The sequence below is a fragment of the Rattus rattus genome, chromosome 9 (genome assembly GCF_011064425.1).
Source record: "Rattus rattus isolate New Zealand chromosome 9, Rrattus_CSIRO_v1, whole genome shotgun sequence".
Lineage (NCBI taxonomy): Eukaryota > Metazoa > Chordata > Mammalia > Rodentia > Muridae > Rattus > Rattus rattus.
Window position 1 is genome coordinate 58,779,358 of NC_046162.1, and position 70,664 is coordinate 58,850,021.

The 70,664-nt window shown below is 51.4% G+C and overlaps 1 protein-coding gene across 1 annotated transcript; it reads left to right on the forward strand.

Moving 5' to 3' along the window:
• The first annotated feature begins 19,642 nt into the window (after positions 1-19,642).
• On the forward strand, positions 19,643-36,912 carry Ngfr (nerve growth factor receptor). The gene is made up of 6 exons (XM_032913996.1): positions 19,643-19,826; positions 26,507-26,648; positions 29,239-29,598; positions 33,043-33,295; positions 35,220-35,380; positions 36,007-36,912. The coding sequence occupies exons 1-6, from the start codon at positions 19,758-19,760 to the stop codon at positions 36,297-36,299; spliced, it is 1,278 nt and encodes a 425-aa protein (XP_032769887.1). The 5' UTR covers positions 19,643-19,757; the 3' UTR covers positions 36,300-36,912.
• Positions 36,913-70,664: the final 33,752 nt, after the last annotated feature.

The following is a 70,664-nucleotide window of genomic DNA, read 5'->3' on the forward strand; positions in this document are numbered from 1 at the left end:
TTAAAGGGTCAAAGCCTTAAGAAGGTGGAGAGCCACTGATCTGGTCACAGCCAGGATCCAGGACCCTCCCCTAACTCACCCACAGGTGACAACAGCCCAGGGTGACATTTCTCTGCAACCTTTCTTTCAGTACTGGAACTGAACCCAGGCCCTCATGAACGCCAGATGAGTACCCTACCACTGTGCTACATCCTCACTCTGTTAGGTCTGTTTACTTACTTGCTTACCTGTTCTCGGGGCAGGGTCTCACTCTGTAGCCTTGGCTCCCTGGAACTTTCCACGTAGAGTGGATCTACCTGCTTCTACTTCAATCCCAGAGCGCTGGGATTAAAGGTGTGAACTGTCACACTCGTCCCTCTTACTGCGTCTTATTTTGAGACAGAGTCCCCCCCCCCTAAGTAGTTCCCACTAACTTCAGATTCGCCACCATAGCCAAGGCTGGCCTTAGATTTCCAGTCCAATCTCAACGTCCTAATTAGCTGGGATTACAGGCCAGAGTCCACCAGGCTCAGTTTCCCTGAAATCTCTTCCTTGATCTCCCACCAGCTCAGCCTAGCTAAGCTGTTCCCAGATCCTGACCCCATGGAAACAATGCCCAGAGATGGATGGTTGAAATTCTTTAGCCTCTAAATCTGGGTGCAATTTGTTCTCTGGTAATAGGTAACTAATAGACCCCAACAGTCCCTAATCCCTCTGGCTTGGGCCACCTCAGCAGCTGTCCTCCTTAATATGGGCCTTGCCGCGCCCCCGTCCCATTCTGTCACCCCCTCCATTCTACAGCCATCTCTCCTTCCACTTTTCTCACCTGTCAGAGCTCTTCACATTTGCTTTAACTCAGTTACACCCAAGTACCCCCTAGAGGGTCTGAGCTGCCCAGCCTGCCTCATGAAACGTGATTCTGGAAAACTTTAGCTTCAGTAGAAATCCTTCCAAAGCCTCCAACACACAGTAGTCAGTCAATGTTTATAAGCTCGCAGAGTCAGGGGTGCAGGGGTGCTTGTCCGGCTTGCCCTGGATTTGATCCCCAGGTTTGGTGACACAGGCTTGCAACCCCAGCACTAGGAGATGCAGGAAGGAGGATCTGAGGTTGAAGGTCACCCTCTGCTCCGTATTGAGTTCGAGACCAGTCTGGTGGACATGAGAATCTGTTTCAAAATAAATAACAAGGGCCCGAGAGAGATAGTTCACAGCCTGGAAGTACCTGCCACGAAGTTCGACAACCCAACTTTGATCCCTGGGACCCACACAGTAGAAGGAGAGAACGGACTCCTGTGTTATGTCCACTAAACTCCATGTACAGGGTGTGACATGTGCACATGCGCACACACACACACACATACACACACACACATACACACACACACAGAGAGAGAGAGAGAGAGAGAGAGAGAGAGAGAGAGAGAGAGAGAGAGGAGAGGTAAAAAAACTTTTTATTTTGATTTTTCTGTGTAACTCTGGCTGTCTTGGAACTCTCTCTATAGACCAGGCTGGCCTTGAACTCACGGAGGTCCGTCTCTGCCTCCGAAAGTGCTGAGGTTAAAGGCGTGTACCACCAATGCCTGGCTGTAAACAGATTTTTGATAAACAAGCACTTTTATGTCTCCAAAGCTGTTTCCGCCTTTACTAAAGTCTTGTGAGCTAGCACGAAGTGAACACCCATTCCTCATGCCGCCAAGGACTGTGTCAAGTGGGCACTTAGTTAAATACCTTTCTGAAGTGGTTCCTCCTGGAAACTGAGTAGAGACTGGGAGCCAGCTCCTTCCCAGTGTAGAGTACACACTGGCCAGCTTTCCATACCTCATCCCGCAAACCTGCCATGGCTGGCTATCGAGTGTTGCCCAGAACTGGATATGGAGCCTCTCCCTCAGCCCCATCACCTTCAGCTCTGCCCACCACCACTCACTTCTATTCCCTGAGCCTGGCAGATGTCCAGTGCAGCCGATCTCTTCACCGCCAACCTTCAGAGGTTCAAAGTTATCCTTGGCTAGATAATGAGTTGGAGGCCAGCCTGGGCTATGTGAGATTCTGTCTCAAACCTAGCAAAAACATCTGCCTGGTTTGTGACAAGGACTCGATGGGACTGTGACTTTGCAAAGCACCTAACCATCTATGACATTCTGTATAGGTAGATACAGCGTTGGCTGACAGGCACTTCTCACAGCTGCCCCCTCCACCACGTACATGTCCTTGCTGCCTCAGAGGTTACACGAGCTCTCCGCAAACACTCCGTGACCTTGTTCGCGCTGCCCAACCTTATCTAGAAGGTTCTTCCCTTTCCTTTCTGCCTGACTTGCTTCTATTCATCCGTCATAGCACAGTTTAAGGGTCACCTCCTCCATGAAGCTCTAAACATCTTCTCCCAGCAGAATTACTTCTGTTTTCTGCATCGATGCCCTTCCCACGGGCCCACTCTCCTACATAACACCTTCCTCCCGGTGCGGGCTGTCTCACCCGTCTCTCTATGCTTGTATATAACAGGCGCTCAATGCACTTGGCCTTCCTTCCTCTATATTCTCATCCTTGACAATTAGCGGGTTGGAATCCTCATTATCCCAAAGCAGGTCGCACTCGGAGACTCACTCCCTACCCCCTTCCTGACTGAAAAACAAAAAACAAAAAACAAAATCTCTCCACCAATTACCTGCCCTCTGCAAAAAAAAGAATCAGAATGAGGCGTGACTGTGGTCTGGCACTCTGCCCCTCTCCCAGGGTCTGGGAAAGACAAGAAAGGCGCGGGGAGGGGTGCAGGCTTGGGAGAGGCTCCAGCACCCTGCCCCACCCCCACCCCCCAGGAAATTGGCTTTGGCTCCACAGTGGTGGTGGTGGGGGTGTCAGTGTTCGGGGGTTTTCTGGCATTTCATTTATGCCTTGGAAGTTGGCTAGGACTGTCAGGGGATCTCAGGAAAGGCCTGGCTGGTGGCAGGGGGTGTCTCTGACATCTCCCTTCGCCCAGGGCAAGATCAAACATCAAAAGCACAGGCTGGTGCCTGGGTCGATGGAGCCCCTTCCAGATGTGTACAGCTGTTTCTCCCAGTTCCCATCCGGAGACTTCTGTCAGCCATTCTGTGGGCCTCAGATACCCAGGTTTGGGACTAAGGGGTTGGTATCCTCGAGTCCCCATCCACAGTCACAGGTCTCGTTGATGGAGACCCTCACCTCCAATGTTTCTTTTAAGGCACCATCATGGGGAAGTCCTTCTTGCTGTGTCTTCCACATCGCTCCTAACGTGATAGCAGTTCTCCTGAGACTGCAGAAAGGTGGAAGAGAGACTCTCAGGCAGAGAGGAAGGGAAGAGAAGTGCTTGGCACCGTTTGACCTGGGAAATGTGGGGAGATAATGAAATACACGGTGCTCCAGTTAAACTGAAAACCGGAGCATCCACTTCCGGGCACTCGGCTGGCAGAGCTCTCCGCCTCACAGCCGCCGGAGTCCCTCTCCCCAAATGCTATAAGCTCCTAATAAGGATGTAATACAGTTGAATGTATTACAAATTTGATTGTTTATAGAAATTTACCCAGCTGCAGACGAGGACTGGGAAGACTGTCCCTGTGGGAAGATGGGAGCAGGAGATTAAGAGGGGTGAGGAGGGAAGGTTGGGAATCACAAGGAGCAGAGGAGAAGAGAGCAGGGGCAGGATGAGAAGAAGCAGGAACGTGTTTGGAAGAGGGGAGGGCTGAGAAGGAGCAAGGGTAGACAGAATGGGAGGGGAGGGGCAAGGACTCAGGGTGGTAGGTGGAGGAAGGAAGTTCTGGGAGGGGGTATTGTCCTGAGTGACCAGACACAGGTCCCAGGCTCTGTGGCTCAGAGGAGTGGGGACCAGAGATCATGGAGATATGATTGGGAGAGTTAACTGGGACAGAAGTGGGGGTAGGAGATGGACAGTCTACCTCTATGGCCTCAGGCTGGGTGCAGCCATTAAAGGGGATGGCTCTCCTGCATACCTCAGATTTGCAAATCTGCAGACGTGGCTCCGACCTTCCATTGCCCTAGGGGCACTGTGAGAGCTGGAGCCTGGGGTCAGCCCTCAATAGCTCTCAGTCTATGGATGAGACCTGGGCTTGGGAAGGAGAACATAGATGGTGCTGCTAGGGCCACCCTCACAGGGTGGCGATAGTGGCATAGGAACTGGCGTCCTCCCCCTCCTCCTCTTCCTCGATACACCCTTGGAGGCTAACTCATGGGGGGGGTGTTGATGCTCATCTCTAATATGGCAGAACTCTCCCAGGCCTTAATCCACAAGTCTCCCTTTCCTCCCAGAGCTCCTCAAGCTGTAGAGAGAAAGAGTACTGTACGAAGAAAGGCTCATTAGTACCACAGGGGCAGGTTACACTGTCCTTACTCCCAGGTACAGGCAGGAGGAGGTGACACATTGACATCTGTCTGACACATGGGGCTTGGAGAAGAGCAGGAGTCAAGAGGAATCTCTGTGGATGAGCAGAGACAGCCATACCTGCTAAGCCTTTCTGAAGACTCATTGAATTGATCAGAACAATGGGCTGCTTTCGCTGGTAGAGCTCTAGCCAGCTCTAGAACCTTCTAGGATCCTCTTTTCAACTATGAGTTCTACATTACATCATCCTTCTTCTCAGATGTTCACTCTCTTACTCCAACATGTACAAACATACACACAGACATTCATTCACTCAACAAACACAAGAAGTTGACATATGCCAGCCATTGGCCTAGTCACAGAGACTCACCAACGTGGTGCCCATCTCCAGAGAGCCAGTGGGCTAAGGGCAGAAGCAGGCATAGTCTATAACAATGGGAACAGCTATCAAGCCTGGTATGTAGTAGATAGATAGCCAGGGCATCTCCCAAATGATTAGTGTGAACAGAGTTCTGGGGCCAGAGCGGGGTTTTCTTGAGGGGGAGGAGAGACTTGCCCAGAGGACAAGGCTCAGGAGCCTTGAGTTCTGTGAGGACACAGATGTGCCTCTGTAGACCTTGGAACCCTGTGCTGGGTCCAGCAGGGAGCAGGAGAAAGGTACAAGTGTGGTCAGTTAATCCTGTGGCAGTTAAGAGCGATGGGCTGTCAGTAGCAGAAAAGGCAGAGAGAATGAAAAAGAGAGAATGAGAGAGAGAGAGACAGAGAGAAAGAGAGAGAGAGAGAGAGAGAGAGAGAGAGAGAGAGAGAGAGAAGAGATGGTTCAATGTAACGGAAGTTTCCTGGGCAGAGCTAAGGCCACGGTCCAGGCAAAGCGAAAGCATGGAGGATAAATCCCAGTGAGCATCTCTTGGCTCTCCATCATGTTGTCCCCAAGGAGGCTTACAACATCCCAACACTGCATCTTCAGCAAGAGGACTCCAAATGGGTGGGCTTAATGATATGTCTATCTCCTGATAGCAATGCTTTGGTCACATGGCTACTCCTGGAGTGGGCAAAAGGGCGAACATAGAAAGTATATGGTCTCCACAAAAATGTTTCCCTTATGGCAGTGTGGTACCAGGCAACAGATTAAATGACTGACTCACAACCTGAATTGGACCTTGAAGGGTGCATAGGAGTTCATGCTGTACACATGTGTGTGTGCACACACACAGTCTAGTTTTCTACTGCTTTGTTGTCATTCCTGACGGCTCATCTGTGGCCGTCCCCATCTGTGTGTCTGGATCCTCTTGGAAGGCCCAGAGGGCAGGGATAGTGTCTGCCACCCTCCATCTGGGTCCTACCCAGGCCTGTCTAGTTAGACATTAATGAAGGTTGTTTGGGCTCTGTGACTGCCCTCTCTCGTAAGCTTTCCCAAGAGCATCCCAGGTCACTGCAGCCTCAGAGGAGAGTGGAATTGGAGAGGAACTGGGGACGTGAAGGGGAGGTGATAAGGGACCTCACCCATCACCTCTCCCATTCATCCTAGATGTCGTCCATCCCCTCATCGACTTGAAGAGAGTCCTTTAAAGCCACTTACCAATTGTAAACATCACTATCTGACCTTAAAAGAAGACAACCTCTCCCTCCAGGCCCTTAATCATGTGGCATGGGGAGTTTAGAGAGTTCTCGGCCCCGCTTTCCCAGCTTATTTCTATCCCTGGCTTCCTAGTGGTGTTTGGTGATGGCTATGTAGAGGGTCTCCTTCTTTTCTGCCCCCACCTTCTACCCGAGGTCAGTTAAGCTGTTCCCAATCCAGCCTTCCTGTATCCATGAGTTCCTTCCCTGTATCACTGTAGGAAGAACACTCTAAGGAACATTTCCGTGGGGCTCAGCACCCACACAGAAAAGGACGGAGAGGAGTGGTCAGCATGGGTTCCAGGAAGAGAGCAAGGTGGGCTTCCTGGAAGATGGGCCACTTGTGTGGTGTGGTGAGGGACAGATGGGAGGGAGGAGGCTGTTGGGAAGTGGGAAGTGGTGAGGCAGAGAGTAGACTCTGGACAGCGGCTTGCACTTAGCTGAGTTCTTCACCCCAGCCCTCCGCTTCATTCATTCTCACATTCGTTCGTTACTACAGCCCATTCATTCCTCTCTGGTGCCCTCAATGCAAGGTACAAAGCTGGACACTGCAGACCCCCACAGGGCTCTTGGGGGGAGATGGGGAGAAGGGAGGCAACCACCAGCCTTTCCTCAGCCCTCAGAACATAAAGAACGGCACCCAAGAAAGATGGGGCGAGAGAGGAAGCGGTGCTTTGTTTAGTAGTGAAATTGTGTGCTTTCCACTAAGACTGAATTTGGATGAGAAGGTGATACAGACCCTCAGCCCCAGTGCTTGGTGGCTCCACACAACCATTGCTGGCCTCCTGGGGGAGGCAGGGGGTCTCCAAGGAAGGCAGATATTGGAGAAGATCCTCAAGAAAAGACGAAGGAGAGAAAGCTGGGGGGCGGAGGGGGAGATGTTTCTGAAGCCGCCTGGTTGCAGTAATGTCAAGCAGAGAGTTCATGGAGATCAGATTGCCCAGGGGTTGGCTCCTGGCAGCCCCCTGCCTCAGTCCTGTCCTGTTGAACCACTCACAGCTAAGCCCAAGACAGGACACACATGGGAAACAGCCACTCTCCCCACCTGGGTCATCCCAGCTGGGATGAGGGAGGGACAATACAGTCTGGAGGCTAGGGTTGGAGTTGGCTTCTCCGGCCCTGCAGTCTACAGATGTTCTCTTAGCTCCTTAGGAATCTGTCCCATGCAGGGGACACTGTGGTCTGAGAAGGGTTAGAAAGGCTACTCACTGACACCAACCCAAGAGGGATTCCCCACTTGATGGACACCTACCTTGTCCTCGGGGACAAAACCTTGTCTTGGGAGAGCTCCTAGCTAGTGACCTACCCAGGTGACCAGACCAAGGTTCTCCTGGCTCCTACTTGGAGCACAATGAGGGGTGTGGCAGAGGAGACAGTGTGCTGTCCAGAGGGGCAAGGCTGTGGCCCTGCTCCTGATAACAGTGATAGCAATCAGTGTGTGTGTGTGTACATGTGTGTGTGTATGTGTGTGTGGTATGTGTGTGATGCAGGCATGTATGCATGTTCACATGCACATGCATGTGTTCATGTGTATATGTGTTCATGTGTATATTCGTGTTCATGTGTGCTTGCAATGCTCAAACGAGTATGCATGTTCACATGTGTGTGTATGCATGTGAAGGCCTGAAGTTGATGTCAGATATCAAATGCCTTCCCCTGTTGCTTTCCACTTCATTTATTGAGCCAGGGTCTTTCACCAATTCCAAGTAGTCTAACTTGCCAGCCTGCCTGGGGATCCCTTGTCTCTGTCTCCTGAGGGCGGCTGCCGCCTGCTCTGCTTTTGCCAGTTTGGGAGATATGAACCCAGGTCCTCATGCTTTTAGGACCAAGTGCTTTATCTACTGAGCCTTATCCCCAGGTCTCCTCCTCCTCCCCTCCTCCTCCTCCTCCTCCTCCTCCTCCTCCTCCTCCTCCTCCTCCCTCCCCTTCTCCTCCTCTTCTTCCTCCTCCTCCTCTTCCTCCTTCCTCCTCCTCTGTCTTTCTCCTTTCCTCCTTCCCTTCCTCCTCCTTCTCCTCCTCTCCTCCTTATTTCAGAATGGCCCTGAACTCACTCTGTTGCCTCCTAGTCTGGCCTTACATCCACAGCTAATCTGTCAAAAGGCACCCAAAATCCATGGAAGTCTTGGAGGGAAACAACTGGATACAAGTCAGGATAGACTGTTCTAAAGCAGCCATTGGGCTGCCTGGCAAGGTGAGACCAGAAACACCCCTCCCCTTCTCTGTCGCTTCCTTCCTTGATGCCCCCCCTTCTCTCCCGCCATCCTCCCTCCCTCCATTCCTCTCCCCTCCCCCACATTTATCCTAGAGCTTGCTTTATCTACACCCCCCCTCCTCTATCGATCAGTCTCCCCAGCTCTAGCCAGCACGAAGGCCTTGGACGGTACTCACAGTCTTGCTTTAAAATTTATTGCCCAGTAAACGAGGCGGCAGATGGAAGTCTCAGCCACCCCACCCCCACCCCCATGTCTCCTCATCCCGGCAAAAGCCAATCTCCATGAAAATGTCGTCCATCAAACGCACCAATATGCGGTTATTTATAGGCTCCCCCCTTCCAAGAAAGCAGGCTGATTTTTTTTTCCTCTCCTCTCTCTCTTCTCTGGGTTCTTGGCTCTCAGGCACGGTGAGGGGGACGGTTTATCGGGGGTCGATATTTTAAAAAGCTGCACAATGAGGTTCCCGTCCCTCGGATGCTAGGGTAGGGGGGCGTAGTGTCTTGATTGGAATGAATTAATTAGAAGCGAGGCACTTGGAGTCTCTGAGTTGGGTTATTTATAGTGTTCGGTTAATTTTGATAATTAACACTGGGGAGGAATAGCGAGTTCCGGGCACCACGGTGCCCGCCAACAGAGACCCACTTCCCGCTTCACCGCTACTGTGCCAGGCGCTGCTCTGTGTGGATCCTGGCAAAATAGGCTGCCGCCTGCTGAGGAGTCCCGGGGTTCTCTAAAAGTGGAACAATGGAATGAGGGAAGGCCAAGGGCAGGAAGGCCACTAGGAACTCAGGTTGTCAGGAGTCCCTATCTCAGGTGACGGGGCCCACCTAATATCAGGGGCAGAGCTAAGAAAACTTTGCCCCAGATCTAAACACAGCGTTCCCTTCCCCTCCACCAAAGCAGTGAGCCTGAATGATGCAGGTGACAGGAACCAGACAAGGCCAGGGAAGGACTACCAACCACAGCTGCTTGGGGGCTTGACTCAGATCAGAAAGGGCCTTCCAAGTGGAAGAGGGCTTCTCATCGCCTGCAAGGGACAGGACTTTAAGAGTCTGTCCCCAGTATGTCTGACTGGCTCTATTTCTGCCATGGCTCCTTCCTCCTCCTGACCCCTCACATGTCTAGATAGGGTTCCTGCCTCTGTACCCCTCCCTGTTCCTTGTTAAAGTTTCAAATAGTCTCCCTCTGCTGGGAAACCCATGGTCCCTCCCGGCAGGGGGTCTAGCTACCTTTTCTGATCTCTGCTGAGTTGGTGGCCCCTAAGTTTGGCTGGTGGAATCTTCAAATGATAGCAGACCAAGATGGACATATAAAGATGCCAAGCACCAAAGACCCCAGTCACACCCCTCTGCAGAGTGTGGTCCCTTCCACTGATTTCCTGCCTGGGAGCTAGGTCATGATGAGTGGAATAAAGGGACACCATTATGGGCCACCAACACAGCAGTGACAAGGACAGGCTCCTCATCCCAAGAGGGGGCAGGTGGGACCACCCGGTACAGGACCGGGAAACGGTGGGAGTTCTTTTTCCTGCACAGCGCAGAGGCGATCAGAACACAAGAGCAACTTCAAACACTATCATCCCGTCTGATACTCTCAGAGGGAAGCTTCGCTCCAGGCCCTGCCAAGGACCCAAGCCAGACCGGAAACAGGATCCGTGACCAAGGGCCACAGGCTACGCTGTTCCCGAATCCTGTGCCAGCTCCCTGCCTCCGCCTTCCCTCCTCCCCTACAGATGGTCTCAGGTGTCCCCACAGATCCCTTGCCACCACTCCCTCTCCCCCTTCTCGTGGGGCTGCAGAGAATGAGAGAGAAGACAATGGTGAAGGTCTCATCCCCTACTGGATCCTGCCAGCTTCCTGCCACACCAGCCCATTAGCAAAACCACTGTGGCTGCACACCAAACCCTTGCCCATAGCCTCACCCACCTGCCTAGCAGGGCCCCCCTCCCAGGCACCTGCCTTTCCCACACATCTTAAATCTCCTGAGGGTTGCTGCCTCCTGCTGCTTCCCCGACACTGTCTGTACACAGCATCCTGGGCCACCCCTGTGCTTGTGGAGTTAGTCATCCATTTTCTTTACAGTTTTCTGTCAGTCTCCAGTGTCTGGTCCTCTTCCCCACAGTACTGCAGGTCTGTCAATGTCTTCCCACAGTAGCTCACACCAGTTCCAGAGTGTGCATGCCAGTGCCTCAGCCCAGCGGCCTCCAGGCTGGGCCCTGGGCAGGGCCTGTGGACACACGACAGCTGTGGGCTAGTCCCCTGACCCTCGTGCCCCTGAAGGCCAACCTCAGGCACCTGACTGTTTTTCCTTCACGTTTCAGCCCAGCGGCCTTCGGGGAGCTGCTCCTTCGCTCCTTGTCTCCAGCTTCCTCAGAACCGAGAGCACATTTTTAATTAAAGTGGAAAAAGAGCTGAAAATCTGTTTGCATTTAATCATCTTGACGACCTTTTTGCTTAAGAGTTTCCAGCTGAGGGGGGAGCTCAGGGGATGGGTTGTGAAGGCATTTCTGAGCTGAGCCTGGGTCTGGAGGGGAGGGTGAGGGATGAATAAACTTACCCAGCCAGGTGGCTGGGCGAAAAGTGTCAAGTCAGCACTTCCTCATGGGCTGGATCCTCCAGGGGCCCTCCCCTCCCCATCTACCCTCTTCCTCTCCACCCCCCACCCTCCCGGGCACCCAGCACACTGGACAAGAACCCTGCTACATGGCACAGGAGCAAGGACAGTGTGAGGAGGGTCTTTCCTTTTGTCACAAGCAGAAAAGTAGACCTGGAGGGGCCAGTGTCCTCCTGGTCACACAGGGAACCGGGCAAGGCCTCCTTGAAGACTATTGAAACCTCTCTCTATCACTCCCTTTTCTCTCACCATCCCACGGAAAGATCTGGAACCTGTCACCAGGCCTCACCTCCCCCAGTTAACTTCTGGGTTAACTTTTCACATCCCTGAAATCTGCCTACCAGCTTCCAATGTGTAAATGAATGCCATGTTCCCATCCCAGGTATACACTGACTGGGGGAGACCCCTAAGATGAGAATAAGAGATGGGAGACTCTGCCTTCCGCGGCTCCTCTCAGGAAGGAGGTCCGTTGGTACATGCAGAGACAGACTCTGTAGGAAGATCTGGTGCCTCTGGTCTTCTATCCCCCAAAGCCCCTCTCTCTTCATTTCTGCTTGGGACCCTGTGCATTTGAACAGAGCCTCCCTCCAGATGGATGGGCCTGGGAAGCAATCCTACAGCGATGCTTGCTTTTCTGGCCATCAGAGGGAGTCCTCTCTCTTATGTAAGGGACAGGCACAGGGAATATGACTTTGTCCAGACTCTGCATCGGTGCCCTTTGCCCTCCCCTGCTGGAAACCAACCGAGACAATTGCGCTTGACCCCACTTCCCAGACATGGGGGGTGGTGGGCGGCAGAGCGGAGTGGAGATAAGCTTGGGCCTGGGACGGCTCCTCCTCCACTCATTCCCGTGGGAATTTCTCTGAAGCCAGAGGCCTGCCCCAGCTCTATCTCTTATCTACAGCAGGAAGGACCCTGGGCCCAGTCCCCAGTGTTGAGATGTCATCTTACCCCTCATCCGGTTTCTTGCTAGAAGCCACCATCAATGGCAGCATCAAACATGAGACTAATGACATCTTTCCGGTCCTCCCTGCCTTTCAAAGCGCACTGACCCACACTCTTTTCTTGACTGCTCATTCTGTGAGGCTCTCTCTCATCTTATGCCTATGTTAGGGAGAAGGACACTGAGGCTCAGAGCAAGAGACGGGCCGGTCACCACCCATCAAGTACACAGACAGGCACCTGGGCCTCAGATGGTTCATTTTCTCTTCCTCTACACTGACTTCATGATGTTCTAGCCATGGAATAGGTTAACCTCATTTTTTTTTTCTTTTTTTTTTTTTTTTTTTTTTGAGCTGGGGACCGAACCCAGGCCTTGCGCTTGCTAGGCAAGCGCTCTACCACTGAGCTAAATCCCCAACCCCTCATTTTTCTTTAAAACATGTTGCATGCCCTTGGACATAGGCTGGGAAGAGAGGACTGAATCTAGCTGGACATGGCGGTACACATCTGTAATTTCTGTCCGTGGAGTCAAAGTGAGAAAATCAGTTCAGAATCATCCTTGGCTGGCTACACCGGATGCCCGAGTCTAACCCCGTTTCAAATAAACGAGCAAAACATAAAGAATCAGGTCAGAGCTGGAGACACAGTTCAGTTGACGAAGTGTTTACCCAGCATGCCCCAAGCCCCAGATTCATCCCCCTGTATCCCGTAAACTGGCCACGATGCTGCAGGTCTTGGTACTTGGGAGGTTGGCAGGAGGGTCAGAAGCTAGGGGTCATCCTCAGTTACAGATGAAGTTCAGGACAGACCTGAGATTCCGCAGACTGTATCGCAACAGACAAAAGGCTAGAGAGGTGGCTCGGTGGTTAAGAGTATTTGCTGGCTTTGCAGCGGGCTAAAGGTTCCGTTTCTAGCACCCACATGCCCGTTCACAGCGGTCTTTAACTCCAGTTCCATGAACTCCTCCATACCCTCTTCTGGCCTCTTTAGGCACCAGACGTGGCACACATGCACATATGCAGACAGACATTTACACATATAAAAATATTTCTAAAATTAAAAAAATTTAAAAAAATTCTAAAATGAAAACAAACAGCGACTATAACAAAAATCTCAGGAAAATTCCTTAACAGCCATAAGGTTGTGGCCTAGACCTACACTGGAAACGACCTCAACCTAGAAGCCGTGGCCCAATGCTACTGACCCTGCCGAGGAGGAGCAAGCAGTGCTTGTGGGGCATGCGCTGTGTCCGGCTCACAGGCGGGAAAGGCTGGTGGGTTACATGGGGCTTCTACAGAGCAGCGGAGTGGAGGCAGGGAGGCGGCAGTGGCTGCCATATTTGGGTAGGCAGTTGGGGGAGGGCACTGCTAAAAGTGCCCATTTTGATGCTTGAGTTAATCTAACTGGACTCCAAAGTTGCTAATCCTTCCCATCCCCCTCACTCCGGATTCAGCTCCAGAATGAAAGCTCAAGAACCCCAAACCAATTTCTGGCCTCCACCGTCCATCCGCCATCCCCTTATGGAACAGGCTCCGCCTTCATTTCTCAGGAGGTGTCAGTTTAGAGGCAATCAGGACACGGTGCTGCAGCAAAGCCGCCAAGCCAGCTCCTGAAGGGGAGGGGTGGGTTTCACTTACCTTGCCTGGCTGCCTGGCCCAGGGGCAGATGGGATGCAACTGGAAAAGGCTAACACTTCCTCTTTCCTCGACTCTGGTCTCCCCGCTGCCACCCTGCCTCTGGTTAGACATGGAACTGGAGAAATGGATGAAACTCTCATAGGGCAAGAAAGGTGGGCGCTAGCAGAGTTCACCCCTCCTTTCTGACACGGTGTGCCTCTCTGAGCAGCCCACTTAGCCTCTAAGCCTGTATTTTGCCTTGGACACCAAGAGGGAGCAGCCAGGGACCTGGAGACAGGACTGAGACCCTCTCAGGTGGAGATCCTTCCTCCCCAGTCTAGAGGCTGGGGAGCTGGGCTGGAACAGGGGAGTACCTTGGATCAGGGTGTTAGTGGGGAGAGGTGTGAGTGTTTGTGCTTTGTGCAGAGCAGAACCATTAGTAATGGGTGCCCAATTTGCTTCTGAGCCAAGAGGCTTCACCTCAAGTCCCAGACACCTCACCTACAAAGTGGTTACAGCACGGCCTTCCTGGGATGGAAATGGGAATGTGGGAGACTTTCCTGGCCTGAGGGTGATGATAGTGTACATCTCCCAGCCTATAGAAAGGCTCTCGCAGTGAGCTTTCTCACTGTCTGCATGGAAGGGGTTTACAGCTTCAGGCTGGTTCACAGTTGTAGCCAGGAATACGGGCACATGGCTCTGTCAGCCTTGGAGGTGATGAGTCCTTTGAAGGCCCTGGGAGAGGTCCAGGTTGGGTGACAAATGGAATAGGAAGAAAAGGAGAGGGCATTAGGGGACATCTTCCTGGAGGGTGAGGGAGAGGTGGGGAGGTGAATGGGGTGGGGAGGAGGGCTTGCCCCGCCTATATGGACTCCTGATAATGCATCTTCCCAACGAGCCCCCACTCCCGCCAGCTCCATGCTGAACTAAGCCTATATTATCCATCCTTTTGCCTTGAAGTCACTGTAGTCTAGGAAGCCTCTCTCTCTCTCTCTCTCTCTCTCTCTCTCTCTCTCTCTCTCTCTCTCTCTCTCTCTCTGTGTGTGTGTGTGTGTGTGTGTGTGTGTGTGTGTGTGTGTTTACAGAGAGGGGGGAGGTAAGGGAGAGGGGGAGAGAGAGACAGAGAGAGAGAGAGAGAGAGAGAGAGAGAGAGAGAGAGAGAGAGAGAGCAGGAAAACTATTGCCACCTTGGTGCTGCCAAGCTGGTCATTTTTCAGTCTTCCCCCCTCGTCCCATCTCTCAGTGGTTAGGCTGAGAAGAAGGTGTCTTGTGGAGTCTGGGGTAGGACCACTTATTGCTTGGTTTGGGGCCAGGAGTCGCTGTCACAAAGAAGTTTGGCTTGGGCAGCAGTGGCTCTAAGGGATGAGTAGAGGTGGGTAAGATGGCGGTGGTCACGGTTGCTTTAGGGTTTTTATGGTGATGGTCATGGTGAGGGTGGGTGGTGGTGGTTGTGCAGTACTGGACTTGGTAAATCGTCTGTGACAGATGATGATGATGGTTTATTAGTTACTTTTCTTTATTTTTTTAATTGGATATTTTTTATTTACATTTCAAATGTTATCCCCTTTCCTGATTTCCTGTCCATAAACCCCCATCCTATCCCCTCTCCCCCTTTTTCTATGAGGGTGCTCCCCCCACACACACCCACCCCTTCCCACCTCCTCACCCTGACATTCCCCTACACTGGGGCATCGAGCCTTGGCAGGACCAAGGGCTTCTCCTCCCATTGATGCCCAACCTCTACTACATATGCAGCTGGAGCCTTGGGTCTGTCCATGTGTACTCTTTGGATGGTGGCTTAGTCCTTGGGAGCTCTGTTGGTTGGTATCATTGTTCTTATGGAGTTGCAAATCCCTTCAGCTCCTTCAATCCTTTCTCTAGCTCCTCCACTGGGGACCCCATTCTCAGTTCAATCAGTTACTTTTCTAATTGCTACGACAAAGTACCTAATAAAGCAAATTAATAAGGAAGGTTTAGGGGGCTGGAGAGATGGCTCAGTGGTTAAGAGCACTGACTGCTCTTCCAAAGATCCTGAGTTCAATTCCCAGCATCCACATGGTGACTCACAACCATCTGTAATGGCATCTGATGCCCTTTTCGGGTGTGTCTGAAGAGAGTGACAGTGTATTCATATGAATAAAACAAATAAATCTTAGAAAAGAAAAGAAGGGAGGTTTATTTTACCTCCCTATTCAAACACGCAATGAATCCGGAAGGCACATGTCTCAGTTACTTTTCTATTGCTGTGGTTAGACACCATGGCCAGGGCAACAAGATTTTTTGGGGGCTTTCAGGTCAGAGGGTTAGGGGGTCTATCACCATCTCCATGGGGAGAATGGCAGGAGGCAGCAGGCAGCAGGCAGCAGGCAGCAGGGCAGGCAGGCAGGCAGCAGGCAGCAGGCAGCAGGCAGCAGGCAGCAGGCAGCAGGCAGGCAGCAGGCAGGCAGGCAGGCAGCAGGCAGGCAGGCAGGCAGGCAGCAGGCAGGCAGGCAGGCAGCAGGCAGCAGGCAGCAGGCAGGCAGGCGGCAGGCAGCAGGCAGCAGGCAGCAGGCAGGCAGCAGGTAGCTGAGAGCTCACATTTCAGACCCTCAAGCTGGAGGCTGAGAAATCACACCTCCGGGGTTGGTGAGAGGCTTCTGAAGCCCTTAGACCACCCCTAGTGACACACCTCCTCTATCAAGGCCAGACCTCCTAACTCTTCCCAAACAACCACCAACTGAGGTCCAAGTATTAAAATGCCCGAGACTTTTTGTGGGAAGACATCTTATTCAAACCACCACAGCATGGAAACATGAGGGATCTTGGACACATTGCATCAGCAGCCTGGAAGCAGAGGGAGAAACACTGGTACTTGCCATCCTGCCCTTTGACTTCTATATGGTGCCCAGCTCATGGGAGGCCACCGCCTGTGTGGTGGTGGCTTTCTTCCTGTCTGTTAAAACCTTCTGCAAAAACCCTCATAGAAACACCCAGAGTTGTGCTTCCTGGGTGACTCTAAATCCTGACAAGCTGACAATGAGAGTTAACGATACCCATGGTCAGGGTCATGATGATTTGGGGGGGGGGGATGGGAGGTGGGTAGAGAACTGCAGTCTAGGATTCGCTGAGATAGCCGTTGTGGTGTGAATTGAGGTGGCGATGGAGATGGTGGTGGTCACAGTGGTGTGTGCCGGTTTGGAGGTAGGTGGTTGCGGTCATGGTGACATGGGCATCTCGACAGAGGACTATTCCGATCACAGCTGCGCCAGCTATAGTGTGGTCAAGCTAAGGCGTCACATTACAAAGTAACCCGCGCATGAAATAACTAATACTCTATCTAGACCAGTGATTCTCAACCTTCCTATGTTGTGGTGACCATAAAATCTTTTTGTTGCTACGTAATAACTGTAATTTGCTACTGTTATGAATTGTAACGTGAATATCTGTTCTTTCTGCTGGTCTTAGGAGACCCCTGTGAAAAGGTTTTTTTCGACTCCCCATATGCGCAGGTTGAGAACTGCTGATCAATACTGTCAGCTACACCGTTAGTCTGTTAATATTGTTAGTCTACTGTTGAATCCCCAATAGAAGTATATGTGGCCTGTAGCAGGGGCTCAAGCTGAATCTCTGTGCAATGAACACTGCCTTCTTCTCTTTGATCCTTGCTACCTTCCTTTAAAGCCCCATCTTATAGATATGAAAACAAAGGCCGGGAGAGATGGTCGGGGCCTCCCTAAGGTGATAAGGAAGAGGCAATGGGGCAGGGGACGAGCATTCGCACTCAGGCCTGCCTCCCCACAATGCAACACTCCTTCTTCTGCACCCTTTGCAGCCACACTCCCTGCCAGCACCCGGCAATGCATCTCAGGCCCGCGCTCAGCTTAATCATAGAAATCCTGCTAATAATAGTAGCAATCGCTGTTTGTAATTGTTGGGGTAAGGCTTAAATGATCAAGACCATGGAAATTATTAATAACCCAGGCCCAGCCATGGTGGTGTGGGTCATATTAAATTGTGTTGAGATGGATAACCTTGGCAATAATAGTAACTGGGATCATAAATTAATAACGGGAGTATTTAAATTAATGCCACACTGTCCGTAGTCTGGTAGTAAGCAGCTCAATGCTTCTGGAAGTACTAATGCTTCTCCTTCCTGCCTCCCATGAATTCAGCAGAGAGTAAGGCAGATCTGTAAAAGCTTTGGGGGAGGGGACATCTTAGAAGTAATCTCCATCCAGGAGGAAGGACTCCCCAGGGACTTCCGAGGTCCTGCTTGCTGCTTAGACTCTTACATCCAGCCGTGGTGGCTCATGAACATGAATTCTCAAAGCCACGGTGATGTCTACCCATCCTTCCTGGGGGCTGTCTGCTGGACTTTATTGGTTACATACGATAGGTCTTTTTTTTTTTTTCTTTCTGCAGCAAATGGATTAAGTTTAAGTGACCTAGGAAATCACCTACTCGTGAGCAGGCCTTCTTAATCAATACTCTTGGTCTGTCCCTTGTTTCTATTACTCGGGACTGTAGTTTTGAAGAGGACACAGGAGTCCAGACATAGCTAACATCTGGTGCTGGGATAGACATCCCCACACAGTTCTGTACCAGGGCCTTGGCTCTCTGAGGACCAGAAAAGGGCGGGGCGATGTTTCTCCTGAAAGATTGACTCCACCTTCCCAGGTATACGGGTGCCAGGTTTTGATGGGCCAGGTTTTTAGAACATGACCAGTGTGGTCCTCAGAAGGCCTACACACAGCTCATGGATGAGTCTGTCAATGTTGAGTCCCCCGTGAATCCCCTCCACAGAGCATGACTGAACACGTGGGTGGTCAGAGAAGACACTGCTGTCTCTGCCTGTGGGAAGCTCTGAAGCTCGTGCGATCATGTTTGTGTGTGTGGCTTGTATACTCATGAGTGTGTACATTCGAGGGCTAAATACAGGTATGGGCTTGCGTGAACATCACTGTGCACCGTGCACATGTGAATGTGTAGGGGTGTGTATGTGAATGTCATCATGTGTGCGTTGATGTATGTCTGGTCTGTCTTAGGAACCCTTGTAGGATAAGTGGGTTTATATGAGCGCCTGAGGATGGTACAAGCAGATGTCAGTACATGACATCACAGGTGCCCTTGAGAGTGTGTTTGTGTATTCCTGGGTTTTATGTGCACACCTGTGAGTCCTTCAAGCTCAGGGAAGGCTGGAGATGTAGCCCCATGATATGATGCTTGCTTGGCATTTGTAAGGTCCTAGGTTCTATCCTCTGTGTGTGTGTGTGTGTGTGTGTGTGTGTGTGTGTGTGTGTAGAGAGAGACAGAGACAGAGAGAGAGACAGAGGCAGAGACAGAGAGACAGAGACAGAGAGAGAGACCAAGAGACAGAGAGAGAGAGACAGAGGCAGAGACAGAGAGAACAAGAGACAGAGACAGAGAGACAGAGGCAGAGACAGAGAGAGAACAAGAGATAGAGACAGAGAGACAGAGGCAGAGACAGAGAGACAGAGATAGAAAGAGGCAGAGAGAGGCAGAGACAGAGAGACAGAGAGAGAGACAGAGAGGCAGAGACAGAGAGAGAGAGAGAGACAGAGAGAGAGAGAGAGAGAGGCAGAGACAGAGAGACAGAGATGTAGAGAGACAGAGACCAAGAGACAGAGACAGAGACAGAGAGACAGAGAGACAGAGAGACAGAGAGACAGAGAGACAGAGAGACAGAGAGACAGAGAGACTGAGAGACTGAGAGAGAGGCAGAGACAGAGACAGGGAGAGACAGAGAGAGACAGAGAGTCAGGGACAGAAAGACAGAGACAGAGATCTCAAATAATGATATTGGGATAGATTTCACTTTGAATGCCCCAAGGAACATATCCCTCCACAAGTGGGAAGGAGCAGCCGAGAGAAGATGGAATAAAGTGTATACCCAACCGTAAAAGGAAGGCGGCCTCATTTTCGGAATAAGGGCTAGGTAGGGAACTAGGAATCAACCGAGAGGCTGAAGAGGGCGTTTAAGAGAGTGAACCCCGAGGCAGGCCTCATCAGTAGGAGAGCAATGGCCCCCGCTGGATCCGCAGCATCCGGGACTGATGCTCGGCATAACCGGCGGTGCACTGGGTATGTGGGACAGCCCACAGAGAAGCCGCAGCGGGGCACACGGGTGCGGCTCCTCGCACGCCTCACTTGGCTGCTCCGGACTCCCCACCCCAGGCAGCGGGGCGGGCGCGGTTCCGGACGGGCTGGGGGGGGGGGTAGTTGGGCGGGCTGGGCGGGGAGGAGGCGGGGCTGCTGCATTGCCTTCACCCAGCTGCTCCCGCCCGCCCGCAGCCAGAGCGAGTGGAGCCTCCGCCAGCTCCGGCGGGCAGCGGGCGCTGGAGCGCAGCGCACTTCAGCTCAGCGCAGCACCATCGGTCTGCAGAGCGGACTGAGCTAGAAGCGGAGCGCTGTCGCCGGAGGCGTGCAATGAGGAGGGCAGGTGCTGCCTGCAGCGCCATGGACCGGCTGCGCCTGCTGCTGCTGCTGCTTCTAGGGGTAAGTGGTTAGCAGGAGGGACTCCTGTTGACCTTTTCAAAGAGCTGAACCCCAAGGGGACCTGGGTGCCACCACCCAGAGAACAGAATAGGACGTCAAGGTCCCAGATGTTGGGAACGGGTGGCGGAGGAGCTGCGGGGCGGTGACTCACAGGGGCGCTCCTAGCTTCTAGGACTTTCAGAGCGAGCGCAGAGGCGACCCAGTCCCAGGATAGAGATACAGGCAGGAGTGTTGTAACGATGCTGGTTCTTGGTGCTGCTGCTACCGCTGGTGGTGGTCCTTGGGCACTACGGTGGGTGCGGTGTAGGGGACTGGGAGCAGTTTCTCAGGGGCGGGGGTTGGAGGGAGGTTTGGAAATCTCAGGCGCCTGGGTTCTTCTGACGACAGCATGTGAATTCTGGGATCCCGCGGGGAGTTTTCTCTTTAGCATCTTAGTCCCTGGGGAGTTGTAGGACAGAATCCGGCACGAGAGAAGGAAGGGGAAGAGATCAGCGCTAGAGATGTGAGGGGCTAGAGACGGAACAATGGGGGAGGCGGCTAGAGGGACTGGAGGCGGAGGGGACCCGGTATGGACAATGGGGACCGGCCAGACAATGGGGGGGAGGGGCGTCGAAAGGAACGATTCGGGAGTGGCAGAGAGGTTGAAGAGAGAGAAGTAGGATTTATGGAGGGCAGAAAAGAGACAGCCACTAAAGAGATAGAGAGGTGGAAAGCCGGTGCAGACCCTGAAGTGCTCAGGGCCCCGCCTGTCTACTCAAGGTCGGTACGATGAGGACAGCAGAGTCACAGAGGTTTCCCGCGTGGGTTCTAGCACTCTTTCTAGCGGCCTCGCCCAGTCCGGGAATTGCGTCTGGGCATCCCAGGCTGGGAGGGGAGCGCCCACTTCACTGTGGCAAATCCGCTTCCAGGATGGTTCCTTGGCAAACCTTTCACACGCTTTGAAGCAACGCAGTGGACTCGGAGAGACAGAGCCGGGGCATCCTCCTACCCTATCAGATGCCGGCCAGTTCTTGGGATGCGAGCGCTGGGACTCTCAAGGCGGTGATGGTTCCGGCAGCGCATAGCTCGGGGATGCAAAAACCCCAGGCGACCCGCAGGGGGCACTGCGGGTGAGGGATTGCTATGGGAGCTGCGTGCGCGCCTAGGGCTGCGCACTGCGCCCCTTCTAAGTTAAGCGGCCACCGGCCCTGCGCCCTCCGCGCTCCTTCCGGTAAGGAATTTAACGGGATCATCATCCCGCCCACACCTGGCCAGGCTTTCGGTAAAAGTCAATGAACCCTTCTCAAATGAGTCAGGGGCCGCTTGGATACCTGGCATTCTGTCGGATTTCTGTTCCAGCTAAGGTCATCGGGTCCTCCTTCTATGAACCCGAGTTCTCTGGGTATTTCTGACCAGATCTTAAGGAAGGTTGGCAATGAAAGTGGCGTCCTTACTCTTCCCTCCACCGTTTCCTTCATACGAGCACTGTCCGTCCCCCCTCCCCCCCACCGAATCTTCATCCTACTGATAAGGAGGCAGGGACTTCGGAGTTTAAACAAGTTGGTTAAGATCTCACAAGCCAGAGTCCTGTGGCTGGGTGGCCACCCCATTCCAGCTCTGTACCCCCTCTATTCAAGAGAGCAGCTGGGGCGCGCGGAGGTGAGGAGGGGGCGGCAGCTAGTCCGCTTCGTTTCACAGCAGGGATGGTGACACCATCCCAAAGGATAGGCAGGAGGTGGGATATGAAGGCGATCGGATGGAGAACCCTCTCAAGCTCTCATCCTCAACCTCACACATGGTTCCCTGGAGCTATCAGTACTTGCGGCGTCCTCCGGGGACCTGGGAGTGACAGCAAAGGTGTTTGCTAACTAATGCCTCTGGTTAGAGGTGCTTCTTGGTCCTCCTTAAGATGGCTGGGGAAGAGGGCCTGGGGCGCTGTGTGGTTCTGATCCTGGAGGGGTGAGGGCGTGGCCTCTGAACCTTGACGGAACCTTCGGACTTGAGCCTCTATGGCTCTGCTTTCTCCAGGCTGTTCGGCTAGAGCAGGTTCTGCGTTCCTCCGCGGTCCGAGCCTCTTCCTGCGCCGCCGAGAGAGTGCTGAAACCAGAGCGCAACCCGGCGAGTCTGCTGGCGGGCCGCGCCGGTAATGGAGGCACTTTGTCATTCAGACGTCTGTAACCGGAGCCGCCCGGCTGGCTAATGCTCCTAATAGGGGTGCAGCAGCGTAGGCAGCAAATGGGCAGCGTGACCGACGAGGCTGCTGTGGAGGGTGGGTGGATAGGTGGCTCCACCCTACCTGGCCAGCCCTTCTGACTGTAGCACCTCGCACCTCCCTAGGGGGATGAGTTGGAAGGGCAGACACAATAAAATCGGTGAGGTGCTTACTATGACCTGCACTGTCTTGGGTACTTTTATGTTATGTATTCCTTAGGTGCCAGCAAGGTAAATTTAGTGATTCCCATTTTACAGGCGAGGCGGCTGACCCCCAGGAAATTTAGGCAGGGTACTAGGCTCCCCAACTTAGAAAGCAGACGTGGTCGTTGCGTTAGTCTTCCTTCTGCGCAGTTCCTTTTCAGCTTCCCCACGAGAGGGGGTGTGGTCCTGGACTGCCACTGGCTGGGTAAATTAGACGCTGCCCCGTGGCTCTGAACCTAGCCACTCCCATGTTTCACGTGTGCAGAGCCCAGCCTTTCTTCAAGTCCGCACAAGGCAGCTTCCTAAGGAATTAACACGTCCCCTACTCAGTGGCTCTCCAAAGGGGTGAGGAGTGGAGCAGTAATCAATGCCTAGCCCTGGCTAAAGCTTTCCAGATATTGGAAAACCCCTACCCCATATGGTGGTGTCCAGGCTCTATTCTCTAAGGAGCCTTCTCTGAAGCTGTTGTGAATGAATGGTCAGGATTGAGACCATGGAGGCATTCATATGGTGGCAAACCCTGGTGTTTTTTCTTTCTTTCTTTCTGTTTAATCCAATTTTTTTAAAAAAGCCAATTCATCTGAGCACGGAAAGCCAGCCCCGCAATGACATAAATAGATCGTAAACATTTTGAAAAATGGAGAAGTCATGCTAGCAACTTTGAAATGAATAAATGTAGTAGCTATAACTACAGGCAAATGGGTCTGTCACTTTGATAAATTGATCAATTTGGATTGGAGTTTGGAGCAATTAGCTGAACTCTAGTCACACGTCCCTGCTTGACTGCCGCCTTCCTTTCTGCTTTGTCGCCCCTGAGCAGCAGCTCAGGCCCCCAAGACACACCCCACTTCGTCAGCAACCACCATTGACGGAACTCCTACTATACGATTCCCAGATGGATCCACAGATTTGATTCCATTCAATTCTCAAGGTCACCCAGCCACGCTCAGGGCAGTGATTTAGATGGGAAAACGGAGATTCAGGAAGAATAGAATCACAGACTACTTTTGCAGCAAATCTAGGATTTCATGACAGAGGGAACATAAGCCAAGTACAGATGTGAATACTGATTATGTGGCCTCAACTCTATATGTAAGTCCTAAAAGAAGTGAGCAGGCCTGAGGAGAGGGGAGGAGTGGGGAGAAGTAGGGAGGAATGGGGAGGAGAGGGAGGAGGGGGAAGATGAGTGGAGAGGAATGGAGAGGAGAGGAGAGAGGAGGGGAGAGGGGAGGAGAGGAGAGGGAGGAGTGGAAAGGAAAAGAGAGGGGAGGAGAGGGGAGGAGAGGAGAGGGGAGGAGTGGGGAGGATGGAGAGCAGAGGAGAGGAGAGGAGAGAGGGTGGAGAGGGGGGGGAGAGGAGAGGGAGGAGTGGAAAGGAAAAGAGTGGGGAGGAGAGGAGACAGGAGGAGTGGAGAGGAACAGGGAGGAGTGGGGGAGGGAAGGGGAGGAGTGGAGAGGAGCAGGGGAGGGGGGGGAGGTGGAGAGGGAAGGGGAGGGTGGAGAGGAGCAGGGGGAGTGGGGGAGGTGGAGGGGAAGGGAGGAGGGGAGGGAGCAGGGGGGGGGGGGGGGAGGGAGGAGGGGAAGGGGAGGAGTGGAGGGAGCAGGGGGGGGGGAGGAGTGGAGAGGGAAGGGGGAGGAGGGAGGGAGCAGGGGGGGGGGGGAGGAGGGAGAGGGAAGGGGAGGAGTGGAGAGGGAAGGGGAGGAGTGGAGAGGAGCACCGGCGGAGTGGGGAGGAGTGGGGAAGAGTGTGGGTGAACAGGTTCTTGGCAGAAGTGTTTGCCCAAAGTTACTGTGTCTCCAACAAAGACCATATAGTCCCTGGCAGCCCCTCAACACACACCCTCCAACTCTGCTGAGCTCGGTTAAGTGGAGTGGTGGTAAACACCCCAGGTCCACAAAGGGAACAACACAGTGGAGGAGGGAGAAGAAAGTCATAAAGTACCTTGACCCCCACACTTGCCCACTTGTTTAAAACCGCAGTTTGAGGCAGGTGCTGTCCTGATTACCTACTGGTAGGAACCAGAGGCACAGAGAAATTAGAAACCTGTCTGTCACTCTGGCCCTAAATGATGAGGGACTCAGATCAAGAAGTGATTGTGCCCAAATGTTTGACTCGGGCACTTCTTCCTTCCATGTCAGTTTCTACTCAGTCATGCCTCCCTTCCTCGGCTGTCTGTCTGTCTCCCACCTCCATTTCTCTTTGTGTAGCCCTGGCTGGCCTTGAACCCGGATCTTCCTCTCTTGACCTCCCTCTTGCCGGGAGCCCAGGCATGTGTGCGCCTGGCTCCCAGCCAGCTTCTGACCCAGTCCAGTGGCATCAGTTTTAAAGAGTCCATTAGAACTGACACTTTATGGTTCTGGGAGAGTGACTCTTCCGGTCATACTGCGATAGGAGCGAGAAGTGACAACTGATACCCTGACAGGAAGAGAAGGGACAGGAAAACTATCAAAAAGCTGACAAAATGACAAAAATGTGTTCATCTGGGATGGAGACCACGAGAACGCTGCTGCATTGCAGCCCTGGGTAATGGCCAGGGCCCCAGTGATAGAGAGACTGCAGAGGTGGAGGAGGGTACGGCCCCTCCCTCTACCCTCCCCCACACCACCTCCCCTCCCAGCAAAGGGGAAGCACACTGGAGGACAACTGTACGCTTTTGCCCCACCCCCAGGACACATAGCCATCCGCAAGGCATATAGCAGTTTCTTGTTCTTAAATTAGCAAATATGTACACTTGCTCCCTACTATGTGTCAGACAGGGCAGGAGATGCCAGGACAACCTCAGTGCAAAGGTCTGCCTGTCTAATCTGGGAGGGCTGGGGGTGATAGAAACACTTCCTTGAGGAAGTAATATTTCAGCAGAGCCCTATGTGATGAAAGGAAATCAGAACAGACCCTTCTGGAATCCTGGCTCCCGGGAGAAGCCTGCCTTGGGTGCCTGGGACTCCTGGTCTGCAGATGTTGCCAGCCAGCAGCCTGCTGCCAGCACCTGGGAGGAGATGGTGGCAGCTTCAGGTGCTGCCTGCACTCTCTCTGCTGGCCTTGGGGAGACCACTCTGCCCCTAGGGCATCACCCAGTGTTACCCCCTGTCTCTGTTTCCTCTCCTATCAAATGCTGGTGAAACCATAGCGAGGAGTGTGTGTGTGTGTGTGTGTGTGTGTGTGTGTGTGTGTGTGTGTGTGTCTTGGCAAAGATTGGTCCAGCATGGAAGCAGGAGAGGAATGCCTAAACAACCTTATAAAGCTCCCTGGTCTCACGACAAGAGCCCAAATTGCCCAGCATCAAATGGGGTGTGTGTGTGAGCGCAAGGTCTGGAGCCTGCGGAGAAGGCTTTGGAGTTTTATTAGACATTAAGATTGTTCTTTAAGGAACAGAAACAAAGCGAGCCTCCAACAGCCCCTCCCTCCGGGGAATCTGGTGCTAAGTCGTTCCATCCACCAGCAAAGATGCTTTAGTGGCAGGAATCTGACTCCCCTTTCCCCCTGATCCAGCTCTGTTCCCAGGGGCCACAGGGGACGAGAGGGGAGGGGATGGAGTCCGGCTAGTGATGGGAAGTCAACTCTGGAAGAGCAGCGCTGCCTGCCTGCCTGCCGGTGAGAGCCGGCCACTGATAACAGGCTTCCCTTTCAGTCTTGGCTCCAGACTTGCCATCAGTCTTTGCCCTGGCACCAAGCTGTCCCTGTATTTATCTGCGGAGAGGTGAAAACTCCTAGAGGAAACCCAGGGCAGGCCAGAAACCTCCAGTACAGAGTCAAGATTTGAACCCAAGACCTCTCTGCCTTCTGCTCCGGGACACAGAAAACTCCCTTTTGATATTTAATATTTGGAATGAGACCTGGAGAAGGGCCCCACCTCTGGGTAACTGCAGCCCTGCAGGTGTGAGGTTTAGCAAATGGAGTTTGGGCCAGATTTCAGCTCCACTGGCCCCCTTGGCTAGGAGCACCGTGCAAGCTGCAACCTGTCCAGCCATTCTGGATGTCGGTGTCAGGCCGCCCTCCCCATGTGGTGTATCCCCAGGACTCCATGAGAGGCTGTAACCCTAAGGTGAACTTTGCTGAAGGTTAGCCACTGAGGCTGTGACCTCACACCCCAACAGCAGTCAAGGGCCCCCGCGGTCCCCGCACAGCCTTCCTTCCTGCCAGCTTTGATCCTCCTAATGCCTCCCGGGTGAGCTCATCCCAGCCCAGGTGGTTCTAATAGAAAGTATTAAGAGGGAGGCGCGTTTGATCCCTTGGAAGACACCCCCTTTTCTCCTGCCAGGCTGACCCTGTGATCTCCTTCCACCTAGGTGTCCTCTGGAGGTGCCAAGGAGACATGTTCCACAGGCCTGTACACCCACAGCGGAGAGTGCTGCAAAGCCTGCAACTTGGGCGAAGGCGTGGCCCAGCCCTGCGGAGCCAACCAGACCGTGTGTGAACCCTGCCTGGACAGTGAGTCTATTACGGTGGCAAACGGGGCGGGGGGAAGGTTTAGCATGCGCAGAACAGAACTTGGAAGTGTTTTGCCTTCTGGTAGGTCCCCTGCCAACCTCTGCGTGGTCACCAGAAGTGAGTGGGATATAATGAAGAGCAGGGAGAGGCTGAATTGACAAGGGAGCGTGTGGAGGGAGGAGGGGATCTAATGGGGGATCCCCAGAGGGGTCCCCCTTCCCAGCCCCCAAGCAGAGAGGTTGGTAGAAGAGCGTAGCTAGGCAGGGAGAAGAAACTGATGCTCAGGCCAGCTAAAAATACCTTCCGTGCTGCAAGATCAATGGTTACAACCTACCCTCTGTGGCTTTGGGGGGAGGGGAAGGAGGATCAGATCCTGGCTGCCCTGGAAACTGACCTTGGGGGATCCTGGGAGGGTGTGGCTGCCTCTGCTCCGGGCCAGTGTTCTGTAGCTTTCTGATGCCAAGGGGGGAAAGGGGCTGCTGCATAAGAATGTCCTTGCATGGGATGACATGGGGTGGGGACCTGCAGAGGGGAGCTACCTGGCATTTCCTTCAGAAATAAAGAGGCTCATCTTCCAGGAGTGGTGGAGGGAGAGGACGGAAGACAGCTCTGTTCTCATTCCTGTGTGAGTCCTGTGCCCTGTGGGACCAGGAGTCTCAGTCTCTCCTGCTAGATTAGATGCCTCTTTGCTCTGCTGCTGCCTCAGGCCCCAAGGCAGAGATCTCTCCCAGCGTCTGCCAGGCAGTTAGTGCCCCCTAGGAGGGCTGCTGGTAACAGAAAAAGGAGCTGAGAACTCTGAGCCTACCAGCCGGTCCTCTCTTACCTCTGTATGCTCCCTCCCGAGTCTGTCCAACCTTCAGGTAACCCGACTCCTTAGTGTTCTCAAACACTTGCATTTCTAACTCTGTGGTTGTGACTTCTGCAACCCTGGCCCCAGCCATGGGACACCTGAGCTAGATGGGCAGGCTCTCTTGGAAGGTGGCCCCTTACCTGCCTCAGATTCATAGAGTCTCTGTCCCAAGGCAGAGTCAACAGGAGCCACTGGAATACAGCATCCCATTGCCTGGGTGTCCGTGTCCTAGGCCACACCCTCTCCCTCTCTCTCCTGTGTACCCCTTCAGCAGCAGCTGCTGGGTTGGGGGCTCAGGGAAAGCCTTGTCAGGAATGAGGAAAGAGGAATACAACAGAAGCCAGGGGCAGCTCCAGAGGCAGAAGCAGTCTCCCTCCCTCTTTCCCTCCCTCCCTCCCCCCCCCTTCCACCTTCCCTCCCCCTAGAGTTCCGCCTGCCACACTCCCCTCCAGCTGTGTTAATAGGCTGCTTTTACAAGCCTACTTTACGAGCTGGGGACCCCAGCGGACTTTCCCTCCATCCTCAAAAAAAAAAAAAAAAAAAGAACCACGTTTCCACTTGGAAGCCCTTAAAGCTCCTGCCTTCATGCTTTGCCAAAAAAGACCACAGTTTTCACACCCTCCAAAGCCCCCTCTCAGGAGTCTTCCGGCTCATTTTCCCAGGAGCTGGCTTGTTCTTTCCATCCTGTGTGACTGGTCCCCACCCTCACCCCGTGTAAGCACCCTCTCATTCGGAGAGACTGTCCTGCCAAGTGCTTTCTGCTGTCCGACAATATCTCAACCACCAACGATCTTTATTACTGTTCATCGTGGGGCCCTTCACAATCCTCATCCCAACCCTGCGTGGGTGTGTGGGTGTGACCTTACTTATATAGTTTTGGCTGTTTGTTTGGGGTTTTTAATTGTTATTTGTTTATTTATTGAGATAGAGTTTCCCTGTTTGTAGGTAGCCCAGGCTATCCTAAATCTAGATCTGTAGACCAGGCGGGTCTCTAACTCAGAAAAGCACCTGCCTCTGCCTCCCAAGTGTTGGGCTTTCTATTGAGTCTTATGATAGATTCTCATTCACTGTAGCCCAGGCTAGCCTCAAAATCACTATGTAAAGCAGATGGGCCCTTGTATTCACAACCCTCCTGTGTACCTCCTGTGTACCTGGGTGTTATTTTACAGAGAAAGGAAAATGCTCAGAGAGATGACAGAACTAATGAGTCATGGAAGTGAGTTTTAAAGCCAGATCTGCCTGATGCCCTGTATGAACCGCCTGGGAATGGACCTGTTACCCAGGCCCCTCCCCTACTGATTCCCCTCCTTTCCCCTCTGCAACCCCCTTCACTTCTTGCTGGCCATTCTGTCCTTTGCCTCCACACAATACACACTCCCTAGGATATGGCCCTTGATGCCTTTAGATGGTAGGTTTTGGAACTGACCTTTTATGCTGAAAGGACCAGGGCACTGCACATGGAAGTCTCCTGTCTTTCTTGCTGTACCTGGGCTCTTCCTTGGAACGCTAGTCCTGCTTTTCAGAGCCATGCATGTCCTTGGACAGGCAGTATGACAAGTATGAAACTCTGCTGTCACTCCCATTTCAGACCTACATGAGCCACCGCCCTCTCCCGGCCCCTGGGAAGAGGGCCAAAAGGATAACTCTGGCACAGGCTTTCGGGTACCTGTGCTCAAACACCGCCCTAGTGACTAAGTTCTGACACTGATGCCCCCCCCCCCCGTGTGCTGTTGTTCTCAGGTGTTACCTTCTCCGATGTGGTGAGCGCCACTGAGCCGTGCAAGCCGTGCACCGAGTGCCTGGGCCTGCAGAGCATGTCCGCTCCTTGTGTGGAGGCAGACGATGCAGTGTGCAGATGTGCCTATGGCTACTACCAGGACGAGGAGACTGGCCACTGTGAGGCTTGCAGCGTGTGCGAGGTGGGCTCGGGACTCGTGTTCTCCTGCCAGGACAAACAGAACACAGTGTGTGAAGAGTGCCCAGAGGGCACATACTCAGACGAAGCCAACCACGTGGACCCGTGCCTACCCTGCACGGTGTGCGAGGACACTGAGCGCCAGTTACGCGAGTGCACGCCCTGGGCTGATGCTGAATGCGAAGGTGAGCGTGGTTCCAGGCTGGGGTGGGTGGGGGTGCAGAGCTAGATTCGTGAGGAAGGGCGCCCTCTAGGGGTCATAGGAGCCTAGGCAGGCCTTCATCAGACAAGCACCCTCTTTGAGCCTTAGTAACTCTCTGGATAAGTGCACCGAGTTGGCGATTCTAGATTAGACCTCACAGCGAAATCTTTTCCACTAATTCCTTCTCTAGTCTGACGTTGGGAAGGCCGGGCTAACGGTTCACTGGAAGAAGTCATCCTAACTCCTCTCTCAGCGATTATATGGGCGGTAAACTGCGTCCAGAAGGCGCCATAGATCCCAGAGTTTGAAGCAGGCCTTCTTCCAGCCTAGAGCAGGTTTTCTGATCTGGAGTGGGGCTGGGGACTCACAGGACCGAGGACCCTTCAGCTATGAGGCCAGATGTGGGTGTGATAATGGTTATAGGAACCCAAATCAAATTAGCCCTGACTGATGTCACGGGATCACTCCCCTCTCTGGACTTAAGATGTGTTTTCTGATGGCCATAGGGTCACCATAAGGTTGTTGGGGTGGGTGACACATATCCCTCATGGCGTCTGGAGGTGAGGTAGAAGCATTGTGGCTGTTTAATGAGATGGGGTTGGTTGAAGACAATGGCCAGGTAATGAAGGCAGTGGTTCTATGGAACAAAAGAGGAGTGGGACACCTGGGTTGGGGGAGGGGTAGGATAAAGTGGGGTGTGCTTGGAGGGCTCTCACCTACTGAGAACTAGGTGGGCTCTCCTTATCCAGATAGCTCACCTGAAAGAGATAGAGAGGTTCTGGGAGAGGAGGAGGCAGCTGCGGGCCAGGACACAGCCGCCATGGTCACAGGTAGTGTTTATCTCCAAGGGACCAGGAAAGTTGGTGTTGTTTTTTTTTTTTTTTTTTCTTTCTGCCCATCAGTGGGTGATCATGCCCATGGATCTATTTTTCTTTGAATTCGAACCTCAGGTTGCATTGAGCAGGCAAGAGCACCATCTTCAGGAAGTCCCTATTCCCCCCCCCCCCGGGAGAGAGAATGGGCTTTGACACAGGTCCAGTGAGGGGAGCGTGTCAACCCTGCCCGCCCACCCATAGTTAATGGAGGGAGAAGACAGCCCAGCTTTGGAGATTCCTGACTCCGATGGAGGCAACATAATTTCTGCCTTCCATCAGCCTCTTGTGGAGTAGAAGATACAGATCCCCTGTCCTGGGGCCGGGGAGGGGTCCTGACCACCAGCCAAGGCCTCCCCCATACCAGAAGAGCTTGCTCTAGTCGCAGAGTAGAGAAGGCTGGCGAGCTACACTGAGGCCCTAAATATGCTTGCAGTTCTTCTAAATCGGTGAGAGGGATGGGGCTTAGGCCCTAGGGTGGCTTGGTGGAGGCTCCCATGGACCAAGACAGGCAAATGGCCTCAGACACTAGGCTGAGCAGAGAGAGAGAGAACTTCAGCAGTCAGGCAGCAGGAGAGTAGGGAGCACAGTTCTGTGGACAAGTCTAGATCAGTCAGTAGGGTGCAAGGTCAGGGCTGTGGTTAGAGGAAAAGGAGGACTTGGTTGGAAAAGGGGCAGGCTCTCATCTGCAGGGAATCACTTCTTCCCAGATGTCACCCTGCTTTCTCAGCCATCTCGGCAGAAGGCACCCCTGAGGAGCATTTATCCTTATATTGTTCTTTCTGTTCCAACCCCTGAAGGGTTAAATGTTGGCCCTGAGGCCAAATATCCTTTCAGGAAATGGAATTTGATCCTTGGGTTGGCAGCCTACTCTTGTCCAACTAGCACACTTGCCCCGCATATACATTTCAGGTGTCAACATGGTGACTCACCCAGCCTTGGGGCAGACACCCAGCCTCCTTACCGCATTGAAGTTTAGGAGGGGTCACCTGCTCCCTCTTTTTCCTGATAGCTCCGATTCCGGAAATGGTTGTCAGGACCTGCCAAGTGCTTAGCGGGTAGGAATGCTACAGGACAGGACCACATCTGGATCTCGTCTCCAACCTCTATTGGAGAGGCTGGGGGTGGGGGTGAGGGAAGGCGTCCTGGACACTCGACACTGTCTTTAGCCCTTCTCTGAGGCTCCTTCATTACTGTATCCCTCACCCACCCACATCACCCTTGGGGTCAGGGCTGTCAATCCAAACGGAGTCACATCTGCAGCCCTGGGTTCAAGCTACACCTTCAATCTTCCCTGTGACCCCAGCAAATCACAAGAAGGTCCTCTGGAGTCTAACGCCCAGACAGGATTGTCTCTTCCACTTCCCACTCTGCCCTTCCCAGCCTTGCCCGGTACCGGGATGGGGGAGGGGTGAGACTGGGCAGCAGATGGCAAACTTCTCCCCACTGCCAGCCAGATGGATTCCAGACTCACATCTGGGGGCCTTACCCCTCAGAAGGTGCTGAAAATGGGGCCTTTGAAGCATCTCTGTCTCAGGCTAGAGAGACCCAGAGGACTAGTGGGCAGCTTTAACTCCAGTTGGGTGGGCACAATGTAGACTGGGCAGGACAGAGCTGGGTAGCAAAGTGTCCTCCCCTTAACCTTACTAGCATACCATGTATTTCCCTCCCTGCTTTCCCTGCGTGGGAAGTGAGAATGGATAGGACAGGCCGCTTTGCCCAGACAAGTATCCCCCAGGCCACCATCCAGAACCTACAACTCTTAGCACTGCCTCTGGCTGGGTGGCAGAATGGAAAATCCCACCCACTAGTGCCAAGAGGGGCTGGAGCCTCTGCCAGGAAGGCTGGCAATGTCCAAATGGCATGAGCAGGACTAGATGGGTGGCCAAGCACAGAATTGCTCCTTCTGAGGCAATGGGCAGTGCCTACTTCGTAGGCCCTCCCTCCGCCAGCCGTCCTGCTAACAAGGGTGCCAGCTGTAACCCACTCTTCTCCAGGTGCCAGGGCTAGGCTGTTTGCGGGGAGGAATCAGGCGTTACAAGCAGCATGCCGGCCATTGTGCAAGGACTGGCTGGGACGAAGCAAGCCAGTTATACTTCTAGTGCCAGCCTAGCCCCGGAGCATCTGAGACAGGAAAGAGCTGAGTGCCACCTGCCCGGCAGCGTCTCTGATCAGGCCACTGATCAGACCTAAGGCTTGAAGAGGCTCTTTAGCTCGGGCTTCTTGGTGTTCACACTGGGCTGCTGGCAGAAACTAGAATCCTGGTTCCACAGGCTAATCCAAAAAGTTGTTTAGAGACCATGTCTTTTCAGAAAGCCCATTCTCTAGATGGGGAAAATCAAGGCCCCATACTGACCTAAGTCTCCCAACATACAGCTCTTGCTCTTCTTTTTCTAAGCTGACTCACCTGCACAGTCCCAGCTCCCAACCCCATGTAACAGCCTGGCCTCCTGTGCCTGGACCCAGGCGTTGAAGGCTTATGATGAAGCCCTGGAAAGTTGGAGCTAAGGGGAAGGCCTGGATAGGTCCTAACTCCTGTGGCCCTGCTCCCCCAGAGATCCCTGGTCGATGGATCCCAAGGTCTACGCCCCCGGAGGGCTCCGACAGCACAGCGCCCAGCACCCAGGAGCCTGAGGCTCCTCCAGAGCAAGACCTCGTACCCAGTACAGTGGCGGATATGGTGACCACTGTGATGGGCAGCTCCCAGCCTGTAGTGACCCGCGGCACCACCGACAACCTCATTCCTGTCTATTGCTCCATCTTGGCTGCTGTGGTCGTGGGCCTTGTGGCCTATATTGCTTTCAAGAGGTAAGAGGGGGCACGCGGAGGACAAAGGAGGCATTTGCTCCGACCTTGACCTGAAATCATGCACACCCTTCATTCAACCCTAAACTCATCCTTGATCACTATCTCATGCCCGACTCGGGTGTGGCTGTGTGTGTGCTCATATAGTGTGTGTGTCTGTGTGTGTGTGTGTGTGTTTATATATGTGTATGGTGTGTGTTTGAGTGTGTGTGTGTGCTCACATAGTGTGTGTGTGTATGTGTGTGTGGTGTGTATATGTAGTGTGCATGTGTATGGTGTGTGTGAGCATATGTGTATGAGTGTGTGGGGTGCATATGTGTGGTGTGTGTGGTATGTGTGTGAGTGTGTATGTGGTATGTGTATAAGTGTGTGTGTGAGTATGTGGTGTATATGTGTGGTATGTATGCGTGTGCTGTGTGTGTGTGTGTGTGTGGTTGTGTATGTGTACGGTGTGGTTTGTGTGTGTGTGGTGTATATATGTAGTGTGTATATGTATGGTGTGTGTGAGAGTGTGTATGAGTGTATGTGTAGTGTGTACGACTATGTGTGGTATGTTTGTGTGCATGTGTATGGTGTGTGTTTGAGTGTGCATGGTGTGAGTGTGTGTGTGTTAGAACAGAGTTTCCTTTTTGTCCTGGCTTCAGCTCTTCCCTAGTCCCAGGCCGCTCCTGGTTCCTGAGTCCCTGCCTCCACCTCTGACTACTTGTCTCCTTGCCCTCAGCCCACTCACCCCACAGTTCCCTGGTTACGCATGTGTCTTTTCTCTTCCTAAGTCACCCTTACTTTCATGTCACTCCCGGACTCCCTTGTTACCCTTGGGCTCCCGTGGCACCCACATCAAGGAATTCAAGACAGAAGAACTTGCAGAAAGCATTTCCAACTTTGAATGTGTGTCCCATTCAGTTTTTCTTTTCTTTTCTCTCTTCTTTCCCCTCTTTGGTATTTTGTTTTTAAATCATCAAAGTGATCCATGCTTTTTAAAAGCAAATGCAAACAAGACCGGATTTGTTTTGTGGTGCTGAGGAATGGAACCCAGATCTTTGAACATGCCAAGCAAACTTACTGCTACTGAGCCATAGCCCTAGTCTCAGGACTTCTAAATATCTTCCAAAGGAAAAGGCATCGTTTTATCTCCTCAAATTCTACCCCTCTTGGGGGAAATCTCTTTGGGATAACACTTTCCCAGCTGTTTAGAGTACTCTTTTAAATATATATGTATAAACACTCACACATGAATATTTTAATAGACATGTAGAGCTTTTCTAACGACTCGGTGGGAACACACCATTCGCCGTCTGCAGTGTACTTTTCCCTCTGAATCCCCCTCAGGAGAGCTTTCCTCAGAACACGGATTATCCAATCATTTACAGCCTTTCATTTAACAGCATGCAACCTGGACGGTAATGTAGTTAGCCAGTCCTCTCTTGACGGGCGTTTATTTTCAGGGGTTTTGTTGTTGTTGTTGTTGTTGCTGCTGCTGCTGCTGCTGCTGCTGCTTATGATTGCCATAAGGAAACCCGTGTGAGCACTGGCGCATGCGTGTACGTGTGTGCGATTACTGCTCACATATGGGAGTGTTTTAGAAGGGTAGATTGGGAAAAGTGGAATTTCTAGGAAGTCATTTATTTATGTAGTTTGTTCTGTGAACGTTTACTGAATGCTTACCAAGTTCCTCCACCCTTAAGGAGCTTTCTGTGTGCGTGTGCGTGCGTATGTGTGCGTGTGTGTACACACACACAAGTGTACATAGCACCCACAGGCAGAAATGAGCACCTGTCATTTCTCAGCCTTTTGGGTAAGTCTTATAAAGAAAGCTCCTTAGAACCTTGGAGGCCACACTCCTGGCCTCAATGGCAGCACAGCCACATTAGCTGCTCTGATAGAATCCTCACCCAGACCTGGCCTGTTCCTTGTTCCTGGGCCGCAGGTGGAACAGCTGCAAACAAAATAAACAAGGCGCCAACAGCCGCCCCGTGAACCAGACGCCCCCACCGGAGGGAGAGAAACTGCACAGCGACAGTGGCATCTCTGTGGACAGCCAGAGCCTGCATGACCAGCAGACCCATACGCAGACTGCCTCAGGCCAGGGTGAGTGCGAAGGCAGAAGACTGGGGGTTCAGTTGTGAGTAGACTACAGAAGGGACCGGCTGGGTAACAGGGTAGGAGAGGCTGAGTGGGGTGGGGGACATGGGAAAGGGAACTTTTTTATTTTCTCCTGGGATGACTTGGGAAATGCAGGCTTTTACAAGTTGCAGCATCCAGACTCATCAGGCTAATTGTCCCCCCTGGGGGTTAATTACTGCCCAAAGTAGCTGCAATTAGCCTCCTGCCCTGGACTTCTAGGAAACAAGTGGTTAAGTGTGTACCTTAATTAGCGGCCCATAGCTAGGCTCTAGGACACTTGCTGCAGTTGTCTGGAGCTGAAGTGCCCTGTCCCCTCCACTGTCCCCTCCACAGCCTTGATGATGGCTGGGGGGAGGGGACACTCATGGATGGTGCCACAGCTGAGGGTGTGGAGAGGACAGTGAGTCAGCAGGACCCAGGTCGCTCCCACCCAGGCCCCATCTAGGACCACATCTTGGCTATCACTCTGCCTCTAACTCCAGACTTGGAGGAGTGTGACTTGGCCTTTCTGGGGTCTTAGCCCAAGCCGCTAGATGAACTGAAGGAATGAGAGTTGAGAGTTAGGGACTGACGTCCTCCGTTCTCCGCAGCCCTCAAGGGTGATGGCAACCTCTACAGTAGCCTGCCCCTGACCAAGCGTGAGGAGGTAGAGAAACTGCTCAACGGGGATACCTGGCGACATCTGGCAGGCGAGCTGGGTTACCAGCCTGAACATATAGACTCCTTTACCCACGAGGCCTGCCCAGTGCGAGCCCTGCTGGCCAGCTGGGGTGCCCAGGACAGTGCAACGCTTGATGCCCTTTTAGCCGCCCTGCGACGCATCCAGAGAGCCGACATTGTGGAGAGTCTATGCAGCGAGTCCACTGCCACGTCCCCAGTGTGAGCTCACAGACTGGGAGCCCCTGTCCTGTCCCACATTCCAACAACTGATGTTCTAGCCAGCCCCCACAGAGCTGCCCTCTCTCCCTCGGGGATGGCCCAACGGTCAGAACGGAGCATCTCTGTGCAGGGCCTCTGTGTTCCCACTCCTGACTCCGTTGCTGCTCCCGAGGGGGCCCTTGCTTCTGACCACCCTCTCCTCAGCAAGAGAGAGAGAGAGGACCACCCCGAGCCTGACTTTCTCTATTTCCATCTCAGGCCTTTCCTTCCTTTCTAACATTAGCTGTGTCAGATCTGGGGGTTTGACACTAGGAGAAGGGAGCGGGGGCACCCCTAAGACTCAGGAGGTACTGAAGAACCAGAGCCATGGACTCCACACTGTGAACCGGAGAACAAGGGGGAGGCATTGTGGTAGGCTAGACCTTCCTTAGCCCCTCCCTTCTCCCCTCTGGCCAAAGAAGAGGATTACAGACCTCTCTGAGCTGAAAGCAGGTTTGGAACCCAGCCCACACTTCCCTCTCACACACAGGATGGTAAAACCCAGAGAAAGGCAGGGACTGACCTAGGCCACCCAACCACAGGAAGAGCAAATGAAGGCTGATACACTCCTTTCTGAATGAGGGCGTCAAGTGTGCTTGTTGACAGGGATGGCGTGACTTTCAGGGAAATATCTGGAAGCCACGTCTGCCCCGCCCTCATCCACTTTCAGGCCCCTACCCAACCCTTGTGCAGATGAACTGTTTGTTCAAGGGCTGGTCCATTGGTCTATTCTGATGGAGTCAAGCTAAGGGCTCAGGCTTATCCATAAGGCATTTGTGGAGAGATGAATCTGTTAGCGCGCTCATTCTTGGCATAAGCCTGAAGCCATCACGGCCCTTAATGTCAGCCCTAGGGGTCAGAAACCAAGGACTCCCACCCCACAATCCAACACTATACTACATTACACACACACACACACACACACACACACACACACACACACACACACAGAGATATCTTGCTTTTCTCCCCATGGCTCTTTTGGGGCTGAGACTAGATCCTGCTGGGAGTCACTGCCAGAGAGAGAACCGGAGGGGACAGAGCTGAGCTTCATGGGGCTGTCTTCCTCACCCCCGGGTCTGGCAGGCCAAGAATGGCTGCATCTGAGCTGGTGTCTGTCTTCCAATGGCCTGTGCGTTGAGGAAATGCTCCCACTCCTCCTCTTCTTGAAGCTGCCCCCCAGAAGACTACAGTGCAAAAGAGCAGACTGGTGTGAGAACGCAAGAAAAAGCAGATGCTGGCCCTGCAGTCTGTGGCAGCTTTCTCCTCAGCTTCAAGGCCCCTGCAAAGGACGGATTTCCTGAGCACGGCCAGGAAGGGGCAAGAGGGTTCAGTGGCGCTTTCTCCCGGCTCCTTGGCCTGTTCTGTTTTGCTTGCTGTTGGAATGAGTGGGCACCCCCTCTATTTAGCATGAAGGAGCCCCAGGCAGGGTATGCACAGACTGACCCCATCCCTCCCCACCCAGGGTCCACCCAACCCGGTGAAGAGACCAGGAGCATTGTACGCATACGCGGGTGGTATTTTTATGGACCCCAATCTGCAATTAGTAAAGGGACCCCACCTGCTGGCCCTCCCCGGACACCTGGGAAGTGGGACATTCTTTGTGTATTTATTTTCCTCCCCAGGAGCTGGGGAGTGGTGGGGGGCTGCAGGTACGGTTTAGCATGTGTTTGGTTCTGGGGGTCTCTCCAGCCTTGTTTTGGGCCAAGTTGGAACCTCTGGCCCTCCAGCTGGTGACTATGAACTCCAGACCCCTTCCTGCTCCCTGACACCTTCCCCTTGCATCCTGTGTAATCATTTCTTGGGCCCTCCCAAAACCTACACATAAAACATACATGATGACCATTAAATAGCAAAAAAAGAAAAAGAAAAATAGTGCCAAGAGACTTTTTTTTTTCCTGGAAATAACCATGTCTTGTTAGATGGGATTAAATGTGTAAATCAGGGTCCCTTCTCCCGAACCCCTATCCATTATAACTTCCAACTTAGTTCCTGTCCATTTTTCTAGAAGTTCTGACAAGAATCTAGCAGCCTCATGTGTGCAGTCAAGAAGTGGGTGGGGAAAAAAAAGAATGAGGGCCCTTTGCTCCCAGATCTCAGAAAGAGACAGCAAAAGCCTGCCATGCAGGAAGCCGGCCAGCTGTGAACTGGACCAGATGTCAGAAGTGAAACTGACCACAGGGGAGCCAGAGGCTTGCTAGGAGGGCCAGGTCATGACCCCTCAGCTCCCAGCCACCCACATGGCCTGTAAGACACAGAAGTGCACTCATACACAAGATCACACAGGATCTGGGTCCAGATGGCCCAGCAGGAGACTGGCTGGCCTGGCCAGGAGTCAGACAGGCCCCTCCTCCCTTGAGACTCTGAAGATCCTAACCAGAGCTCTTGCCTCTCTGCCTCTGGAGCCTCTAGGACTCCTGGCTCCAGGCTGTGCCCCTACGGAGGCTGGTGAGACAGGTAGTCAGAACTGGTCCTCTTACTTCCTGCCATCATCCAGGTCCTCTGGTGGAATGGTTTGCCTTGGAAGGCAAGAGAAGGATTTGCTCTGCTAGGAAAAACAGCAAACAAACCTCCAGCCTTCCAGGCCAAGGGAGCCCGGCCAGTGGGGCCCAGCCAAGAGTCAGACATCAGGGAGACAGGAGCCTTCCTGTCTCTCACTCCCACTGATGGGGTAGACGAGGAGAATGACACCGTGGTAGAGAGGAGAAACGCCAAGGAGATGGGAGGAATAATCTTGGCACTAGGAAAGTAAAGGCAGAGACAGTCCCTGTCTCGTGGAGAAAATGGGCTTGGTCTTGGGGGCCATCTTCCCGTCATGGGCCTACTCTCTATGGTAAGAATAGATTCCTACTGTGAAGACAGAACTATACTGCTATTTTCAAGGGCTTTGCATTCTGATGAAGTAAATACCATCTACTTCACCCTAAAGGTGGAAAATCCAGATTCCGTCTGGTAGGAATAAACACAGTCCTCTCTCTTTAGTGGCTGCAGTCTTCAGAGAGCTGTGGCAGGCAGCCCTAACTGGTATATAACGTGTAAGCAGCGGGGGGCCAAGTCAAGCCCAACCAGCCCCAGAGAGGTCAGGGAAGGGACATGGAAGCTGGCCCCTAGGGGTGCGTGAGGTAGCAGGCCCAGAAGGAGAGAGAACAGAGCCCAGCCTGAAGAAAGCCTGAAGCCTGGAGTCCAGAAAAGGAAGGGGGAAAGCAAGGAGGGAGGGGAGTAGGGAGGGCCAGACAAGGGCCTGGCTCCCGTCGAGTCTGCTGGAGTGTCTGGACTATATTCTTAAGACTCTGAGGGACTCAAAACCCTCCCCATCCCTTCCCTACACTGTGGGAAAAGGCTTGGTGGACCTCTGCCCTTCTCCAGCCCTCTTGTCTCCACCTCAGCTTCCTCATGCCTACCGTGGTCCTTCGGGGCTGTGTGAGGGCCCTCCCAAGTCCCCCTAGATCCAACAGTTGACCTTACTCTATGTGTGCCTCCGAAACAACCTCAGAACTCAGAAAACTTTGTAATTTCCTTTAGCCACTGGGCCTCTGAGTGTGCTCTTCTATCTAAAATACTCTTTACCAAGTTACCTCTGTCCTAGTGAGTCTTTAGGGAAGGCTTACTGGTTACCTGGGTCCAAATTAGCACCCTACCACGTGCGTGTGTGTGTGTGTGTGTGTGTGTGTGTGTGTGTGTGTGTGTGTGTGTTTAATCTGTTTTGTTTTGGACAGGGTTTCCTATAACCCAGGCTGGTCTGAATGGTCATGTATAATCGAAAGTAGCCTTAAACTTCTAATCCTCCTGCCTCCACACCCCAAGCATTGGAATTACGGCCTTGTGCCACCACATCTCTAGCTCCAAACCAAGTTTCTTGATCTCAGCTTCAGAAAGCCCAGGTCCCTCTGTTTCTTTACACTACGTAAGCCCTCTTTGCTGCTAGGCACCCGTCTGAGTGATTATTCAGATTACTGTAAATTCCAGGAACCCAGAGGCAGGCTCTGGTCTTGCTCAGCACCTCCCCTAGTAGAGAGCTGACATAACGGTCATTTACACAGACTAAGCGTTGAGTCCCCTCCGCCCAAGACTCGCCAAACACAAGTGACACACGTGGACTTGGAAGCTTTGTAGTGGGTACCTTACACAAATAAAAGGAACAGCCTGTCCCACCGATGGGTCAGCCCAGCAGATGCACGCCACTCCACCTGTGGTCCCTGTTTAACATCCTTAACGAGATATTTGCAATTGCTTTTGTCTCACTGAGTATCTCAATCCTGTTTCCTTGTTGTTTTTCTTTTGATTTTTTTATGAGACAGGGCTTCTCTCTGTAGTCTTGGCTGCCCTGGAGCTTGCTATGCAGACCAGGCTGGCCCTGGTTTAGCCACAGAGACCTTCCTGACTCTGCCTCCCGAGTGCTGGGATCAAGGTGTGCTCCACCACACCGAGCTCCGAGGTGTCTCTCTTCTTCCACATCTCATTTTAGGCCAGCCACATGTCAAATGCCAATGGTTACAAATGGCCAGTGGCTGTTGCACGGGGTCTCAGAGGTCAAAGGGAAACCATTTAGCTTCTGTCTGGGTTCTCTGCACCCTTCGGCCTAGTCTGTAGACATCACTTCCTGCAAGCCTTCCGACACTCCCAAGCCATCTCTCTTCTAAACTCAGACCCAGACTCTGTCTGTTTCCTTCTGTCTCATTTCTTTAAAGGCCCAGCTGCCCCACTGCTTCTCCTCAGGCCTTGCTCCCCTCAGTCAGCCAACGGGTAACAGGAGACAGGACTTGAAACACATCTGAGGCTTCTGCATCCAGCAGAGAGAACCATGGGGGACCCTGGGCCTGTGGTAGAGCTCCAAGGGGAAGAAGGGGCTGGACCAGAGCTGGGGTCAACAGAAGACATTTTCTGTGATCATGCTGCTGACGGTCTGCTGGCCATATGGCTAGAAGAACCAGCTCCTCTGATAATACAAAGCAGACCGGCTTCAGCTTTGGGGCAGCTGGTGGGCAGAAGGCTGGACTGCCAGGCTCGGGGAGACAGAAGAGCAGAGGCAAGGAGGACTCTTTCTTTAACCTCCTATCCCTTTGGGTCCCCTGCTCCAGCCTTCCCATCCCCCCACTGACCCTTCCTAGGCACACCAGACAGCTGCCTGCTACCCTGTCTGGCCCAGGCTCCAGCTCTCAGCTTAGCTCCTTCAAAGTGAGTAGGCCTTCCCTGCACTTGCCATGGAGTGCATCCGTACACTGCCCCAACTCAGGCTCTTGTCAAAGACTCCAAAGGCAGGGTGAAGACTCCCAGGCCCAGGAAGTAATCCCCATTTCCCAGCATTCCCACCTAGGCATTGACCTTTTCCAGCCCCACAAGGCATCCAGGAGATGAGGCCAGGAACATTTCCCAAAGGCACCATCACAGAAGAACACACAGGAACATTCTAGTTCTCATCCCTCATCCCTCCCAGGACACTCAATTGTGCCCCCTTCAGACCACATCCGGGCTGGGGTTACTCACTTAGGAGGAAAAGCACTAGGAATGGCCTCCCCTCCCCTATAACCTAGTGACTCAGAAATATAAAGGTCTCTTGGAGTCATCCAGCAGGAACCTGATGCTACACCTCAAAAAAACGTTAGGCCTGGGGTGCAGTGTCCACCCCCGAGACTTGGCCCTACCCCGGGGCAAAGGCTTCCATCAGCCGTCCAGATGGTTCTCATTCTACTCCCTCAGACCTTGGATGCCAGCACTGTGCACAGCACGCACAGGCCAAGGGCACAAGGCAACTCAGGCGCCATTCATCATTGCTGGAGCGGAGGTCCATGCCATGACCTCTCAGGGTTCCTCTGACAGAGCCCAGTAGCAGCCTCAAGTTCCCTTCTCCTCAGCATAATAACCAGGAGCATTTGTGTTGCAACAGGAAGCAAGCCCAACCAACCCAGTGAGGCAATTTACACCCTCCTCAGAACTGAAAAGGCCAGGATAGGACATCCCTGGGACCCAGTTTCTCCATCTTTACCTCCTGTTCCCCTTCCTCAGGTAGCCTTCTCCTTTGTGCTGCCAAGAGAGTCTCAAGGCCTTGTATTCAAGGACTAGGGGTAGAGAGAGAGTGCTTTGTTCCTAAGTTTCAGGGGTCTTTGGCTCTGATTGGCCCATCTCTGTGACCCATGAAGGTGGTCACAGATGGGCTAAGGTGAAGGTTGGTGGCTCCAGCCCTGGGACAGGAATGTCATCTCACCCGAAGCAGAGGACTGACAGTTGTATGTGTGTGGCAGGGTGGGAAGAAGGGAGCAAGATTGCTGAAAGGGTCTCTGGAAACGTCACATGCAGCCTCACCCGGCCTCAACACCTGCCCCGCCTACTCCCTCACCAGGTGGCCCCAGTGTGAATTTCTAGAAGGAACTGTCCATCAATATAGAGATGATTCGAAATCTAAGAGTGCTTGCTACAACTGCACAAGACCCAAGTTCAGTTCCTAGCCTCAACATCCAGTAGCTTTTTAGCTCCAGGAAATCAGACGCCCTCTGCTGGCCTCCTTGAGTACCTGCACACACATTCCTGTGCGCATGGTGTGCCCAGAAACACACACAGAGAGGGAGGAGGGGGGAGAGAGAGAGAGGGAGGGAGAGCAGGGCAGGGCGGGTGTGGAGGTGGGAGACAGAGAACTATAAATAAATAAATGAATAAATAATCACTGGGGGAAGGGGAAATGTAGGTATTGTGTGGTGCAGGAGTATCCAGCAGGCATTAGGGCTCTGAGAAACCCCAAGAAGGTCCTATTAGAAGAGCACTTGAATTGAGTCCTGTACTGGCTGGATCTGTGTGTCAACCTGACACAAGCTGGAGTTATCACAGAGAAAGGAGCCCCCCTTGAGGAAACGCCGCCATGAGATCCAGCTGTAAGGCATTTTCTCAGTTAGTGATGAAGGAGGGGAGGTCCCATTGTGGGTGGTGCCATCCCCGGGCTGTTTCTATAAGAAAGCAAGCTGAGAAAGCCAGGGGAAGCAAGCCAGTAAGTAACATCCCTCCGTGGCCTCTGCATCCGCTCCTGCTTCTTGGCCTGCTTGAGTTCCAGTCCTGGCTTCCTTTGGTGATGAACAGCAACGTGGAAGTTGTTTAAGGGAAATAAATCCTTTCCTCCCCAACTTGCTTCTTGGTCATGACGTTTGTACAGGAATACAAACCCTGACTAAGATAAGCCCCAAAGTCTGGATAGGGTGGAGATTGTGAAGGGAAGGAGTTGGGGAGAGAATCTGAAGGCCAGAAAAAGCTGAAGCAAAGGCAGAGTAAAAAGAGTGGGAGGCTAACTTGGATTCCCAGAAATACTCCTGAGAACAAAGGGAGGCACAGGGCCAGGTTAGTGGTGAGTTGGTGACAGTCTGAGGAATTTGGACAGAGTGAGGAGCTACTGAAGTCTGGGATGGAGGAAAGAGACTGGTTAATCTCTACGCTCCTGGTGGGAAGGAAGGTAGAAAAACAATCCAGGCAGTGTTACCATAAGAGTTTAGAGCCAAGGAGATGGCTCAGCAGGTAAGGCGCCTGCCACCAAGCTGGATGACTGACCTTGATCCCTGAGACCACAGAGTGGGGGAAAAACTGATTCTTATAAGTCTCCTGACTTACACTCACATATCATGGCACATGCATGCGTGCATGTGCACACACATACAAATGCATAAATTAAAGAATGGGCGTGGGATTAAAGGCAGAGTGGCGCATGCCTTTAATCCCAGTGCTTGGGAAGCAGAGGCAGATGGATCTCTGTGAGTTCGAGACCAGCCTGATCTACAGAGTGAGTTTCAGATCAGCTAGAGCTATATAGTAAGACTGTCTCAAACAAACACAACACAACACAACAAAAACAACAACAACAACAACAAAAAAAAAAACCCAAACCAAAAAATAATAACAAGAAAACCAACCAAACAAAATTGAAGAAGAAAAAGAAGGAATGTGGCCAGGGAGATAACTCAGCGGCAGAGTTCCTGCCTAGCATGTGTAAGGCCTGGTATTCAATCTCCAGTACTGACAGGGGCAGTGGGTAAGATGAGAGAAAGTAAAAACCAGGCAGAGCACAGTGGTAATTTCTATAAGCCAGCACTCAGGCTGGCACAAGAGGACCCAGCACCAGCCTAGGCTACAAATGAGACCCAATCCCAAAAGAAACAAAGAGGAAAGCAGCTAAACTTGGCATTGGTGCAGCAAGGCAGGGGGTAGTCAGCAGAACAGTTGGGAGGTAGAACAGGCTTTCGGAGAAGCCTGAGAACTCCGCCCTGGGGTGAGGATCAGATGAATTTGTGACATGTCAGGTTCAGGGAATTTTCAGCCTTCAAGAATATCTGGGCTGGAGAGATGGCTCAGCTATTAAAGGTTAGGCTCACAACCAAAAATATAAGAAGAATACCTTTTAGTCACCTGATAGCTTCCAAGTGAGATCTGGGTGGAAAGAAGCCCATTATGTAGAGGGCACTAGGCTAGCACTCAGCTAGCACTAGGGAATCCAGGAATGTTAAACTCGAAGGCTTTTCTCGTCAACCGAAGGAACTTACACTGTTTTCCACCTGGAATGCTATAGCTAATAAGTAACCTGGTGGTCTTTTACTATCTGAAGAGCCAGGCTTCACCAGAACCATCCATTCTAATGGATGAGGTCACAAGTACTCTGCAAAGGAGTCTCAATGCAGTCATGCCTTGAGCTTTGCTGTGATAATTGTCACAAGGAAACTTGTGCCCAAAACTGTACTGTGCTTAAATATGTCAAAAATAAACCGCTCAGGTCAGACTCTAGACATTTGGACCCATTCCAGCTAAGTCTCGTTGAACTGAATTTCTCTCTTGCCTCGGGTGGATCATTCCTTTGCTGGTTGTAGAATTTGCAGGGACCCCCACACTGTTAGACAGGCCTGCACTCTCAGGCGATCAGAGTGAAGGGATGAGGCAGAAGGTCCGGAGGGCTTGGCCCATGAGTTAAGAGGTCTAAACCTGAGTTAAGGAATACTAAGAAAACAGCAAGATTCTAGAAGGAGGTAGCAGGGATCTCCAGGGCAGGGACCCTAAAGGGGCAAGGCACTGGTTTGGCCTTGTCAAGGGTGCAAGAGACAGGTGGCTGTGTTCAGAGGAGAGTGTGGTGGATAAGACAGGAGGCATCCCTGAGCAAGTCACCCGGAAGCTCTGCTGAGAAGCAAAGGAGAAAGATAGGTCCTTCCCAAGATCAACAGGAATGAGAGAAACAAACTTTGCATGAGGAACAAGAGAAAATGGGGTCCCCATGGTCTGGAGCCTTAAGCTCTATGTCTGGGCAACCTTGAACTCCACCTTCTATCACACAGCTGGTGGAAAAGGCTGGCTGAAGCCCTCAGGATCTCACTCTTACTGCCTCAATATCCGGCCGGCATGAGCCAGTGTCTCCCTCGCTAGGAATTCTGGGAGTAGTTAAAACGGAGACAGAAGTTGTCTGTCTCAGTGAGATTAGATTCTGTCTCAGGAGCCACAGCCTAGATTCAAAATGGTCCCTCCCTGAGACTTGGAGAAGCAGGCACCAGGCTCTATGAGCCAGTGAAATGCTCATAGCAGTGTGTGTGTGTGTGTGTGTGTGTGTGTGTGTGTGTGTGTGTGTGTTGTGTTAAGGATGGTTGTGGGAGTTGTATGTGTGACTGGCTAGAAGCCAGTGCACGGTACAGGAGGACAAAATCACAGCAGATTCACAGAAAAACCACCTCAGCAGTTTAGGGCACCCAGCTCCATCATAGGGCAACACATGGGCTGGGCACATGCCACATGCCTGTCAGGCTAGGGCCTGTCACATGCCTCTCCAGAGAGGCTGCCAGAAGCCCCAAAGCTGGGTAAACCCAGAACAGTGACTCAGGTGAGGGCAGGGGCGTGGACTGAGGTTGCCACCCAGGCCAGATTGTCACACTCCACCTGTCCAGGTGCCTGGTTAGCCAAAAACAGGGGAGGTGTAGTGGGGAATCTGTTTGGCATACTGCTACGGAGGCTACCCAGGCAGACCCAACCAGGAGTCAGTGCCCCCATCCTTGAAATCTTCCATTAACAAAACCATTGCATGCCTGGGGGGCAAGGCACGGGTCTGGAGATACAGTAAGACCAGAGCGAGAACTGCAACTCAAGGAAGGGTTAGGATGGAGATTGAAGATAAACTAACCTTACTTGGTGGGTGTTACAAAAGGATCCCCTTCCAGCATCTCTTGTCCCCTGCAAAGAATGGCAGGGACAGCTGGAGCCTGGAGGGGAAGAAGAAAATGGATTCCAGTCCAGAGCCTGCACTCTGAACAGGGATGCCATTGCCAGAGCCTCCTCTCTGTTCCCAGCCCCTCACCCCAGCTACCGCAGACTGGGGCTGCTGGGAACCTGGCATAGAGCCATCAGGGCAGCCCTGCGGGACAGGGCCAGAAGATAGGATCCTGCTGCAGATTTGTTCCTGCTCTGGGCACCCTGCCTGGACCACACAGTCCATCTTCAGCTGCTATACCACCCTGCCTATCCACAGTGGATCTCAAGGACCTGAGACTTTTCAGAGAAGTTCATCTTTTCCCCATCTCTTAGATTTAATTTTGTTTGTATGTGTCTGAATGTCTTGCTTGCATGTGCGCTGTGTGCTTGCCTTGTGCTCTCAGAGTCCAGAAAGGGGGGGCCAGAGCCTCCTGGAACTGGAGTTATAGATGGTTGTGAGCCACCACGTGGGTGTCAGGCACTGAACCCAGGTCCCCTGTCAGACTAGCACAAGTGCTCTTAGCCACAGAGCCATCTCTCCAACTCTGTTTTATTTTTGTTTTTATGACAGTCTCACTTCGTAGCCCAGGATAGCCTAGAACTTGCTCTGTAGCCCAGGCTGGCCTCTAACTCCTAATGATCCTTCTCCCACCAACTCCCAAATTCTGGGATTGTAGGCATGATCTATCTTGCCTGGCTAGAAATTTGGCCTTGTAAAGACACCCTCTACCTCCCTTCATCTCTGTTGGATCCCACCAGGTTCTGAATAGATGGCTGCAGGCTCCTCCGCTGGAACGTTCCCGAGACGGTTTCTCCTGGTTATTTCCATTCCATCCCTTGGGTTATAAGAGAAAAATGAGCTTTAGAGCCACACACACCTGGACTCAAAGCCAGGCCTTATCACTTCCTAATTCTGGGGTCTTGGGGAAACTGGTCCCAAATCCTATCTGAGCTCTTATTCCCTAAGCTGTAAAATGGGGATAATTAGTTACTAACTGGGCAATTTGCTGTGCTACTTAAACGTTAATACTGCGTGCGTGAGGCCGAATCTAGCGCAAGCCTGTTAAATTATATTTACGAATATAATTATATCAAATTATCCTTGAGTCACTGTCCCTCCCATTTTGGTATTAGAGGTCGCCCCTCCCCCCCTCCAGGAACCTCACCCTGCCTTTCCAGGCTATCTCCCAGCCTGTCCCCCAGCCAGGCAGCCTGACTGGGCAAGCTGTACCCTCCCACTCCCTCAGCCAAGGATCTCCAGAACATCCTGCACTTCCCTGTACGGGGCCTAACAGCAACCTGCTGCCCACAGAGGCTTCTCTCTGCCACCAGTGCATCCTTCTGCCTGGCTACCCAGGTCTCAATGTCACATTGCCTCGGAACAATTTGCGTTTGATTTTGGGTCCTTGATTTTTATATTTGAAAACATTACAAGCTGAGGCTGGAGAGATGGCTGGGTAGTTAAGAGCGTGCACTACTCGCCTAGAGGACCTGAGGTCCAATCCCAACACCCATGTCAGGTAGCTCACGACTGCCTGACACTCTTGTTCCAGGCCAGAGCATCTGTGGGCACTGAGCATTCCTGGGCATGGATTTACACACAATTTAAAATAATGAAAAAAATACAAACAAACAAAAGCTGGGAGTTAGTGGCCCATGCGTTTAGCCCCAGCACTCAGGAAGCAGAGGCAGGTGGATCTCTGTGTGTCTGAGGCCAGCCTGGTCTACAGAGTGAGTTCCAAAACAGCCAGGGCTACATAGTGAGACAAAGTATATAAATATCTTCAAAAAATTACAAATCATCTCTGAGACCCTTTTCACAGTCACTACTACTCACCCCCAGCCTCAGCCTTCTGGGTAAGTGCTCAGAGCCCTGGGATTGCTGTGAGGTTCTCTTCCAACAAGAAGGAGCCTAGCCTGTTCCCACCCACTTACTTGGTCAGCTTTCCTACTCAACAGCCTCACAGCCAAAAGGACCACATTGCCTTTCAAGGAGAACCCAGACCCCCAGCTGTGCACAGAGACAGATAAAGTCGGAGAGCAGAGAGAAACACTGTAACTGGGCCAGCCCCTTGACTTAATCCAGCCTGACACGTTTGGCAAAAGCTACTCCTGATTGTCCCTCAGGCTCCAGCAAGGCCAGCAGTTTGCTCCTTCCCCCATTCTTGGCTGACACAGAGAAGAAGCCACCCACAGGCCTCACTTTCTTAAGCAGATGCAGCCTGGGCCTCTGAGGCAGGAGCTGGGGGAAGGGTGTGAGGCCCGGGAGATGAGAGAGAGAGAGAGAGAGAGAGAGAGAGAGAGAGAGAGAGAGAGAGAGAGAGAGAGAAGAGACCCTGACTGCTGAGTTGGACTGAGACTGACCTAGCTGAAGGGTAGAAGGCAGACACTCGGGGTTGGGGATTTAGCTCAGTGGTAGAGCGCTTGCCTAGCAAGCGCAAGGCCCTGGGTTCGGTCCCCAGCTCCGAAAAAAAAAAAAAAAAAAGAAGGCAGACACACCTGTCTGTTTGTTGGATGGCTCTCCCCATGAGCATCCCTCAACGCCTCCGTGTCTCACCTGGACCACAGGCCCCTTGAGAACAGGTGGGCTCTTACTGGTCTGCTGATGAACAAGTTTGTTCAGTCACCCCAAATGGACCCAAGGAAACGGAGGCTCAAAGAAGCTTCTCCCAAAATCACTCAATGGCTGTACAACAGAGGCGGGGCCACCTTTGAGACCTCGCGTCTCCAAGTACAGTCAGCTTTCTGTATTTGCGGTTTCTGCAGGCACAAATTCAACAAATAATGGATCGAAAGCTCATAACAAAGAGTGCGGGCCAGCAGAATACCTCAGGAAGTGAAAGTATGTGTGGACTTAGGTCCAGTCCCTGGAACCCACGTTTAATGAAAAACAAACTAGAAACCTGGATTCTTCGTGGTTTGAATCTGTAATCCTAGCACCCCTACAGCAAGGGTGAAGCAGGAGAATCCTCTGGAAACTCACACAGAGAGCAGTGTAGCAGACCATGCCTACAAGAGAGACCCTGCCTCAAAAACAAAAGGAAAGAACCAGCTACTGGAAGTTGTCCTGTGACCTCTGCACTCACAAAGTGTCATGGGTGTACACGCACACACACATACTCTCTCTCTCACACACACACACACACACACTCACACACACATACATGTGCATAAACACGCACACTAAATAACTCTTTAAAAATTTCATCTGTGGGGCTGGAGAGATGGCTCAGTGGTTAAGAGCACCGACTGCTCTTCCTGAGGTCCTGAGTTCAAATCCCAGCAACCACATGGTGGCTCACAACCATCTGAAATGAGATCTGATGCCCTCTTCTGGTGTGTCTGAAGACAGCTACAGTGTACTCATATATAATAAATAAATAAAATATTTTAAAAAAATTTCATCTGTATTAAAGTACAGAATTTCTAGTCATTTCCCAAGCAATAGAGTATAGCGACCATTTACACAATGGTTCATTGGTTACTCCAATGCACCGGGTATTGTAAGTCATCTGGAGGGGATTTAAAACATGCAGGGTAGGTATAAACAAATACTTTATCTTCCCACTGAAAGACTGTAACACCGGCAGGGACTGGGTCGGGGAGTTGTTTCCAAAGAAATCGTGGAATCGATCCCCTCTGGACACCAAAGGACTACAGTACTCTGGATTTTTCTCACAATCCCATGACCATGACAGAGGTGGAGGTGGGGCAGAGGGTTTCAGAGGCAAGACACTGTGAACTAGATTCCCAAAGCTGGGATGCTCTCAGAAGCAAGCAGGTTACCCTCTCCCAATTCGTGCACTCTTGTCAATCACTCAATCACCAAGTCTTCCTTGTTTTAATGCAGAAGGCTGCATCTCCCTGGTCCTGCAGAAATGCTGGGGCCAGGAGTTACACAGCCTGGAGGGGTCCCTCAACTCCCGTTCCAAGTTCTACCCCTTCCCACACTGAGAGATGTCTGCATAGATATTAAAGTCCTGCAGGTCTTTTTTGCGGGCATTGGAAGCCTCCTATTTACAACAGACGAAGTTTGCTCAGGGCTACTTTAAAGTCTTAACCCTTGCCAGGTTGATGGAAAAGACATACATCCTGTCTCTGATCAACTTCAAGCCCTGGTGGTGGGGAAAGGTCACACAACGAGAGAAGATTGACAAAAGGTTGTGGACTTAGTCACAGTCCACACTCAGTGCAGGAAAAGGCTGAAGGACAAGTGGAAGAGGATGTATTTGGGCCACAGGGTGTAGCGGAGAGGGCCTGGACTGCGAGGGGGTGGGGTGGGAGGGGTGATTGTGGAGTTGGGGAAGAGGGTGGAGAGGCCTGAGGGAGAAGGGAGGTTTGCGTGGGTGGGGGGATGGAGGCTGTGTGCCAGGCGTAGAGAGAGCCAGGGTCTGGGGTGGGGGTGTAGACCCTGGCTGCTGAAACCCCAGCTTCTGGACCCAGCTACAGCAGAGAAACCTTAGCTTGTGGGCCCTCCCCACTCCCAATCCCCTGGTGCTAAAAAGCCCACGACATTTACGACTTCAGGAGGGTAAAGAGCCTGAGAAAAGAATCGCAGACCATATGGATTTGTTTCCTAGGTTCCTTTTCTTTCTTTTTTTTTTTTTTTTAAATACGTCTAATTAGGCCGGGAAAAGCTATCGGCCTCTGACTGTCTCAAGGTCCCTGGATTCAATTAAGGGGCAGCCTCTCTCAATGGTGCTGCGTTTTGGCCCTCCCTGTCCCCTCCACGCGTGGAGGTCAGGGGGTCCAGAGAATGGTGACCCCAGGGAAAAATTGGGGAATGGGATTCAGGATAGGGAACTGGTTGGAGACCAGGTCTCTTTATTCGTTTCTGATGAAGATGAACACGTGGTTAGAACCCTTCAGGTCCCTGGCTTCTGGCTCCAGGCAAGCTGAGGTCTTGGGACCAGGACCTCCTTGGATTCTCCTCCTCCTCTCTCTGGTAAGAAAAACTTTTCAGAAGGAAACCGACCTGGTGACCAAGTGAAAAGATGGAGTTAAGGTGTTTTCAGACCCCTTCTCCGTTCTTAAACAGTCCAGGGCATTTCCTATATGAAATCAAAGCGGCCCGCGGAAAAGTCCTTGCCCTTCCACTGTGCCGAGTCCCCTATGAGAACTCCTTCCCCCAGTCTATAAACGCCTTTCTACTTCCCTCACTCTATAAACGCCTCTGAGCCTGCCCCTCGAAAACTTATGTCCCCTCACCCTTCTGCCCTGATAAACCTCAGATTCCAAAAAAGGAGGTGTCCCTCCTTTGTCCCTGGCTCCCATAGTCCACGGTGCCCCATGGCCTTCCTCCTTGTACAGCACAGTTGTGGCTCCTAAGTGCCGACTTCTCAGCCTCTCTGTGACCCCAGTGGGCAAGGTGCTGCGGGATGAGGGTGCATCTTGAGCTAGCAGGACATGAGATCACCCCTCCATCTGCTTCTTTGCCCATAAGTAGAAGTCAGGAGCTTGGGGGAACCTTCATCTCCCTTCCCCAGTAATTGTGTCATTACCTAAGCAACCCTTATCCCTACACAAACCGGACCATCTGCCAAGCCTATTCTCTCGCAGACCTTTCCTTTGGGCTCCCAGACTGTCTTATGTGCGCATGCCCAGCTTGCCAGGCAAAGCCACGCTCTAAGTGAATCGCCCTTCTCAAAAACAGACCCTGAGTTCCTCCGTCTGAGCTCTGTGGTTGGCTTTTTATTTTTATTTTTAATAATCTTTGTTTTCAGGAGCTGGAGAGATAGCTCAAAGGTTAAGAGCACTGGCTGTTCATCCAGAGGTTCTGAATTCAGTTCTGAGCAACCCCATGGTGGCTCACAACCATCTGTAATGGAATTCTGCCCTCTTCTGGTGTGTCTGAAGACAGCTATAGTGTGCTCATATACATAAAATAAATAAATCTTAAAAGAATTAATCTTTGTTTTCATTTTGGAGAAGTTTTAGGGTCTCAGGAAACCTAGGCAGGAAGTACAAAGAGCTTCCATGAACTGTCTCTTGAAGATGACTTCCTTTATACCTTTACCACGATCCACAAACTTAGTGGGTTATGTCCAGAGCACCCCATTGCTTGCCAGATGAGGTGCGCAACAAACCAGAGAAACAATTCCACCATACCTAGCCATACCAAAGGACTCGTTGAAGGTTCTCGAAGGACCATGGGTGACTCCATCACCCCAAACTCCGCCCACTTCATCCATGGAGATCGAGATCACTGCTCAGCTTCCAGGCAGCTCCATGGAAGAGTCTCTGCTTTCTCACCATTGCTTCCAGTTTATATAAGCCCGGAGGCAGGGCCTCCTGAGTCCTAACTTTCTGAGCATCGTTGAGTCTTATGAGTGAGTTCCCCTTCAGAAGGAAGCGTTTCAATTCCAAGGAAATAGCAACACAACACAGCTAAAGTCCACACGGTTCACAGGAGCTCTCTCTGGGCAGTTGTACAATCTATGGGTTTTGACAAATGTATAATGAATTGTAGCCATCATGGTAGTACATAAAAAAAGTCCGTGTTCCACTCATCGTCTCTCCCTCTCTCCTGTCCCTCCTTCCCTTCCCTCCCCAGCAACTTCTGATATGGTTTATTTGTTTGTGTTTTTCCCACATCCATAGTCTTTTCCAGAACGTCATGTAGTTGGAATCACACAGCTCCTAGCCTTGCCACACTGACTTCTGTCTCTTAGTAATAAGAGTTTTCCTAATCTGACAGGTCATTTTCTTTCTTCCTTTCTTCCTTTCTTCCTTTCTTCCTTTCTTCCTTTCTTCCTTTCTTCCTTCTTCTTCTTCTTCTTCTTCTTCTTCTTCTTCTTCTTCTTCTTCTTCCTTCTTCTTCTTCTTCTCCTCCTCCTCCTCCTCCTCCTCCTCCTCCTCCTCCTTCTTCTTCTTTGCAATGAATATTATGTCATTGCCTGGATATGTCATAATTTACCTGCCGAAGGACATTTTGTCCCTGTGAAAAGTCGGAAAGATAGAAGGAAAGAGAAAGGGGGTGGGGGAAGAGGGCTGGAGAGATGGCTTAGCAGTTAAGATCACTGACTGCTCTTCCAGAGGTCCTGAGTTCAATTCCCAGCAAGCACATGGTGGCTCCCAACCATCTGTAATGGGATCCGATGCCCTCTTCTGGTGTGTCTGAAGACAGCTACAGTGTACATATGCATAAAATAAATAAATACTTCTTTTAAAAGGAGGGGGAGGTAGAGGAGAGAAGGAAGGAAAAGCAGAGGTGAGAAAGGGTATTCTTGCTTATTTAATTCTAAGAAGAAGATGTCCTGATTTGTTTTGCTTTGTCATTGTTTTGTTTGTTTTGTCAATGTGACACAAGTCAGTTATCTGGGAAGAGGAGCCTTAACTGAAAAAAAAGTTTCCATAATTTTTTTCAAGAATGTGGGGTACTTTCTTGATTAGTGGTTGATGGGGGAGGGCCCTCTCACTGTGGGTGGCCCCACCCCTGGGCAGATGGTCCGGGTTGTATAAAAATCCTTCAGAGCAAGCCAATGAGGAGCACCCCTCCATGGTCTCTGATTGAGTTCCTGCCTCCAGATTCCTGCCCTGCTTGAGTTCCTGGCCTGCCTCCCTAAGTGATGGACAAAGGTATAAGGTGACATAGACTGTTTTCTCCACCAGTTATTTTTGGTTATGGTGTTTTATCACAGCAATAGAAATTCTAACTCAGACAAGGGCTTTGAGTTTCTCACTTGTAAGTGTGATGTTAGCTGTAGGATTTTGTAGCTATTTCTTATAATGTTTTTGGAGAGACATTTAAAAATTATGAATGAGTAGTGCACGTGCATGTGTGTGTATGTGTGTGTGCATGTGTGCATGCATGTGTGTGCATATGTGTGTGCATGCGTACATGCATGAGTATGTGCATTGAATCCAAGCATTTGGTCATGTACATAAGTATTCTACCATAGAACTGCATCCTCAATTCAAATATTATATTTTGTCAAATGATTTTCCACATTTATTGATACAACCATGTGATTGATTTGATTTTTCATTCAGCCTGTTGGAATGATGGGTTACATCAATTGACTTTCAAATCAGGAACTTCGTGTCCCTGGAATTAATCCACTAGAATGTGGTGCATAATTCTCCTCATATATTGTTGGATTCAATTTTTAAAGTTTGCATTATTGAGGGGGTTTGCATATTGGTTCATTAGCGATGTTGGTAAGTAGTTTTCTTATAATATTTTGGTATTAGGGTAATGCTGGCCTCATGGAACAAGAGAAGTTCCCCTTTTCTAGCCCAGTGTGGTAGTGTACACTCTTAATCCCAACACTTGGGATGCAGAAGCAGATGGATCTCTATGAGAACAAGGCCAGCTTGGCCTACAAAGTAAGTTCTAAGATAGCCTGAGCTACATAGTGAGACTCTGTATAATAATAATAATAATAATAATAATAATAATAATAATAATAACAATAGGAAGAATCAGAAGTTGAAGAAGGAGAAAGAGGAAGAAGAGGAAGAGGAGGAAGAAGAGAGGAAGGAGGAGGAGGGAGGAGGAGGAGGGGGGAGGAGGGGGGAGGAGGAGGGGAGGAGGAGGAGGAGGAGGAAGAGGAGGAGGAGGAGGAGGAGGAGGAGGAGGAGGAGAATTTGCCTTTCCTTATTTTCTGGATACTTTGTAGCGATCTAACATAATTTCAGCTTTAAATATTTGATGGAATTTCACCAGTAAAACTATTTGGGCCTGGTGCTTTATGTTTTGGAAAGTTATTCTTTGTTAATTCAGTTGCTTTAATAGATACAGGCCTGTATATATCTTCTATCAATGTTCTCTTCTCAATTGCTAACACTGTCACTCACTCAGGCTTAAGTTTTTGCTATCATTGACCCACTTCTTTCCAAATCAAATGACAACTATCTTAGTTCAAGTATCCCCCCTCCTCCAAAATAACCACGTATGAGGCAACTGAAAAGGCTTTTGCATCCCTCCCACTTACAAGCTGTGTGTTCCTCAACAGAACTCTGAAGCTCTCTGATCTGTTTCCCCATCCATAAAAAGCAAGGGTTTATTGTAACAATAGCACACTGCTCAGCTCTGTAGCAAACAATATTCACATGATCAAATGCTGTTATGTATTTATTATTAAAAGATGTATCTGTTTGTTTATGTGTATGCCTAAGTATTATGTGCGTGCATATTTGTGCCGTACCCACAGGTGCCAGAACCTTTGGATTCCTGGAACTGGAGTTACAAGCAGCTGTGAGCTGTTCAACTTGGGTGCTAGGAACCAAATCAGGCTTTCCTGCAAGAACAGTAAGTGCTCTTAACCAGGGAGCCATCGCTCCAGCTCCTTGACTGGATCAACTTTGGAACAAATCACAGAAAGTAAATGTTAGTGGCCTGGTGTCAAAAATACAGCTCCCAGGGGGCAGGAGGTCAGAGAGAAGGGATGTCAGAGCAGTGACTTTACCTCTGCACTGAAGAGTCAGGAGCCATTGTCACAGCTGAGCCTGGGGACACAGGTCTGGAATTCCAGGTAGTGAGGAGGCTGAAGCTGGAGGATCACAAATGCAGGGTCTGTCTGGGTACCTAGAAAATTCAAGGACAGCCCGGGCAACTCTGTGAGCTCCTGTTTCAAGATTAAAAATCGAAAGAGAGCTCAGTTTTAGAGTACTTTGCCTAGCCTGCATAAAACAAAACACACAAAGGGGTGGCATGCGTGATGGGCTGAACAGGAAGTGGAAGCTCTTGTGTACGACTTGATATTACAGGTAGAGCTCCGAGCATTCGAGTTCAGTCTCTGTGTGGACATGAATGTTTTCTTTGCTTTTGGAAAAGCACTTAGGAACAGAGTGGTTGAGTCATGCTTAGGTCGTTGAGAAACTGTCCTCCAGAACGGCTGTACCATTTTACGACCCTCCCCCTCACAGTGTATGAGAGTCTCCGCTCCTCCAGACCCTTGCTAACACTTGGAGTCTCTGTTTTAGCCGTTGATACTGCGGCTGCACATACTGCGGATCTCAGCACAGTTTAAGGCACATTTCCCCGTGGCTAACGCTGTTAAACATCTTTACCTGGACCCATTTGCCATCTGCTTATCTTCTTTAGCAAAACGCTGACTCAGACCTTTGGCTCGTTCATGTTTTCAGCAAAAAGGATTAAACCCTGAGCCCCAAGCGTGTTAGGCAACCACGCCAAGCCTGGGCTACCCCTCTGACAGAGCTGTGCTCGCTTTTTATTCAATTGTTTGTTTTCTTCTTTAAAAAGAACAATATTGTTTTTCTGAGCCAGGCATAGTCTGTAATGTCAGCACTTGGGAGGCTGAGGCAGGAGTCCAGCTTATTCTTAGCTGCATAAGGAATTTCAAACCTGCCTGGACTATGTGAGGCCTTCTCTCAAAAGAAAAGAGAAAGGAAAAGAAAAGAGAGAAGCCTTATTTTTCTGTCTGAATCTTTACTTTCCCTCTACCTTTTTTAGGTTAAGACTGACAAAATTATATGTGTTTACAGAGTATAACAATGTGTTTAAAAATTATAGCTCGGTGGTAGCATGTACCCCTTCAATCCCAGCCCTCAGGAGGCAGAGGCAGGTGGAGCTCTGTGAGTTCAAGGCCAACCTGGTCTACAGAGCCAGTTCCAGGACAGCCAAGGCTGCACAGAGAAACCCTGTCTAGAAAAACAAACAATTATAAAATTACTGAATTGAGTAACTATCGCATAGAACCTTTCTTATAGCTGTTGAATTTTCAGAGTTTTTCATATGTTTATGGATGTACGTCTCCTACCTGTGTGTAGCATTGCTGTCTATAGCTTCTTTGTTATTTTTAATTTCATTTTTAAAAAATTTTTAACTACTTTGTTTTTGAAACAGGGTCTCTTGAAAGTGTTTCTTAATTCTTCAAAGTTTTACTTGTTTTTATTTAAATGTATTGGTGCTTTGCCTGTATGTGTGTCTGTGTGAGGGGGTCAGATCCCCTGGAATGGGAGTTACAGACAGTTCTGAGCCACCATGGGGATGCTGGGAGTTAAACCCACAGCATCTAGAAGAGCAGCCAGCACTCTCAAACACTGAGCTGTCTTTCCAGCCCCTCATTTGTTTTATTTTACGTGTTGTTTTTTTTTTAGTGTTTTGCCTGAATGTCTGATTCATGTGTACACGTGCATTTGATGCCCTCAGAGGCTAGAGGAAAGTCAGGTCTCCTAGAACTTCACTAACAGACAGCTAGGAAGGAGTCACCAGGTGTGTGCTGGGAATCGAACCTGGGCCCTCAGTGTTTTTAACTACTGAGTTACCCTCTAAACCCCTAGACATGCTTGCCCCATCCCCAGATGTTTGGACATGTGGTCAGTTGAACCTCCAGATGTGGATTCCTGGGTACAAAGAGCAGACTACACAGAATGCATTTGGAAGTTTACACTATGTCCTCTCTCCATTTATTTATTTATTTATTTATTTATTTATTTATTTATTTATTTATTTTTGTTTGTTTTATTTCCTTTTAGTGTTTTTAAGTCTCTCTAGGTAACATGGGCTGACTTGAAGCTCATGGTGTAAGCTAGGCTAGCCTTAATTAACGTTGTGATCCTCTGACATTGACCTCTTGAGTGCTGGGATCACAGGTGAGCCCCTCCACCCCTGATCCATCATTTGTTTATCACTGCGGATTCATAGATGTTCTATTTTATACCACGGGATACAGTTTATCATAATACTGCTTCAATTTTTTGAGAGGGTCTCCTACCTTGAACTTCTGATCCTCCTGTTTCTGTCTCCTGAGTTCTGGCAATTTCTACAGTGCTGGGAATCAAAGCCAGGGGCCCCACGCAGATGAGCAGTCTACCGGATGAGCAGAATCCCCACCCTGACACTACTCAATTTTGTTGCTTATATTTTCCATGACTGGGCCAGGCTATGGTAGTGCATACCTGTAATCCCAACCCATGAGAGCAAGAGGTTAGAGGATTACAGCTGTGAATCGATCCTGGGCTCCAGAGTGAGGAGATCCTGTCTTTAAAAATTGAGAGGAACAAAAACAGGCTCTGTCAGTTAACTCCTGTGCCCTCTCAGCATCACCGTGGGGCTTTGGTTTGCCTGATTCAAGCAGATGCTTACCTCTGGCACTCACTCCAGGATCACCTTGCCTTACCTGCTGACATCCTAAGTCAGCCATTTCACGAAGGGCTCCAGGTTCCCCTTGCTGAATTTATTATTAGAAACCAGGACATAGGCATAAAGTATGTTCATATCCAAGAAGATGGGATGGCTCCTAGACCTTAGCTGACAGAGCAGGAAAGTGCATGAGCATATGCTAGTGTGTGCGGTGTAGGGATGTATGTGGTAAATCTGTGTGTAATTTGCATCTAACCTGTCAATCATTCCATCCCTCCTCCCTCCTCCCACCACACAGAACCTGGCTCCTGGTGCTTGCCAATCCCTTGCTTAATTATTTAGCTCCAGTATGTGTGTGGGGCGTAGCAGAATATTAGCCCAGAGCCAGTAACTCCATCAGCCAAAGCACAACACTTATGAACCAGCTCCGGCCTTTATCTCAGCGACACATTCATTCCCCCAAGGCACCTGGCATCTTTCCTCTCTCCCTCTTTAGGGAGAGCAGCTCATATTTGTGACAGTTTGACTACATCATCACATTCTGGTTCTCCCTCATGGTCTCCAGACTTCTTTCACTTAGAAATTCCCATTCTGATTTCCCCCGTGTCTTTTTATCACTGAATAATATTTGCTGGATGAATGTACCTGGTTTGTTTACTCATTCGCCTACAGAAACATCTCGGTTGCTTCCAGTTCTTGACTGCTAGCTGTAAAGTTGCTAAAAAACACAAGCACTGAGGACACAAGTTTGCAAATCAGATGAGTAGATGCTTGGTATGATTTTAAGGTTTTTGCATTAACTTTTCCTAGAGAGACATATATCCCACACCGGGCACCATCAACAAACTGTAGAAACAGTTCCACCCAAGGCCAGGTTGGTGAACCAGGGAGTTGGCCTTATTTTCTGTGATGGTTTTTTTTGAGTGGAGGACTGAACCCAGGGCCTTACGCTTGCTACCTTAGCTTGCTCTACCACTGAGCTAACCCCTCAACCCCACTAAGCTAAATCCCCAACCCTGATGGTTTGAATAGTTGTGGTGCCTATAGATTTCTGAGTTTGCGTGCTTGGCCCACAGGGCACTATTAGGAGGTGTGGCTTTATTGGAGAGGTGTGGCCTTATTGAAGGAGGTGTGGCCTTAGTGGAGGAGGTGTGACCTTGTTGAAAGTGAGTCACTGTGAAGGCAGGCTTTGAGATATGTATGCTCATGCTATATCCAATAAAAGAGTCTATATCTGCTGCCCTCGGATCAAGATGCAGAACTCTGGGCTCCTTCTCCATCACTATGTCTGCGTGCATACCGGGGTTTCCTGCTATGGCGATAATGACTAAACCTCTGAAACTGTTTGAAGCCAGCTCCAACAGAATGTTTTCCTTTATAAGAGTTGCCATGATCACAGTGTCTCTTCACAACAAACAAAACAAAACCATTACCACCAACAACAAAACAAAACAAACACCCCCAAAACTAAGACACTTTCAGAAGCATGATTAAAGAGTTGCTTATGGGAGCATAGGTGATTAAAACACCCACGTCACCAAATGTTCCACATCTGCAAAAATGGAGTCCCTCCTTAGTTAGCCCCCTATTGCTTATACTTTAGCGTCCTCCAGGACCATGTGAAGGCAGAGTTACACATAGTATCGGGTGTGTGTGTGTGTGTGTGTGTGTGTGTATTCTCGCTCTCAGGTGGAAGGGAGTGGCTAGGACCCCTGGTGAGAGTCTAATGACCCTTTTTTTTTTTGGAGTTGGGGGACCGAACCCAGGGTCTTGTGCTTGCTAGGCAAGCGCTCTACCACTGAGCTAAATCCCCAACCTCCTAATGACCCTTAATAGCCCCTTCTGTGAGGGAATATCCACAGGTCCGACCTTGCTCAGGTGTTCCTGTAGTAATCACAGCTGCTTGAATTAAGATGGTAATAATGAAGGGCTGGAAAGACGGCTCAGCAGTTAAGAGCACTGACTGCTCTTCCGAAGGATCCAGGTTCAACTCCCAGCACTTACATGACAGCTTACAACTGTCTGTAACTCCAGCTCCAGAGGATCTGGTACCCTCACACAGGCATTCATGCAGGTAAAACACTAATGCACAGGAAAATGAACTTTTAAACACAAAAAGATAGTAATTATGGCTGCTGAGTGCAGAAGGCAACGCCCCAATGGTCCCATGCGTTACATTTGTATCCCCACCGTCTTCCAATGCGCTTTAACCCCTTTACATTCCTATCGGCAGCGAATCAGTGTTCTCTTGCTTTGTGTCCTTAATGGCACTTAATTTGGTCACTGCTTTCAGTTTCGACCATTTTTCAGATAGACATGTAACGGTATCTCATTTGTTTAAATGTCCAGATCTCTGGCACACGCCACTGAGTACTTCTCATGTTATTTATTGCCTCTGCCCCCTTCTTTAGGGTGTCCTATTCAGATATTTTGCTTATTATTTTCCTGCCTTTGTGTGCAGATGCGTGTTTGTGGGTGCAAGGGGCTGGGTGTACCGCCCTGGGCTGAAGCTACAAATTCAGGATGGCCCACTCTCCTGCTTTAGATCTCGTAGCTGATTGAAACCTTTGTCGGGCCTCTTGACTCACCAGGAGTTTCGCTTTGGACCACAGGGAAAGGAAGCCAGCAGAAGGCACTCTGCAGAGGGAAGAAGAACCTGTACAAGATGTAGAGATGGGGCTGAGGGTGTGTGAGTGGGAAATGAAAGAGAAGTCACTCAGGGGAGGGACCATGGCCAGAAGAGGAGAGGAGCTGGCAGCTCAGCAAAGAGCTGAGGAGTGGAAACCGAGGAAGCCTAAGGAGTTACTGCAGAACACAAGCTGGGAAATGAGAAACTGGGGCCGAGCGGGGGATTCCAACTCTGAACAGCTTGAAAGTCGGCCTGGTCTGCAAGGCTGGCACAAAGGATAAAGGGGAGTGAGGCATGGTTACAGCCCGTGCCTACAACCCAGGTCTGGGAGGCTGAGGCAGGAGGCTTGAGAATTTCAGGCCAACCTGAGCTACAAGGCAAGACGCTATCTCAAGACAAACTAACAGCAGCAAAACTCCAACAAGCAAAGAAACAAGCATGAAGGAAGTGAAGCAAAGAGGGATTGCAAGGGGGTGGGAGGGAGGACCTGCATTGTACTTGGTCCAAGGGACCATGCCGGACACCCCATCCCCACCCCAACAGGATCAGAAAAAGGAATGGGTTTCTCTTGGGCACCCCTCAGTGGATAGGGAGCTTCTACAATGTAGGATCTGGACCACTGGATCTGTCAGATGTCCAGAGTCCCCACCCAGTCCCTGCAGCGAGCCATTTCCCGGTGGGTGTATTGTTGTGCTTTTTAAGATTCTGGGGGGCAGGGTGTGTATCTGAGTGTGGTAGCACACGCCTTTAATAGCAGTGCTCAGGAGGCAGAGGCTGGAGGATCTCAGAGTTTGAAGCTAATTTGCACTACAGACTGAGAGCCAAGATAGCCAGAGCTACATAGAGAAACTCAAAACAAACAAAAGAACAGGGCAAAAGACAAAGGTTTCTGGGAATATTCTGGGGATGAAGAAAATGCAGATGTGGCAACTTGCTGAGTTAAGAGATCGGAAGGTGGGGTTGGGGATTTAGCTCAGTGGTAGAGCGCTTGCCTAGCAAGCGCAAGGCCCTGGGTTCAGTCCCCAGCTCCAAAAAAAAAAAAAAAGGAAAAAAAAAAAAAAGAGAGAGAGAGAGATCAGAAGGTGGCATCCTCTGAGGCCCCAGGTAATTATGTTGCAATGGGGTCCAGGCCTGCTCTGTGCCTTTTCCATCTGGCCGCTGGGAAAGCAGAGAACAGATCCCTGGGCCTCAGATCTGAGACCTTCCCAGTATGGATCTGGGAGGAAGGCCAGGTTATGGTGGAGGAGGGGAGAGCTCAGGTAGGCAGTCAGAAGTGAGCTTGGTGAAGTGCGTGCGTGTGTGTGTGTGTGTGTGTGTGTGTGTGTGTGTGTGTGTGTGTGTGTCTCCGGCACTTTAAAGTCACTCTCATCTGAAGCTCCTTCCCATCCCAGATCTTATCTCTGGTGCCTGTCCCTGGATGGAGCCTCACCCTGTAACACCCAGTACCCTGGGGAAAGAAGAGGGGCAGATCAAAGAGCAGGTGCCCCTGACCAGGGAACCTGAGATGCTTTCTTTGTGTGCATCCAGGAGAGCCCTGGCCTAGACAGGATGGATGGAGCCCTGAGCCAGGGGCTGGGAGGGGAGGGGTCCACACAGAAACCAAATCCTGTACATTGACTGTGGACAAAGGAAGGCGTCGGAGAGAGGTCAGCCTCTTCCTGAGGCTTCCGGCCAGGTAGTGGGCCAACTGGGTCAGGAAACACCCAGAGGAAGGGATGGTTAGCACCTCTTTTCACTGAAAACCTGGGGCTACTGACCAAGCCTACCTTTTAGCTGATTCTCAATTACTTACACTCAGAAGGGGCTGAAGGATGAGTGGAGAATGAAATACACACACCCCCTTCCGTTCCCAGACACTATGACCATCCCTGTCTCCTTGGAGAAGCTGGCAGGCCATTTGAATGTAACACTATCCCTTATTCTGGGCTCTCCCACATCTGGGCTCCCCCAGCTGCTGAGCTACCATGGTGGCTGTGAACTCTTCCTCCACAGCCAGCCCAGGGGCAAGAAGCAGAGAAGAGCCGAAGGGGCAGCTGCTGTCTGCCTGGGCTGTCTGAGCCTCAGGTGGCGCCAGCCCTGTGGGAGGGGGAGTGGTGAGGATGGGGGTGAGGGGTGGGGGTGTCATTTAGGGCCTTGCAGTTGGCCCAGGGATTGGGGTGTATGCTTGGGACAGGTTTAGCATTGTCTGCTTGATTGCCAGACTCGATTGCCAGAGTCTGGGAATCACAAACCTGTGCTCCCTCAATAACCACTTAGGGTTCTGTATCGGTTAGCTCAGTTAAGAACCTCAGGCACCAGGCTGGGCCTATGTGGGTAAAACTGGGAGGAATGGCTATAGGCAGACCGGAGTTCAGCCTCCTGTTCTCTGTGACCCTGCAGTCTCCATTACTGGCTCTCTGGGACTGCTGTTATTTTTAGGTTTCCCTGTGCCCAGTGCTGAGTAAGCAAACCCACAATCCCACAGCTCAGAACGACACCCGTGTGACATGATAGTCCCTTGGGTTATCAGCGTGAGGTCTCCGTTCAGGGTACAGGTATGAAGTTCAGGGTCCCCCCCCTTTCCAAGGTCATGTGGTCATTGGTACACTTTGGTTCTTGTGGCTTGCTCAGTGACCACCAGTCTGAAGCTACCTTTAGCTCCTTGAGGCCAGGGCCATCTCTGTTTCTGGCCCTGAGGCATCTCCAGTCTCCCTCAAATATGGAAGTTACTTCTTCAGGCCCAGAAGGAGCATCTCTGACCTCAGGGAGGGCCTCCGTGCCTCCTCTTCACCTGATGAGGTCAAGGCCACCCAGAGGCACATCTCTCTGATGACTGTAAGTCCACTGACCTTGAACCGCATCTCACCATCACAACCATCACCTGGTACACATTTCCGTCACACCAAGGGATGCGATGAACGTGTGACCCAGTAGAGGGTCACCTTATATACTCGTGCAAGGCCACTCCACTAACGCCATTGTTACCTCCAAAGAGCTCACTCCACAGACTTCTGCCCTGTCAGACTGTGATGAGCCCCCGAAGGAAGTCTGGTCCACACTCTGACTCAATAAAGGGCACTGAAATACACCAGGTTTTGTGGGGTTGTGCAAGCACTGAGGTCTGACCCCTGAGCTCTGGGACCTCCCTTCTCAAGGCAGTTCCACGTACTTAAGTCATGTTTGAGAAGTAAAGGGTTTATGCAGCTTACACTTCCACATTGCTGTTCATCACCAAAGGAAGTCAGGACTGGAACTCAAGCAGCGCAGGAATCTGGAAGCAGGAGCTGATGCAGAGGCCACGGAGGGATGCTGCTTACTGGGTCGCTTCCTCTGACTTGCTCAGCCTGCTCTCTTTCCGACCTCAGGACCACCAGCCCAGGGACGGCACCACCCACAATGGGCTGGGCCCTCCTCTATTCATCACTAATTGAGAAAATGCCTTACAGCTGGGTCTCATGGAGGCATCTCCTCAACTGAGGCTCCTTTCTCTGTGATGACTCCAGCTGTGTCAAGTTGACACAAACCCAGAGAGTACAATCTGGAACACGGTGTCCATGATCAGACTGGGAAGAAGGTAGGGACATTGGGGAGGCATGGACACTTGTGACCAGGAAGGACAAGATGACCTCATCTCTCATCTCCAACATTTGTCAGGAATCCTACCTAAATGTTTCTTCTTCTACCACAGCCTAGACACCTCAGGGATCTTAGAGACCAGCCGGCGGCAGAGATTAACAGCTACAGACAGCCTTTACATTAGAAGCGAAGGTGGGTTTTGTAAACATGGATACCGGTGATTAAACTCCAGCTAGCCAGTGCCGGAAGCCTGCAGAGAGGAGGCACCTGGAGGAGGCTGTGCCCCACGGGTGGCACCTCAGGAGATTTCTTTCTCCAGTTAGGGACCCCAGTATCTTTCCACAGTCCATCCTTATGTAAGAAAAGCAATCGTCCACCCTCCTGCCCAGGCAGCTAGCAAGACAACTTCCTGTCTCCAGACTATGGGAGTCCCTGCGTCGTTTACCTCGCAGTGTGGAATTCAGAAACCCAGGGGCCCTGTCTCACTGCCTCAATACCCAGATGTCCTCACACCCCACAGCCCCAGACAGACCCAGACAGCCTCACAGCTGGGCTGGCTAGCAGTGGCTAACCTAGGAAGAAGGGCAAAGAGAGGACATCTCAGACAAACAAGCAGACTGGCAGGGGGTGGCTTAACTCTCTCTCTCCCAACGTGGACCCGAGGAGTCCTCTGTAAGACTCCTCTGTAATATCTCGGTCCTTCCCCTGCCTCCTCCGTGAACCACCCCAGCAGACTGTCTATACAGACTGCCCTCTTGGCTCCAAGTTCGTTTGTTCTTACAGATTCGAAAGATACGCACTTCGCTCCCAGAGTTCCAGCATTTGGAGGTTGTTGTCTGCTCAGCGGTTTCCCGCTCTGATTTCCAATTCCCCTCAACTCTGAAACAGAGAAACCGGAAATGGATTTGGTTGGAAGTAGAACAGGATAAATAGGTACGACAGGGTGTGGAGGAGGGAGCCCAGCTCCGGTCACAGCTTCCTACTCCCACCCGTGTCCCTGGTCAAGGTGCGAGGTGTCTGCTCTCTTGTAAAACGACAGTGAGCATACAGCACGGGGTCCTGGGAGCACAGGGGAGGTGACACCTGCAGACTCACAGAGACTGCCCTTGAGCAGGGCCGGCTGTGGTTATGACAACGGGGCTCGCCCTGGGTTGTAACCGACCCAGCCATCTGGAGCTCATGCTGAACACACAAGCAAATCACAAACAAGTCTGTCCTGATGTGACTAGTGATAGAGGGGTATCCAGAGGGAACAGGAGGCTGAGGCGGAGGCAGGGCAGGGAGGGCTGGGGCGTGGGGTCTGTCCCCGTGCTGAGCGCAAGGCCCTGTTCCAGGACCATGAGATCCCAACACATGCTGAGAGATACACAGGGTAACGGGACCCGCAGAGCAGGGGCCTTGCGTGGCCCAGGCTGGGAAGGGAGAAGAGGCATGCGCAGGATTACCAGAGAGGTCTGAGTCTGGGGTGGGGTAGGAATGTTCACAGGACCGGTAGAGAAAGAGCTGGGAGTGTCAAGCCCAGAGCTGGGATGTCCTCAAGAACAGTAGGGAGCCATGGAAGGGGTGAGGCCCAGAAGGGATTGTTGGGATATGAATTCAGAAAGAAGCAATTGGAAAAGCTGGAGGAGAGGTGGGGAGCCCTGGTAGGGCAAGTGTGTGTTCAAGAGGAAAAGCAGGAGCTCCTGGTGACCTCCTGGAATCTCCCTGGAGCTGGACTGTGGTTCTCAAACCACACCGTTCAATCCCAGTGTTCAGTCCCAGTGTTCAGTCCCAGTGTTCAATCCCAGTGTTCAGTCCCAGTGTTCAATCCCAGTGTTCAATCCCAGTGTTCAGTCCCAGTGTTTTGTGAACATCTGTTATAGGTCAGTCTCCACACAGACTGAACACAACAGGCAGCCTAGACCTCACCAGGTGAATTTCAGGGATCCTAACCCACAAGAGACCTACACTGACCAGTTGCCATGGAAGGGGTGGCTTAGGGATTGTGAAAGATAGGGCAGGGCAGGCCACCTTGGGCGCACTGAGAACAGGGGCCACGCCTTCCTTTCACAGTGATGTTGCCTGAGGCCAATGCTGGGCACACTCCATGAAAATGAGCTCTTGAGAAAGAGAGACAGTTTGCTGCTGCTGCTACTGAGCCTGAGTCTGAGGTCTTCACCAGGCCCTGCTTCTCAGAAGCTCCCAAAGGGCCAGGACAGAAGCAAGCAGCCTTGTGGTCCCCAAACACTAGCCTCTGTTGTGTCCTTCGAGGGCTCTGGGGAGTGGCCAGGGGCTTCATCTCAAAAGTCTCCCTGGGAATGACTACCCAGGGAATAGGTCCCTGAGGTTCTTACAACTCAGCCTCAGTTCCAGCTGTAACTGTCTATTGACCCCGTCCCTAAGCTCACCCAGACAGGGACCAGCAAAGGCAGTGAGCTGAGACCAGAAGTTCACCCTCATCGTGAGGAGAGAGCCTGTGAGCAGGAACAGGCTGGAGACCAGAAAACATCTAGGAGCAAGTCTAACAACGTGGGGGATGGGGGTTCAGCCTCCGCTCTCAATCCCTGTGGGCCACAGCTATGCCCATTCTGTCAGCCTCAGTTTCCCTATGTTGTTATGGGAAAGGGACAGTCATTACAGCCCCTTCTGGCTTTCACATTTTCTCAGGAATTCCAACAGGGCCTTCAGTTAGGCTCAAGGCAAATCAGGATATCTGTCCACTGTCCCCAGACCAAGGGCCAGTACTGAACCCTGCCTTTAAGAGGCTGCTAGGTGACAGTGGGACAGTCACTGCTCTCAAGTTCTCTAGTCTAATGAAGTACACAGATCGCGCTTCCAGGGACCCCAAGTGAAGAAAAGAGTTGCAGCCCCCCGCCTTGGGGAAGAGAAATGCCACATGAAGAAACGGACCCCCAACTTCAGAGGCAGCTGGACCCCCAGCTGCGTGTGAATCGGAAACTGAATCAGACAGAGCGGGGAGCAGAGTGTGTGGGGCCTGGAAACCACGCAACCCCCCTGCTGGGCCCGGCTGTAGACACCAGCGTGGGAATGTGGGAGGAGTACCCTGCTGGGACTGGAGCGCATTTGTGGGCAGCTGCTGCACCGGGTCTAGAGGTTGGGCACCAAGGCCCGGGACCCAGAGCTGTTGAACCCGCTCCACGGATGGTGTAGACAGCGGGTGAAGACTGGCGCGTGCGCTGCCCGTGCAGCCCGTGTGCCGGAGTCAGGCAGCATCTTCCTTGGCACATGGACAACCACGCTAAGGGACAGTCTTGGCCTGATGGCGCTGTGCTGAGCCAACTCAGGTCCTCTGTAGACAGAGGCAAGGGAGTGGGGCTCCCCCACCGTAATGATCTGTGCTCTGAAAGCCGTGGAAAGCTCCGAAGAGCCCTGCAAGCCCATCTCGGGGGCCCTGTCTACCCTTGATCCCTCCCTCTGGCGCCCCAACAACTGGGGCTAACTAGAGAATGCATGCGAGGCCAGCTGTCACTGTGACATCCATTCTCCCCGGTAGAGTCTGGGCGCTCCTGTCTCCTCTTTCTACCCTCCCCCCCCACCACCTCACAGCTGGGAAGCAAGCTTAGTAGCAGCTGGAAACATCCCATGGGATCTCGTGGAAGACTCTGGGTCTTGTGAGGTTTTGAATCGGGGCCCACAGTTTCCACCGCTCTTGCCCTCAAGGCTCCAGAAAGATTCCTAGGGCCTCAGCTCAGGCCAGGAATGAGAAGCCTGCTTATTTACATATCGTTTACATCTTATTTGCATGCGTTTCCTACCTGGCCATTTCTAAGCAGCCCTAGAATTGTAATTTCACAGGATGTTGAACCTTTTCTTTTCTTTCTTTCTTTTTTTTTTTTTTTTTTTTTCCGGAGCTGGGGACCGAACCCAGGGCCTTGCGCTCGCTAGGCAAGCGCTCTACCACTGAGCTAAATCCCCAACCCCCAACCCTTTCTTAAGGTTTGTTTCTCTATATCCTACCTTGACAGGAATTAATTCTAAGATACTGCCCATCACACAGAGTCTCACACCTCCGTTTATATCATTATAGTATGCACACGCACGTGCAGAGTGCAGCGTGGGCCCAGGATTGTGCACGCGGGAAAAGAGAGTCCTGGGCACCCTCCAATGCACCTATTCTGCCCCGTGGGATCTCACGGGTGCGGACACCCCTGGTAGTTTGTCTTCACATACACTTGTCTCCACCCAAACCCAGATGTGAACCCAGTCTCTAGCATTTTACACACACGCACTCACGCACGCATGCGCACACACACTAACAGCACATGTCCACACACTTCTCAGAGCCCCACATGCTGATTAGGGTCCTCTAAGATGCAGGTCCTTCTTGATCCCAGTTGAGGAGTCCAGGCACTGGCCGTCCTGTGTGACAACTGCTCTAGTGACTGCTTCGGTGGCTTAGCCTCCAGAGGGCCCTGGAATTCCTGTCAGGATGGCTGTCCTTGGGTCAGAGGTTTGCCTGCATCTTGAGTTGTAACTCCTTTGTCATCTTCTTCCAGGCCCCTTCACACCCCCTGATACAACTTCCCTGAGCGATGTGTTAGCCTTTTCTTCTTATAACAAAATGCTAGAGACAAGCTTATTTATAAAGAAAAGAAGTCTGTTTTGCTAAGGGTCCTCTAGGCTAGGTCACATCATGGAAAATGGCAATGACAGAAAAGATCACATGGCTAGACAGGAAGTAACAGAGCTGGGAGCAAGGTCAACACTCAGGACACTGTTTAGCCCTAGATAGCCTAGAAGTTGTTATGTAGTTCAGGCTGGCGTTGAACTCATAGGAATTTGCCTGTCTCTGCCTCCCTAGTGTTGGAATTAACTGTAACTTTTTTGTTAATTTAAAAAAAATTAGTGTATGTGTTTGTATGTGTATACATGTGCTTGCATGATGGGGTGCACGTGCTGTGTATATGCATGTGTACATGTGTTTACATGATGGAGAGGGCATATGTTCTGTGTATGAATGTGTTGTGTGTGTACATGTGCTTGAATGATGGGGAAGACACTTGTTCTCTGTGTGTGTGTGCATGTACATATGTGTGTGTATGCATATGTGTGTACATGTGCTTATATGATGGGGAGGGCACATTTTCTGTATGTGTACATGTGTGTGTGCATGTGCATGTGTGTGCATGTATTTGTATGATGGAGAGGACACATGTTCTGTGTGTGTGTGTGTGTGTGTGTGTGTGTGTGTATACATGTGCTTGTATGATGGAGAGGGCACATGCCATATCATGCACTGGGGGTTGGAGGACAATTTATGGAGTTGGTCCTCTCCTTCCACCTTTATGTAGGTTCCGGGAATTGAACTCAGATCCCCAGACTTGTGTAACAAGAACCTTTGCCCACTGAGCCACCTTGCTGGCCCCTAGGTTTGGAATTCTTGTTTTATTTAATAATTTATTTTTAGTTTACTATGAATATGAATGCATGTGGCTTACCTAAAGACCTCTCACCACGTTCCTACTCAAGGATTCCACAGCCTCTCCTTCACCATGTGGGGAACAGGCCATCAGACTGGGGTCCAGCGACATCCACACCCTAGCACGTGGTCCCGCCTTCTGCCAGGAGCTCCTCCCTTCATCCGACATAACCCCTCCCACCTCTATACCTCTTGCTCCCCGCTCTTCCTGGATGTGTTTCCTCTTGTGTTTTCCTGGAAAACTCCTATGCATCCTTCAAATCCCATTTCAGTGGGCCCACTCTCTCCCAGCCTTACCAACTACTGTTGTTCACTTGTGGGTCAGAGGCAGAAGAGGTTGGCTCCTGCCCTCTCCCAGGTCTTACAGGTCACAGTCCTCCATTTATAAAGCAAAGTCATTATACTTTCCTGAAGTCTGTACGTACACGACAAGCACTTGGGTTTATGTGTTTATTTCCAGAGAAGAGCATGAACACCTGAGTCA

What these genes read in the sequence shown, in the direction of transcription:
- Ngfr (XM_032913996.1), top strand. Translation starts at nt 19,758, where the DNA reads ATGAGGAGGGCAGGTGCTGCCTGCAGCGCCATGGACCGGCTGCGCCTG. An exon ending in GTGTGAACCCTGCCTGGACA is followed by an intron (nt 26,649 to 29,238) that starts GTGAGTCTATTA and finishes TGTTGTTCTCAG; the next exon opens with GTGTTACCTTCTCCGATGTG. An exon ending in GCCTATATTGCTTTCAAGAG is followed by an intron (nt 33,296 to 35,219) that starts GTAAGAGGGGGC and finishes CCTGGGCCGCAG; the next exon opens with GTGGAACAGCTGCAAACAAA.